This window comes from Mustela nigripes, chromosome 6, assembly GCF_022355385.1.
Source record: "Mustela nigripes isolate SB6536 chromosome 6, MUSNIG.SB6536, whole genome shotgun sequence".
Taxonomy (NCBI): Eukaryota; Metazoa; Chordata; class Mammalia; order Carnivora; family Mustelidae; genus Mustela; species Mustela nigripes.
Window position 1 is genome coordinate 83,977,121 of NC_081562.1, and position 72,089 is coordinate 84,049,209.

General features: G+C 39.3%; 2 protein-coding genes and 1 long non-coding RNA gene across 5 annotated transcripts in view; 1 reads left to right on the top strand and 2 right to left on the bottom strand.

The window, feature by feature from the left end:
- Positions 1-2,236: 2,236 nt before the first annotated feature.
- On the bottom strand, positions 2,237-6,372 carry LOC132019631 (uncharacterized). The gene is made up of 2 exons (XR_009404823.1): positions 3,598-6,372; positions 2,237-3,556 (listed from the first exon to the last, which is right to left on the bottom strand). It is a non-coding gene; the product is annotated as an uncharacterized LOC132019631 (long non-coding RNA).
- A 53-nt stretch (positions 6,373-6,425) lies between these two features.
- CCNT1 (cyclin T1) lies at positions 6,426-39,304 on the bottom strand. 3 transcript variants are annotated; one of them, XM_059404828.1, is made up of 9 exons: positions 38,932-39,304; positions 37,132-37,213; positions 29,782-29,910; positions 26,473-26,533; positions 24,643-24,705; positions 23,327-23,372; positions 21,478-21,641; positions 21,245-21,315; positions 6,426-8,378 (listed from the first exon to the last, which is right to left on the bottom strand). In XM_059404828.1, the coding sequence occupies exons 1-9, from the start codon at positions 39,090-39,092 to the stop codon at positions 6,975-6,977; spliced, it is 2,181 nt and encodes a 726-aa protein (XP_059260811.1). In that variant the 5' UTR covers positions 39,093-39,304; the 3' UTR covers positions 6,426-6,974. The 3 variants fall into 3 exon arrangements, 2 of the variants coding, with proteins under 2 accessions (XP_059260811.1, XP_059260813.1); XM_059404830.1 differs by lacking the exon at positions 29,782-29,910; XR_009405059.1 differs by lacking the exon at positions 21,478-21,641 and having other exon boundaries at positions 8,289-8,378.
- A 27,909-nt stretch (positions 39,305-67,213) lies between these two features.
- SPMIP11 (sperm microtubule inner protein 11) overlaps positions 67,214-72,089 on the top strand; it is a 7,586-nt gene continuing 2,710 nt past the window's right edge. Inside the window, exon 1 of the mRNA XM_059404511.1 lies at positions 67,214-67,267. Within this exon, the coding sequence (XP_059260494.1) occupies positions 67,214-67,267 (54 nt within the window). The remainder of the gene's footprint in view (positions 67,268-72,089) is intronic.

Below are 72,089 nucleotides of genomic sequence, written 5' to 3' on the forward strand. Positions count from 1 at the left end.
ATAACTTCTCATTATCTGGTCTAAGCCGCTTTCATCTCTTACCTTAATTATTGTGAAAACCATCTTAAATACAGCAGGCCAGGGGTGCCTGGGTAGCTCAGTTGGTTAAGCATCTCCCTTCCGCTCATGATCCTGGACTCGTGGGATCCACCTCCATACTGGGCTCCCTGCTTAATGGGGAGCCTGCTTCTCCCTCTCCCTCTGTCCCACCCCACACCCGCTTGTGTTCTCTCACTTGCTCTCTCTCAAATAAAATCTTTAAAAAAAATAAATAAATAAACACAGCAGGCCAAATGAACACTTTAAAACCTAAGCCAGATGTCACTTTTCTGCTCAAAGCTTTTCAGTGGTGCATTTCACTATCTCCATACTGGCTTACGAGGCCATACAGTAACCAGCCTTCTTCCACTGCCTCTCTAACCACATATTCTACTATTCTCTCCTCACTTGTATCTGTATTAGCTATACTGGCCTCCTTGCAATTTCTCACACATACCAGCATGTTTTCACCTCAGAACCTTGCACTTGTTTCCTGGAATGAGCCCATAATGTTCATAAGAACATGGGGTAACCCAGCTATTCTCATGGCTTCCTCTCTCACCTCTTTCGGATCTTTGCTAAACTGTAATTTCATGAATCCTTCCTTCCGAGCTATCTTATTTCCAATTTCAAGAGCTCTACTTAGCTACACACAGACACACAAAACATCTCTATCGCCCTTTCTCTGCTTTACATTCTCCAAAGCACTTAGTATTGAACACACTAAGTTTTACTTATTTGTCTCCCCTACAACTACAATGTATAAATTCTATGAGGGCAGGATGTTTGATAAGTTTACTGCCGCATTCCCATCAGTAAACAGTACATAGCAGTTGATAGGTACTATTTTCTAATGAATGAATAAATTTAAGGCAGGAAAGTACCTGAAACCACTCTTCAGAAAAAGTCTAGTATTCATTTTAACTTGTTTTTATCACTGTGGTTTTTTGGTTACCTGTTTGTTATATGAAACGAAGGGGCTAATATACCACAGTGCAAAAAAAGGCAGCACAAGTAGGACACGTGACATAAACCAAATCAGTTCAGAAATAGGCCCCAGAGCAACAGATCACAGTAAATACATGTCTCTTATACTGTAACTACAATCCACAGAAGACATAGAAAGGGCTTCAAACTTTCCTCAGATCACTGAATGATAGAGATCGTCTATCTTATTCCACTATCAAGTGCCAAGGGAGACGAGAATCATGGTAAACACAGACTATAAGATGAAGCCTAACTCTGTATCAAATAGTTTAACAAGCCCTATTAACAGAGATCCAGTTGCACACCACCTTGATGCTGATTTCTATCTTATCTACTGCCAAGGATGACAGTTGATAGTAAACAAAAGCAAATCACTAAACAGGATTTTGTAATATCACCCATTCCTAGATTCTTCATTTACTTCTCCTTTCTTCCATTCAAACCAGAACAGAATTCCTAAAATGTTAGCAACTTCCACAAAGTTTCAGGAGAGGCACAGAAATCAAAAAATCTTAAGTTGTCTTATTTTAGAAAATGGAAGGATGACCAGAACTCGAGTAATTTTTTTTTTCCAGAAGTGTACATCATTCATTCCATCAAATTGATCTTTTTTCCCCTTTAAACTATAGCTTCTGCTACTTTGTGTTAGAAGTTTGTGGAGTATTTTAACATAAGAATTATTTTCCTGGGACACCTGGGTGGCTCAGTTGGTTAAGCTGCTGCCTTTGGCTCAGGTCATGATCCCAGGATCCTAGGACTGAGTCCTGTGTAGGGCTCCTTGCTCAGCGGGGTGCCTGCTTCTTTCTCTGCCTCTGCCTGCTTAGGCTTTCTCTCTGATAAATAAATAAATAAAATCTTTAAAAAAAAAATGGAATTCTTTTCCTTCAAAAGTGTGTAATTCACAAGATTTACCTTGTGTGTGTGATTTTTTTATCTTCCAGGAAGAGTATTTACTATCAATTTGCCCAGGCATCACCAAGAATGCTGTACTGAGTGAGGGGTTTTTTTCCCCCTCTGACTACATCATACTTTATACTACCAGGTTCACTGTGACAACCAAATCTTAGGTCTTTCCAACGGATTTAATTCCCACAGGATCTTGTGGTCAGAAAGCACACACTACTACCCAAACTGAAAACTGTAATCCTTAACAGTAAAATGACAGTTAAAGACTAATTTGAAGACTTAGGACACATAAACAACAATCAGGTGAGTGTTTTATCATTAACATTTATTGATGGGATGGATAAATACAGATTGAGAAACATACTTGACAGCAAGATATCAAACTGATAGCCAGACTATAAAATGTATACAACATCCTTTTTTAAATTTTTTAAAAATGTGTTTGAATTTTTTACAAAGAGCCCTTACTGTAATGGTCACTTACATCCTATCAATCACATAACAGCAGTAGAGATCCCAGGGGTAGCATCCAGAACTGAGGTGCCCCAAGGAGGACAGAGGCAACAGCAGAGTAGTATGCTGAGAAAGGACTCTTTAGAGCAATACAAAGAAAACAGACAAAAATATTACCACAAAATTGTACCTGAGTGACATAGATTGGTAAAGTATTTTACTCTTTTTTTTCTTCTTTGCTCTTTGGTCTGATAAGAAAACGGACAGTTTCAGGTGTGCAGAGTAGGGTAAGGGAAAGGTCAGTTTCAAACCCAGAAACCTAGGTTAACACTATGTTAGGCTGCTGCATTCTTTTCTTTGGGTGCTTAACCCAGACAGCACTTCCATCTTGCAACCAATTCCAATGTGATCTACCATTAACTAGTTAGGTCCTCAGCATTCAACTGAAGAGTTCCTGATAACCTGATGGAGACATACTTGCTCTGGCTTCAATTAGCATGCTGTCAAGCATCCCTCTCCATGCTTAACATGGACACAGAAAACCCAAGAGTCTTTCTCATCTTTTCATTCAACCATAAATATGCACGCATAAAGGGGAAGAGCAGACACTGCTTTTTAGTAAACATTTTCTTTCCCTCCCTTTTCCAATGCCAAGCTCATATTAAAAACTTTACAAACATTAAAATGGAAGGGTCTCCCAGTTAGAAAATAATTCTCATTCCAGACCACTCTATCAGGTAGGATTACAGTACCATGCTTGTTTCAAACTTACACCCACAGAGGGATAAAAGACAAAATAAAACTTGATAGTGTGATACAACATGAACATTTCTCAAACCATCAGGAGCAAACACTCAGTTAAAAGCTGGGTGTTAACAAGCAGCAACACAGGAAATCTAGGGAGGTATTAAAGTCACTGAAAGCTTAGTTGGGACTGCAAAGGGCTTATTTCTCACCATGTAAAGGGTTGCATAGACTGCTTAAATTCTCCAAAACCCAAGATAATATTTGTATTCCAACTTCAAGATGTTCTAGAATATCCCTTTTCCTAGCATTAGTATCAAAATAACTGATACTAGAATAATCCTTTTAAAAAATCAATCTGTTCCCAAGTTCCCACATTTATTTGGGGGAGGGGAGGCAAAGATCTTTTTTTTTTTCCTTTTCCTCCCTCCCTCCCTCCCTAGGAGGCAAAGATCTTTAAAATCCTACCGTACTGGGCTAAGGCCCCTCTAATTGCCTTTGTCCAAAAGCAAAGTATGAGGGGTATGCATTTTCAACATGGGGAATTAGGTAGCAGAAGCTTAAGGAAATCCAGCACTGATGTTACCATGATTTTATTTCTATATCCTAATCCATTGCTGTTTCCAACTGGAGATTTAAAAAAAATTTTTTCTATCAACACTGGTGAAGCCAATAATACAGAACTATGAAAAATGACACACTGAATCAAAACACAGAATCATTAAAAAAAAAAAAAAAAAGGAAGCTGAGAGTCTCAGATATGGAAACACACTGATTCATGAGTGAGCAGCTTAGACTAATTCCTACATATTTTCTAAACCAAAAAAGCATAACTGAAGTTGCAGAAGAACAATTTAGCTTTAAATTAATGCTTCACTGGAGTTCAGCCAACAGCAACACAGGTATCTGATTAAAAGCCCTAAGGACATTCCACAGGTGTTTGTTTTTGACAACATAAGAGTCGCCCAAGGTTTTAGTAATGAGATTTATAGAACTTGAGGCTCCAGGCCTGCTTACCACCACTTATCCTTGATAGTCTAGGTTAAAAGGAGGAAAAAAGCCATGTTTAACTAGACTAACTTTGGATGTATAAATTCCACTTCTCATCCTTCAAAGGTGTGAGCATAGAGAAAATAGAGTTTTAGAAACAACACAACCCTTTGAAGCCTAGGTCTATGTAATTAGAAAAATATGCATGCTAGTTGACAAGCCTATCTGCTAACCCAAATGCAGCAACTTCATGCAGGGCACACAGGACATTCAGGACATATACAGAGATCTAAAAGCAGACACTGTAGATATCTTAAAACAGTATCAGGAGGCATTAATACAGAAGTCTTTAAATTGACCTACATCAGCAATGAACTACTAGTGCAAAGGCCAGACTGCACAGCACAAAGCAGTTCTTAGGCTCTAGTAAGCACTTTTTCTAGTTCACTCCTGACAAAAGGTCTAAGGAACTAACCACAGATGCCATGGAGAACTGCTTTGAGGCCAAGTGGATATGTCTGCCTCTGTGGTGAAGGAGTGCACACAATTAGAATATACGTGACATTTGGTGAGAAAATCTTGAACACTGGAAAAGACATTTTCATAATCAAATCAATGATCAATTCCACAAAGATATAGATCCAAACTAAATAAACTTTTGGGAAGTTCAGGAAGGAAAGCAGACTTCACCAAACAAAATCTAAACAAACAGAAAGCCTAGATTTAGTAAACACATCACACTTCTACCAACCACCTAGCACAACAGAAAATACCAGGGGTATAGAGGAAAATGCCATCAGTGAAAATGAAGTAACATTCTAAATATTACTGGTTTATAGGTCAGCAGAGCGCTCATTTTACACAGCAATGGCAGGCACCCTAGACAGTTCAAATATGCAGAGATGCAGGACATTAATTCACCTTAAGATTTACTGTACAAATTCCTTCCTGTATTAGGCCAGTGCATCAACAACTCCAACTGCCTCAGTTTTCTCCTCAACCTGTTCCTGGCAAGCAGCAGCACATGTACAACTCCTATCTCCCTATAACTTCCAATGAAAAATATTCAATTTTTCTATACAGAATATTTGGTGTAAAGGAAGCTGCACTAAAAACAGCAAGACAAATTCAAATTGCATCATCTTTTCCATAGCAAAAAATACCGTGAAGACCAAAGAACACCACATCAAATGATCTGTGGCTTAGTGGCATTTTCAGTTAGACAACCTGGCTTAGAATTCTTTCTAGTCCCTTGAGATTTCTTTCCTCAACAAGTGTTGAGCTTTGAGTATTGGCATCCTGAACACCAGTTATCCAGAAATCTGGGATAATCAAGCACCCATGACTCCTGATTTTTTTTTTTTTTTAACGACTCTTAGAAATCTACTGAAAAACCCCTGCCTAGAAACTAAAGCCACCAAAGATGGACAACCTGCATCTGTGGGCTAGGCTTGCTCACCCTCATGACACCAGTACTGTTAAATTCACAAGTTCCAATCTCTGAAATCAGGTTGCAAAATTAAGGTTGCAAAAATTAAGGATGCAGCTGTTTCCCTTCAGATATACAAAAAAAAAAAAAAAAAAAAAGCAAGTCTTACATTCATAATGCAATTTAAAATACAATATCCTAAAAATACCCAATCACAATTTCATTGTTTTCAGTATCCCCTAAGTCCATGGCTTCTCCCAGAACTATTCTCATATATGGTCTGGGCTTTCAGAGGCAGAATATAGAGCACATCCCCCTTCCCTTCAGAGACCCTGAGATTGCTCTCACTTGAACACTTTCCCAAAGCCTAACTTGAAAAAAAAGACACACCCAATTCTGTAGGGCAGAAGCCAGCCTTGCTCTCCAATCCTTCTTCCTCAACCCCACCTTTCTTCTGCATCAAAAAGAAAAAGGGGGTAAAAGGCAAGTTTTTGTAATGGAGTCCAGAATCAGGCCACTGGCTACACTTGCCCAAACTAGAATTTAGAAGGTTACCACTCAATTACAACATAAAGAAACGGGAAAATACCATGCTAGCTAACACATGCCTCTTCCTTCCTTTATGCTCTAAAGGCCACACCGTGTTCTCTCTAGTAGACTGTTGGGAAGTGAAAACGGTGAGGGACAGGGAGGGAAAGATAAAACATGATTTTAAACACACGCGCTTAAAACCACACATACCCACACTTACATACTTAAAGGTCTCAAGACTTCAAGTGGCCGGAGCCTATCAGACAGAACTCAAGGGCAAAAGCCTATCCTCCCATCCCCCCTATACAGCCCCCCCACCCTCCAATCCCACCCCCCAGGAGTCATTGCTATGTATCTCATACACACAGCAAAATCCCTATTCCCTCCTGCCCCGGATGATATAAAAAAAACTAAACAGATAACTTACTTTCTTTAAATTATTTTTTTAAAGTCTCTTAAAAGATTTTGACGTTTAAATACTTCCACTCTTCTGATATATTAAACACCAAAAGGATCCATAACTGTTTGATAAAACAAACCCTCCGCATTTCAGTCCTGGCCAGAAGAGGGAAGACATCAACTCTAATCAACCTAATTAGGAGGTGGAGAGGCCAAGAACAGAGAAAGTATTCTTAATCCTTCACAGCTTCAACACATTCTCACCTCTCTAATACCAGTAAAAACTATAACAAAATAGTTCAATTTCTGAGGCAGTAGATATAATAACCAAGCCCCTCTACCACCCTCCCACCTGCATGTCAATATTACTTATTCCCTAGTCCAAGAAGTGTGACATATTTCATAAGGGAAGTAATTTCCTTAGTCCAGAATCAGTAGTTTAAAAAAAAAAAAAGTTGTTTTTAAGGAAGTTTTTTTCTCCTCTTCTTTTTCTTTTTTACTTAGGAAGGGGAGGAAGTGGTGGAGGAGGTTCTGATGGAAGAGGTGGTAGCCGGGGTTTGTCTGTATTGCCAGATCTGGAGGACATTCCACCAGCCCGTGGATTCAGATATTCACCGTAAGAATGAACAAAATCAAATGCAGGGGGCTGAGTGGGCTGGACACCCTGGGCACTGAGAAGGGAATGAAGCATATTCACAGTATCTTGATAGTCTATTGTTTGGGTTGCATTGTGACCATTGGCCCCAGTGGGCCCTTTATCCAGTTTCATATGAGGAACTCGAGTTTTACAGCTGGGCTGTGAAAAGGGAAGGCCACTTGTGTCTGAGCTATGCCCAGGCAACTGGGCCATTGTAGGAAGAGGAGGGAAGGAGAAATTTATGGAAGAGGATTTAGTACTCTTGGCAATCTTAGCTGGATGATCAAACACTGCCCCTCCAGTCTCTTCAGGGGGGCCCCTTTTGCGAGTAGAACTGGAAGAGGAGAAAGAACTAGACAAGCTATAGGTTTTGTGTGCTAAGGTGCTTGTCTGGCTACTGTGTTTTGGATCACCTGGACGTTTGTTCCCAGTACCAGCTGGAAGCTGTGAGTGAGAGTGCTTGTGTGAGTGGTGATTATGATGATGATGATGATTAGATGGGTGAGTCTTGTGCTTTTCTTTGTGCTCTCGACTCTTTGTGACACTGTCCTCTACAGAATTGTGCTTGTCAGCCACAGAATGGACTTTAATGCGCATTTTTATCTCCTCTGGTTTTGAAGAGGCAGCTTTATCTCCACTTGCCACTGGGATTCTCATTTTGAGAGCTGCTTTGTCAGCCTTTTCCAGAAAAGGCCGCTCGGGGTTTTCCGAGCCCTCTATGGGCATTTTTAGAATGACTGAAGAATGGCTATCATGGTGTGACAGGAGATTCTGGGCAGCATATGCATACTGTGACTTCACATTGGCCTCCATGTTCTCCAGCTGCCTCTTCTGGGCAGCCAACTCTTCTGCATGTTTTGCACGGTATTCTTTCAGTGACACTTTAGCTGAGGGCACACTCTTACTATTCTGCTTCTGGGAAATAAATGCATTCGAACCATCCTGTTGCAAAGAATGATCAACTCCCATAAGTGCTAAATTCTCACTAGTCCGATGACCCTGAGCAGGTTCCAGTTTAAAAGGAGGTTGGGAGGACAGCCAACGCTCGCCCTGCAACATCTCCACATTGCTTAAATTGCTGGATGACTCTTCAGTGGCTGGAACGGAAGGCACTGCACTTGCAGAAGAAGTTGACATGCTCATTAAACCTGCAATAGTTGTGTCTGAAGAGCTCTGGGAAATCATATGGAGAATTGTCTGCTCTGAAGTGTTTTCATCTGTTCCTCGATCATCTGCTTTTGTCTTCCTGGCAGCCTGGTATGCCTAGAATGAAGCAAATGACATCTCTTCACCTCAGGTAATTCATAAAATGGGGGGGGAGGGAGGGGGGAACTGGAATGAAGAGACTGTGCTTGCTGCAACAGTGGAAGTTCTGGGTAGCCCATAGGCAGGAGGCTACTCTAAAATCATTAATTATAACCATTAGAAGTAAGATTTTGAAAACCTTCAGTCAAGAGTCATACAAACAAGACCTCAAGATCTCTGAACTCCCATGTTCACTGCATCATTATTCACAATTGCCAAGATATGGAAGCAACTCAAATGTCCATTAATGGATAATGGATAATAGATAAGCAAAATGTGGTACAGAAGCACAACGAAATCACACTTAGCCTTAGCAGAGGAGGAGGAGGATTCTAGGAAAATATCAGAGTAGGAAGCACCACGAATCTCTCCCCTCAGACAACAACTGCACTGACAGAATTTGTCTGATGTAACTATTTTGGGACTCTGGAGTCTGTTAAAGGCTTGCAACTTTTGGGGTAAGTCTTGCACAGTAAATTGGAGTAATTTACATCAATTTCAACTTTCAGCACATTAGCAACTACCCATCTCCTACCCCAGCCACAATGGAGACAGCTTGCATTCTGGGAGAGCCAGTACCAGCAAAAATGACTCTCCTACAAACAGCAGTTTCTGTGCTCTGATCCCTGATTGCAGCTTCTGACAAAAGAGTACAGACTAAGAGACAGGCAGCCACTGTTAAGGCTCCTCCCTCTACTGCTGCAAGCTCCCGGCCCTCTGGCTAAAGTGACTCTCAAGGGACTTAAAGGACCAGCACCTTTTCTTCTCCCCTTCATTTTTTGCTTTTTTCCTCTTTTGGGAGCCAGACATTAAGAGCAAGATATTAAAAAAAAAAAAAAAAAAAAAAAGGTATGTACAGAGAAAATTAGAAAATTTTGATCACACGCTCCCAGGGAAAAACTCAGAAAACAAGTGAGAATACCTTAAGTTTACATCTCAGGCTGATCCTCAGCAGAGACACCACCCCAAATCAAATCCAATCTCCATCCAAAAATAATAACAAAAAACAGAAAAGCCTGGGAATCTGATTTCCACAGTTACCACGTTATTATATTAGAATGTCCAGTGTTCAACAAAAAAATTACAAAGCATTTTAAGAAATACAAAAGTATGACCCATTCAAAGTAAAAAAATAAATCAACAGAAACTGTCCCTGAAAAGGACCTAATGGCAGAACTACCACACAAAGACTTTAAAATAACTCCCTTAAAGGGGCTTCTGGGTAGGGCTCAGTGGGTTAGAGCCTCTGTCTTCAGCTCAGGTCATGATCCCAGGTCCTGGGATGGAGCCCCAGATCAGGCTCTCTGCTCAGCAGGGAGCCTGCTTCCCCACCCGCCGCCTGCCTCTCTGCCTACTTGTGATCTCTGTCAAATAACTAATAAAATCTTAAAACAAACAAACAAACAAAAGAAAACTCCCCTAAAGATACTCAAATTACTTAATGGAAGTATGGAGAAGTATGTAAGTATGGAGTAAAGGAATATATGAACAAAATGGAAATATCAAAAAAAAGAAACTAAAGCTGAGAAGTACGGTAACTGCAATGAAAAATCCACCAAAGGGATTAAAACATAGATTTGAACAGGTAGAAGAAAGAATCATTAAACTTTTAAGACAGGACAATGAAAATCACTTAGTCTAAGGAACATAATGAAAAAAGATTGAAGCCTGCTGGACACCATCAACTGGACCAACACATGCACGTGAAAATTCCAGAAGGAAAGAAGAAAGGGGCAGAGAGAACATGAAAAAATAATGGCTGCAAACTTTCCAACTTTGATAAAGACATGAATAGAAACAAAAGCTCAATAAATTCCAAGATGAACTCAATGAGACTCACATGAGAATATCAAACTTCAATAGCCAAAGACAGAGAATCTTGAAAGTAACAAGAGAAGTGAATCAACAGGTACAAGAGATCCTCAATAAGATCATGAACAGGTATCTCATCAGCAGCTTTGGAGACCAGAAGACAGTGAACCAATAGATTCCAAGTGCTAAAAGAAAAAAACTTGTCAACCAAGAATCCTATATCTAGCAAAAATGCCCTTCAGAAGTTAGCAAGAAATTAAGACATTTCCAAATAGGTAAAAGCTGAGGAAGTTCATGACTATTGGACCAGTCAGTCATCCAAGAAGTACTCAAAGATATCCTGCAACGTGAAATGAAAGGAGACTATATAGTAAATCGAAGCCATAGGGAGAAATAAAGATCTGCAGTAAATACATGGGCAACTATAAAACCTACCTTTTTTTTTTCCAAAGTAATCTCCACCCCCAACATGGGACTAAAATCTACAACCCTGAGAACAAGAGTCCCATGCTCTACCAACTGAGCCAGATAGGTGCCCCCAAAGCTACTATTGTTTTAACAATGGTCTATAATTGGGCTTCTTGTTTTCTACATGATTTAACCGACTAACACATTTTAAGGAAAAAAACACAATTATTAATGCAAAAGCTAATATTATTGTAACTTTGGTTTGTAAATCAAGCCTTATTACCTACTTAATTTAGAACCCTAATCCATTTAAAAGGATTATTAGGGAAGCCCGGGTAGCTCAGTCAGTGGAGTGTCTGCCTTTGGCTCGGGTCAAGATCCCATGGTTCTGGGACTGAGTCCCATATCTGGCTCCTTGCTCAGTGGAGAGCCTGCTTCTTCCCCTTCCTGCTGCTCCTCCCTGCCTTTAATAACACATTCTCTCTCTTTCTCTGACACACACACACATACACACACAAAAAAGGACTATTAGTTTATGTTCTGGGGCATGCAATGTACAGACAACTTTGTGACATCAACAACTAAAAGATAAATAAGCATAATGACATTATCTACAATTACTTTTTTTTTTTTAAAGATTTTATTTATTTATTTGACAGAGAGAGATGACAAGCAGGCAGAGAGACAGGCAGAGAGAGAGGAGGAAGCAGGTTCCCCGATGAGCAAAGAGCCCGATGTGGGGCTCGATCCCAGGACCCTGAGATCATGACCTGAGCCGAAGGCAGCGGCTTAACCCACTGAGCCACCCAGGCGCCCCTACAATTTCTTTTTTTTAAAAGATTTTATTTATTTATTTGACAGAGATCACAAGTAGGCAGAGAGGCAGGCAGAGAGAGAGGAGGAAGCAGGCTCCCTGCTGAGCAGAGAGCCCGATGTGGGGCTTGATCCCAGGACCCTGGGACCCGTGACCCAAGCCTAAGGCAGAGGATTAACCTACTGAGTCACCCAAGTGCCCCTCCTTTTTTTTTTTTTAAACATTTATTTATTTGACAGAGAGAGAGCGAGATCACAAGTAGGCAGAGCAGCAGGTGGGGGTGTGGGGGGAAGCAGGCTCTCTACTGAGCAGAGAGCCCAATTCGGGGCTTAATCCTAGGACCTTGAGATCATGACCTAATCCAAAGGCAGAGGCTTAACCCACTGAGCCACCCAGGTGCCCCTCTATAACTACTTTAAACGTAAATAGATTAAACTCTCCAATAAAGACAGAGATTGTCAAAAATGCATAAAAATATATAATCCAGTTGTCTACAATCAACGGAGATGCTAAGACCCAAACAGGTTGAAAATAGGAAGGGGGAAAAACATACCATGCAAACAGTAACCAAGAGCAAGGGTGGCTGTACTAATATGAGACAACATACCTTTTAAAACAAAAAAGGTTTCAAGAGACACAAAAGGACATTATACATTAATAAAAGGCTCAAGTTAGCAATTGTTACAATTATAAACATTTGCACACCTAATAAAACACAATCAAAACTGACAGAAGATTTCACTTAAAGACTTCAATTTCCACCCACAACAATTGACAGAACAACCAGACAAAAGATAAGGAAACAGAGAACTTCAAAAAATAAACCAACAGGATCTAACAGACATATACAGAACACTCTACCCAACAACAGTATAAATACTCTTCACAAGTACACATGGGACATTTACCAGGATAGACCATGACATGTGAAGCAACAAATAGTCTCAACAGATTTTTAAAAGATAGATACCATACAAATTAGCTTTTCTGACAACAAGATAAAGTTAGAAATGAGTAACAAAAGGAAAACTGGAAAATTTACAAAACTGTGGAAACTAAGGGATACTTTAAAACAACCAATGGGTGTTAGGGATGAATGAAAACAAAAACACAACATATCAAAACTTATGGGATGCAGCAAAAGCAGCACTAAGGGAGAAATTTAAAACTATTAACACTGACATTAAAAATAAAGAACTCAACAAACTAACTTTATAATGTGAGGAACTAGGAGAACAACAAACTAAAGCAAACAGAAGGAAGGAAATAAAGATTACAGCAGAGATTTTAAAAAATAGAAAACAGAACACAGAAAAATTAAAATAAAACTAGTACTTGGCTCTTTGAGAAGATCAACAAAATTAAACCTTTAGCTAGATAGTTTAGGAAAAAAAACAGAAGATTCAAACCACTAAAATCAGAAATGCAACTGGAGACATTGCTATCAATTCTACAAAAATAAAGAGGATTGTAAGGGTACTCTGAACTTACGACAATCTGGAAGAAATGGATGCATTCCTAGACACAAATAAACTACTAAAACTGAAGAAGAAACAGAAAACCTGAACAGACCCATAACCAGCAAGGAAATTGAAGCAGTAAGCAAAAACCTCCCAACAAACAAGAGTCCAGGGCCAGATGGTTTCCCAGGAGAATTCTATCAAACATTTAAAGAATTAATACCTATTCTTCCGAAGCTGTTCCAAAAACCAGAAATGGAAGGAAAATTCCCAAACTCTTTCCATGAGGCCAGTATTACTTTGATCCTAAAACCAAATGCTCCACTAAAAAGGAGAATTACAGACCAATATCCCTGATGAATATGGATGTCAAAATTCTCACCAATATATTAGCCTATAGGATCCAACAGTATATTAAAAGAATTATTCACCATAGCCAAGTGGGATTTATTCCTGGGCTGCAAGGGTGGTTCAACATCCAAAAATCAAAGTGATACACTACATTAATAAAAAGAAGGAAAAGAACCATATGACCCTTTCAATACATGCAGAAAAAGCATTTGACAAAGTACAGCATCCTTTCTTGATTAAAACTCTTCAGAGTGTAGGAACAGAGGGAACATACTTCGGTATCATAAAAGCCACATACAAAAAGCACACAGGAAATATCATCCTCAATGGGGAAAAACTGAGAGCTTTCCCCCTAAGATCAGGAACATGGCAGGAATGTCTACTATCACCACTGTAGTTCAACACAGTGCTACAAGTCCTAGCCTCAACAATCAGACAACAAAAAGAAATAAAAGCATCCAAATCACCAAAGAAGTCAAACTCTCACCCTCTGCAGATAACATGGCTCTCTATGTGGAAAACCCAAAAGACTCCACCCCAAACTTGTGAGAACTCAAACAGGAATTCAGCAAAGTGGAAGGATATAAAAATCAATGCACAGAAGTCAGTTATGTTTCTATACACTAACAATGAAACAGAAGAAAGAGAAATTAAGGAGTGAACCCCTTTTATAATTGCACCCCAAAACCGTAAGATACCTAGGAATAAACCTAACCTAACGATCTCAACTCAGAAAACTATAGAATACTCAGGAAAAAAACTGAGGAAGACACAAAGAAATGGAAAAACGTTCAAAACTCATGGATTAGAATAAATATTGTTAAAATGTCTATGCTACCTATAGCAATCTACAGATTCAATGCAATCCCTGTCAAAGAGCATCGACTTTTTTTTCACAGAGCTGGAACAAACAATCCTAAAAATTGTATAGAACCAAAAAGACCCTCATAGCCAAAGGAAGGTTGAAAAAGAAAACCAGGGGCGCCTGGGTAGCTCAATGGATTGGGCCTCTGCCTCAGCTCAAGTCATGATCTCAGTGTCCTGGGATCAAGCCCTGCATTGGGTTCTCTGCACAGTGGGGAGCCTGCTTCCCCCCTCTCTCTTTGCCTGCCACTCTGCCTACCTGGTCTCTCTCTCTCTGTGTTAAATGAATAAATAAAATCTTAAAAAAAAAAAAAGAAAGAAAGAAAACGAGTAAGAAAACCAAAAAGCTGGTACTATCACCAGACTTCAAGCATTACAAAGCTCTAATCATCAAGATAGTATAGTACTGGCAAAAAAAAAGACACACAGCAGATTAGAGAACCCAGAAATAGACCCCAACTCTATGGTCAACTACTTTTCAACAAAGCAGGGAGGAATATCTAATGGAAAAGACAGTCTCTTCAACAGTGGTGTTGGGAAAATTGAACAGCCACAAGCAGAATGAAACTGGACCATTTCCTTACACCACAGACAAACATGGACTTAAAATAGATGAAAGACCTAAATGTGAGACAGGAATCCATCAGAATCCTAGAGAACATACGCTGCAACCTGCATGACCTCAGCCACAGCACGTCATGTCTTCAAGGGCAAAGGAAACAAAGGCAGAAATTAACTACTGGGGCTTCAACAAGATAAAAAGCTTTTGCACAGCAAAGGAAATAGTAGACAAAACCAAAAGACAACAAACAGAATGGGAAAAGTTATTTGCAGATGACATATCATATAAAGGGCTAGTATCCAAAATCTATAAAGAACTTACCAAACTCAACACCCAAAGAACAAATAATCCAATCAAGTAATGGGCAGAAGACATGAATAGACACTTCTCCAAAGACATGCAAATGGCCAACAGACACATGAAAAAAACCTCCACATCACTCAGCATCAGGGAACTACAAATCAAAACCACAATGAGATACCATCTCACACCAGTCAGAATGGCTAAAATCAACGAGTCAGGAAACAGCAGATGTTGGTGAGGATGTGGAGAAAGGGGAACCCTCTGGAAAGAGCTGGAGGTTCCTCAAGAAGTTGAAAATAGAGCTACTCTATGATCCAGCAATTACACTACTTGGTGTTTACCCCAAAGATACAAATGTAGTGATCCGAAGGGGCTCCTGCACCCCATGTTTATAGTAGCAATGACCACAATAGCCCTATTATGGAAAGAGCCCGGGATGTCCACTGACAGATAAATGGATAAAGAATATGTGATATATATACATACATATATACACACACAGACACAATGGAATACTGCTCAGCCACCAAAAATCCCGAAATCTTGCCATTTGCAAAGACATGGAAAGAACTAGAGGGTATTATGCTAAGTGAAGTAAGTCAATTACACAATTAACTATCATATGATCTCACTCATATGCAGAATTTAAGAAATAAAACGGAGGATCATGGGGAAGAGGGGAAAAATAAAACAAGACAAAATCAGAGAAGGAGACAAGCAGTAACAGACTCTTAATCATAGGAAATAAACTCAGGGTTGCTGGAGGGGAGAGGATTGGAAGCATGGGAGAACTGGGTGATGGAATAAGGAGGGGGGAAAAGAGTGAATTTTACTCTATGTAAATTGTACCCCAATTAACCTGACTTAAAAAGAATTTAAAAAACAGACTACTCTGAACAACTGTATGCCAATAAATTAGATAATCTAGATGAAATGGACTAATTCCTAGAAACACAAACCTAACAAGAATAAACCATAAAGAAATAGAAAATCTGAACACAACTGTAACTAGTAAGGTGACTGGATCGATAATAAAATAATTTCCCAAGAAAGAACAGCCTCTTTCCCAAAAATATGAAGAGGCAGCAACAACTCTCAAAGACACTACAGGGAACTACAGACCAATATCCCTAATGACCACTGATGTAAAAAATTCTCAACAAAATACTAACAAACTGGGACACCTGGGTGGCTCAGTCGGTTAAGAACCTGTCTGCCCTAGGCTCAGGTCATAATCCCAGGGTCCTGGGATACAGTTCCACATTAGGCTCCCTGCTCTGCAGGGACTCTGTTTCTCCCTCTGCCTGCCTCACCCCCCTGCTTGTGCTCTCTCTCTCTTTCTAACAAATAAACAAAATCTAAAAAAAAAAAATACTAACAAACTGAATTTAGCAGCATACCAAAAGATTATACACTATGACCAAGTAGGACTTATTCCTAGAATGCAGGGATGGTTCAACATACAAAAATCATCCATGTAATATGCCACATAAATACAATAAAGGGAAAAAAAACCCATATGATCTTCCAGATACAGAAAAAACATTTCATAAAATTCAACAAACTTTCATAATAAAAACACCCCACAAACTAGGAATAGAAAGAAATTATCACAATATAATATAAGTCATATATGAAACACTCAAAGCAAACATCACATTCAACAATGGAAAAACTGAAAGCTCTTCTGCTAAGATCTAGAACAAGGCAAGGATGTCCTTTTCACTTCTATTCAACAAAGTACTAGAAGTTCTCATCAGAACAAGTAGGCAAAAGAAAGCACTCAGGGGCATCCGGGTGGCTTAGTCAGTTAAGCATCTGACTCTTGATTTTGGCTCAGGTCATGATCTCAGGGTTGTGAGATAGAGCCCCATGTCAATGCTGAGCACGGAGTCTGCTTAAGATTCTCTCTCTCTCTCTCTACCCCCCCCCACCCAAATTCCCCCACAAAAAAAAAAAAAAAAAGAAAGAAAGAAAGAAAGGAAAAAAGAAAAAAAAGAGCATTCAAACTGGCAAAGAAGTAAAATTATGTGTTTGCAGAGGATATAATTTTTTTTTTTTTTTTAAAGACTTCATGAGGGGCACCTGGGTGGCTCAGTGGGTTGGGCCTCTGCCTTTGGCTCAGGTCATAAGCTCAGAGTCCTGGGATTGAGCTCCTCATCAGGCTCTCTGCTCAGTGGGGAGCCTGCTCCCCCTCTCTCTCTGCCTGCCTCTACCTACTTGTGATTTCTCTCTCTCTGTGTCAAATAAGTAAATAAAATCTTTTTTTTTTTTTTAAAGATTTTTTATTTATTTATCAGAGAGAGAGAGGGGGAGAGAGCGAGCACAGGCAGACAGAATGGCAGGCAGAGGCAGAGGGAGAAGCAGGCTCCCTGCTGAGCAAGGAGCCCGATGTGGGACTCGATCCCAGGACGCTGGGATCATGACCTGAGCCGAAGGCAGCTGCTTAACCAACTGAGCCACCCAGGCATCCCAGTAAATAAAATCTTTAAAAAAAAAAAAAAAGACTTCATTGATTTGACAGAGAGAGAGCACACAAGCAGGGAGAGGAGCAGGGGAAGAGAAAGAAGGAGAAGCAGACTCCCCCTTGAGCAGGGAGACTGATGCAGGACTTGATCTCAGGACCCTGGGATGATGACCTGAGCAGAAGGCAGACGCTTAACTGATTAAGCCACCCAGGTGCCCCTGCAGATGATATAATCTTATATAGAAAACTCCACACACATAAAAAGTCAGAATTAATGAATTCAACAAAGTAGCAGGATACAAAGTCAACACACATATTTCAGTTGCATTTCTGTACATGAACAATCTGTAAAGAAAATTATGAAAACAATCCTATTTATAACAGTATAAAAAAAATCCTTACGAATTAACTTACCGGGGAGATGAAAAACTTGTACAATTAAAACTGGAAAACATTGCTAAAAGAAATTAAGACCTAAATGGAAAACTCATTCCATGTTCTGGATTCCAAGACTTCATGTTGTTAAAATGTGAACATTATTACCCAAAGCAACCTACAAATTCAATGCAATCCCTATCAAAATCCCAATGTTTTTTGTAGAAAGAGAAAAGGCCACCCTAAAACTCCTATGGATCTCAAGGGATCCCAAATAGCTAAGACAATCTGAAAATGAAGAACAAAACTGGCGAATTCACACTTCCTGATTTCAAAACTAACTACAAAGCTACAGTAAGCACCATACAGTAATACAGTATACAATAATACAGTAATACTGGCATAAAAAGACATACAGATGAATGAAACAGAAGAGAAAGCACAGAAATAAACCCTTACATTTATGGTCAAATGATTTTTGCCAAAAGGCTAAGACCATTCAACGGGGAAAGGATAGTCTTTTTTAGTAAATGGAGCTGGGAAAACTGGATATCCACATACAAAAGAATGAAGTTGGGCCCTTACCTAACACCATATACAAAATTAGCTCAAAACTGAATAAGGGACTTAAAGCAATAAAACTCTTGGAAGAAAACAGGGCAGAAGCTTAACAACAGTGGATCTGGCAATTTCTGGATATGACATCAATGGCACAGGTAACTTTAAAAAAAAAAAATTTAAAAAAAAAAAAAACACAACCACCGTAATTTTAAAAAAAAAAAAAAAGGAACAATGTGGACTTCAAATATTTTTAATTTTTCAAGTTAAAAAATTTAAAGGGCAGCTGGGTGACTCAGTGGAACATTAAGCTTCTTCCTTCAGCTCAGGTCATGATCTCAGGGTCCTGGGATCAAGCCCCACACTGGGCTCTCTGCTCAGCAGGGAGTCTACCCACCCCCACCCCACCTACCTGTGATCTCTCTGTTAAATAAATGAAATCTTTTCTAAAAAAATTTTTAAACAACTTCAAAAAAACTAAAATTAAAAACAGAACTACCAAAAAAAAAAAAAAACCAAAAACCACATAACTACCATATAATCCAGCAATTCCAATTCTGGGTTTATAGGCAAAGGAATAAAAGCAAGGTCTTGAAGACATACTTGTACACCCATGTTCACAGCAGCATTATTCACAGTAGCTAAAATATGGAAGCAACCCAAGTGTCCATCGACAGATGAATGGATAACCAAAATATGGTGGACACATTCAATGGAATATTACTAAGCCTTTAAAGGACTCAAAATTCTACAATATGCCACAACATGGATGAACCCTGAGAACATTATGCTAAGTGAAATAAACCACAGAAAGACATATTCTGTATTATTCCACTTATATCAAGTATTTAAGAGAAGCCAAATCACGTAGACAGAAAGTGTAATTGTGGTTGCCAGGGGCTGGGTGGGGAGGGGGAATGCAGAGTTATTTAATGGATATAAAGTTTCAATTTTACAAAATGAAATGAATTAAGGAGATGAATGGTAATGATGGTTGCACAACAATATGAATATACTTAACACCACTGAACTGTACATTTAAAAATGGTTAAGATGGTAACTTTCATGTTATATGTATTTTACCACAATTTAAAAAAAAAAGAAAAGATGGAAATCCTATCATTTGTCACAACATGAATGAACCTGGAAGGCCTTTTGCTGTGAAATAAGCCAGACACAGAAAGACAAAATATGATCTCACTTAAGTGAGCGATGTAAGATTTAAACTCATACAGAGAGAGTAAAATAGTAGCCTGGGGGGAGAGGGAAAATAAGAACCTTGTAGTCAAATGGTACAAACTCAGTTATACAAGGTAAGTCCTAGAAACCTACTGCATAACATATTAACTGTATACTCAAAAATTTGCTAAAAGGGTATTCTGAAGTTTTCTACCATACCCCCCAAAAGTTACAGCAATCTATACCAATGCTACAAGCCACTTAAAAAATTAATTTGTGCATATCTAAAATTAATTCATGAACATCTATGCCTTATGACTGCTTATGACAGCAGCTGGTCCAAAAACAAATTCTGGAAATTTTGGTGAGGTGTCCTATGATCATAGTGATGAACTATGTGCTCTCAAGCCTCCTTTGAATCGTAGACTAACTCACTTTCTACAATTCTCTAAACTCAGGAGAATGAAATTAAGTTTATCAATCTGGATTTCTGAGAATGTAGGGAATATTTTTTTTTAAGATTTTATTTACTTATTTAGGAGAAAGAGAGTGAGCAAGAGAGAGCATAAGGAAGAAGAAGAAGCAAGCTCCCTGCTGAGCAGGAAGCCTGATCCCAGGACCACAGAATCATGACCTAAAGCCAAAGGCAGACACTTAATTGAGCCACCCAGGCTCCCCTGCAGGGAACTTTTTTTTTTTTTAATTAATTAATTAATTTATTTATTTATTGACAGAGAGAGAGAGAGAGAGGGAGATCACAAGACGGCAGAGAGGCAGGCAGAGAGAGAGGGAGGAAGCAGGTTCCCTGCTGAGCAGAGAGCACGATACAGGGCTTGATCCCAGGACCCCAAGAGATCATGACCTGAGCCAAAGGCAAAGGCTTTAACCCACTGAACTACCTAGGCGCCCTGGGAACATTTTTTTTTAATAAAAAAAAAATTTTTAAGATTTTTATTTATTTATTTGACAGAGAGAGAGAGAAAGAGAGAGAGAGGGAAAGTACACAAGCAGGGGGAGCTGCAGGCAGAGGGAGAAAGAGAAGCAGGCTCCCCACTGAGCAGGGAGCCCGATGCAGGGCTCGATCCCAGGACCCTGGGATCATGACCTCAGCCAAAGACAGAAGCTTAACCAACTAAGCCACCCAGGTGCCCCTGCAGGAAATATTTTTAAATGTACTTTCTATCTAAAGCCAAGGGAAAAAAGAATGATTCCATTTCATAAGACTTGGAAAAATAATTGAAATACAACTTTACCCTACAATCGATATAAAAATAAAATTCTAAAATCCATTTAAAAAGCAAATAATGTCAAAGTACAATGATACCAGCTCTAACCTTGTAACTCTATCTTTCCTCTACCAGAACCCACCACTTTATGACTCAGAGAAGCCACATTTTTTCCCTAACAGTCTCCACACAGAAAATACTCAACAATGTTGCCAACTGACTGTATCACAATAGTTGCACAACACAAAACAAATCCTGCTATCACCTATCACCATCACTGACTTCTGAGCAGAATCTAAGCTATGAAGTTGAAGTCATGATTATTATGTAACTAAGAAAAAGGAAATTCCAAACCTGGGGTACATATCCAATTCTGGTATATTCACTGTGCAGTCAAAAGAAAAAAACTAATTTTGTACTACAAGCTGACAGAAATAATTCTTACCCTCCAATTCCGAATTCGTTTGAGCCTGTTAGGGGTTTTCTCCAGAATCTGTAGAAATTCATGTGTCAGTTCTACAAATGAAATAGAACATTTAAGAAAAACTCAGACAAGCAGAAGTAAAAAAACAAGAATAACCTCAACTAACTATTTTCATCTGAATGAAGTCACTTTGGGCCAGATATGTGACAGATCAAGAGCAAGTGCTTTCCAAGGTCCCTTACTCTAAAACTTACCATCTAAAAGTTCCAAGGTCACAGTGCCGTCAACATACTCCCACCAGTGCTTCCCATCAGTTGAGACTGGGATCTCCCAGTTGGACCACTTGCAAGCCAGATGAATGCAGACACAGGCCACCACAGGAGGTGTGTACTGCAGGCTAAATGTGGTCAAATGCAGGCTGACATCAGAGGGAAGGAAACAAGAGAGTGTCATGAGCTCTCAATTTTTTTTTTTTTTATGAGCTCTCAATTTTGAACCCAAAGTTAAAACTCTCCATTATTTAAAAACAACAAAAAAAAAAAACAAAACACTGGAGAGTAAGAAGGGTAAGAAATATCCAGTGCTCTGATCCAGCACCCAACATGATTTTTCATTAACCCACCTGCTCAGGTAACATTTCTGAATTTTTTGACTATACATCATCAATCCCACATCCTGACAAAAGACCAGGACCAAAACCAAAGAGAAGGGGTACTCAGTTTTTTTAAAATAAGGATCTATTATCCTGAGAAGAAACTTAGAACTTAAGGAAAATTTTAAGATTTTTAGTTATGTCTAATCCCTAAATCAAATACTTAAAACCCCCTTAAAATTATCTCATCTCTTGCCAACCACAGGTCTGGTCAATTAAAAATAATAGAGGAGTAATTTGAGATGGACATTTAGGAGGGCACATGATATGATGACCACTGGGTGTTATATGCAACTGATGAAGCACTAAATTCTACTGCTGAAATTAATATTATAGCATATGTTAGCTAAATTAAAAAGTAAAAATATAATAAACTAAAATAATGAATAGACTACCACTCTCTCAACTGTGAATATGCTTAACTGATAATTTACTTCAAAAATTTCTCCTATCAGGCTATAAAAAATAATGTCAACAGAAATATCTTTGATTTCCACAATCAATTGAAGACGAGACTTGTCAAGTAATTTGGTAATACAAATTACGTATTAATTTTTGTCTTAAAAAGGAAAGAATAAAGAAAAAACTTTAAAAAAAAGAAGAAAAAGCTCTTTACACATATTCATGCACATTTATCTGGCAATGGGGAAGAAAAAAGAAGTTTTATAAACACCATAATTATTGGGAAACCTGGGTGGCTCAGTTGGTTAAGCATCTGACTTTGGCTCAGGTCATGATCTTAAGAGTCCTAGGATAGAACCAGATGTCCGGCTCCCCACCCAGCAGGGAGGCTTTCTGTCTCCCTCCCTCACCCTCCACACCTCCCCCTGTTTGTGCACGTTCAGTCACACACATGTGCACATTCTCTCTAATAATTAAAATCTTTAAAATAAATAAATAAATACTGTAAGTATTGCAAAATCCTCCAAATTAGATTCTCAGTCACGATCAACCCCAAGTTTACCTAACAATACTAACAAGACTGACTAACAAGAACTAACTAACAAGGACTATGCTCTTGGATTTTTTTATTTTTTTGTTTTAGATTTTATTTTTAAGTACTCTCCACACCCAACGTGGGGCTCAAACTCAAAATCCTGAGATCAAGAGTCACATGCTCTCCCAACTGAGCAGCCAGGCACCCCTGCTCTTGGATATTTTAAAGTAAAGGAAGACATGCAGAATCAGGTAGAATTTCAAACAGTAAGTACTACATAATTGCATCACCTTAGCAAATTAAAAAACACCATGGAAATTTAAAGTAAAATATGGAAACTGTACAGAAAAATAAATATTTACCAGAGAATTTTCTGTAATACACTGTAGCAAAGATCTATCCTGGGTCTTTGGGTTCTAGTTTACTAAGTGCTAGACCTGATATCTTTCCATATATCCTCAAAAAGTGACAAGCCCTATCCCAAAAATAGAGGGGAAAATATTAAAATATAAACCTGTTGGTTGCCATGAAGTAAGAAGTCTGTGCTAAGTCCTTGCTTGCTAAAAAAAAAAGGGGGGGGGGGAGACAGGGAAAAAGTTATTAGTTCCATTCAGTCTCAATTATTTAGCGAGCATTTAATATTTCCAAGTAGAGAACATAATAACGAATAAGGCAGACATGGTCCCTGATCACCTGATGTTTAACATTCTACAAAAAACATCAAATCAGCAACTTTTAATTATAATAACTATACTGTTTCCAGACCTAGAAACTCAAGCTTTACACTGCACACCAAGTATCTGGAGTACTTGTTTCAACTCCAATTCCTGGACATCCTTCCTAGAGTGTGACTCAGTATGTTTAGAGAAGAAAACATGCATTTTTAACAGGTAACCTAGAAATTCTGATACAAGAGTTTACTGAACTAGAAGATGAACTAATTTGGAGGCAAGATCAGAATCCAGAAGACCTCTGTGTATTTGGGAAAAGTGATCTGTGCTCAAAAAAAATTTGTTTAATTGAGTAGCCTGTGATTCAGACCCCAAATCATCAAATAACATAAATTACTTGATATACCATAATAAAGGGGGGGGGGACCACATGCCCCCTTCCCCAAAAAACTGCTCTGGGTAATAAAGTAAATTTTAATTTTCCTTAAAACTTAATTTTTTCAATATCAGCATCTATCTACCTTTGTTTATCCTTGCTTAATGTAAACCCTCTAATGTTTTCTAAATATAAAGAACTTAGGAAAACTGGAAACTTACAGATGAAGCACATATTAGCAAAATATAAAATAAGGCCAATTATCAGTTTCATCTACAAAAGTAGAAGGCATTTCAATGCAGAAGTGTCTACATGTTGATACTACTATTCAAACTAAGAGGAAAAGGTTTCATGCAATTACAGCTACTAAGGTTTAAATCAGAATAAAAAAGTCTTTCCAAGGCTTTGTCAATCATTGAAATAAGTCAAATAAATTCTAGATCCTCTGGGTGGCTTGTAAAAGGCTGTCTAGGGCCATCAATCCTAGAATCACATTAAGATCACCACTCCCAACGTATCCTTAAACTGCTACTTGTCATTTGACTTGATGAAATCTGTTCCAGGTTCTGACAAACACCCTCAAGAGGCTAATTCTCTTTAACTTTAAGAACCCAGGAGAAAAACCCCAAATTAGAAACACTCATTTTGATTTAAGCCAGGTAACCCTTTCAATTTAACTTCTGGCCAAAGCAGCTGAGTTATATATTTGTCCACCATAAATAAATCATAGCCATTAAATGGTAAAACAATTTAAGACAGCCATTTCAAGCTGGGATTCCTTACCTCGAACCAGCTGAGTGCACTTGACCACATGTGTATGTGGGTGATCAATTGTTAGTTCAAAGCCTAAAAAAAAAATACTTTGGTTAAAAAGCTAAAGATACTGGAGACATTTTATACTTCTTTTATCTGAGTCATCATTAAAAGCCTCCTTCATTTTCCTCTCCCAGAATTACTGTTCAGAGTCTAAGAGAGTCACACAACACATATAGCACACTCTTTTCTAAGACACATTATCTTCAGACAACCAAATTTTGAACTAAATAATAAAGCTAACGCAGTCTCAAGACCCCTGAGGAACCAATAATCTCTAAACAAATTTATTCTCAATGGACAAATGATTCATGCAAATTAGTTCCTACTGGCTTCCACATTAAAATATTAATAAAAATTTACCCCACCAGAAGATCATTGTCTCCTAAAACAGTTACTTTGAAGATAATTTAAAGTAAAAAGCGAGTTAATAGAAATTAACTTCAGAGATAAGCTTTGAGTGCTCACTTTGGCAGCACATATGCTTTAAAAAAAAAGAGAGAGAGAGAGAGAGAGAGAAGCCTTAAAGAATTGTGTGTAGACATGCAATAACATACAGGTGTACCAATAACTTTTCAACAAACTCATGAACTCCTCCCTTACCCAGAGAAGAGAAAAATAGCACCCCCACAAAAAAAAAAAAAAAACCTTGAAAAAAAATCCTTATTTTCCGAATTTGCTAAAAACCTTTAAAGGTGTATCTCTGATAAAAACAGTAACAGATAATCATCAAGGTTGCCCATCAACCACTAGAGCTGCAATTCCTCCACCCCTACTCTGCTGTTCTAAACACTGATTAGAGGTGTGCCTAGGAGCTCAGTCCACTGAGCATCCAGCTCTTGGTTTCAGCTCAGGTCATGACCTCATGGGTTGTGAGATCGAGCCCCGTATCGCCCCACATGGAGCCCCAAGGTAGGGAGAATGTTTGAAGATTCTCTCCCTCTGCCCCTCCCTCCATGCAGCTGCACACACATGCATGATTGTTCTCTCTCTCTCAGATAAATAAATCTAGGGGCACCTGGGTGGCTCAATCGGTTAGGTATCTATCTGCCTTCAGCTCAGGTCATGGATCCTGGAGTCCCACATCAAGCTCCCTGCTCAGCAGGGAGTTTGCTTTTCCTTCTGCTTCTCACCCCGGTCACGCTATCCCTCTCTCTCTCTTCCTCAAATAAAATCTTTTAAATAAATAAAAAAATAAATCTAAAAAAAAATTAAACTACATGACCTCTTTAAAAAAATAAACTTTTACCAATTTTTAAAATAAACACTGTCCTTTAAATAGAATGGCAAACAGATCATAAAAATCCATAAAAGGAAAAAAGTTCATTAGTTTTTGCCATTATTTATCATAAAGTTAAAAACTGACAAACCTTCCAAAGCAAATTATGAACACAGAATTTTAAAAAACTCTACTAACTGCTATTCTAAAGGACGGCTATGCCTGACTTCTGTCTTTGGTATAGGTCAGGGTTAAACCACATTCCACAACCTCTATAATTTGCAAAAGCCTTCAGTAGAGATTTTCTTCCTATTTCCTATTCTGCAAATTTTAAAATTTTACATTACTTATATTTACTATTTTTTTTTTTAATTTATTTGACAGACAGATCACAAGTAGGCAGAGAGAAAGGCAAAGAGAGAGAGGAGGAGGAGGGGGCAGGATCCCTGCTGAGCAGAGAGCCCGATGTGAGGCTCGATCCCAGGACCCTGGGATCATGACCTGAGCCGAAGGCAGAAGCTTTAACCACTGAGCCACCCAGGCGCCCCTATATTTACTATTTTAAAGAAAAATAAATTTACCTAAAGTCTGCAGAATTATGCTTTCTAGTATCACCAGATCTTGAACTTGTTGCAGGTAAGCCTGTAGGTGAGAAGACAAATAAATTATTTCCCAAAAAGGCACAATATATAAAGTGTAAACAATTCTAACAACTTCTTCCAGGAAAACCAAAGCAACAAAAGGCAGGCATGAAGTGAGGAGGTAGCCTAGGAACTGAAATACAATCCTTATCTCTATATTTAGCACACCTTTTCCTCTTTGAAGAAGGAAAAAAAGTGGTATACTGAGAAATAACACTTCATTCATAATTAGCTACAGAAAAGGCACCAGAGAGTTGGTTCATTTCAAGACTAACATTTTAGGTTTTAAAGTCATGTGATGCAGACACAAGACAATTAAAGATACATACATCTTTTTTCAACATCATCAAAATACACTGTAGACCCTTCCTAAGGTACTGCAGGCAATTTCAAACATCTGACTCCTGACAAAACCTCCCAGCTAATGCTAGATTTTTAAGAATCAGAAGAGTTCAAAGGAAAAGGGAATAAACAACAAAAAAAAACTTCTCTCAGATTTGTACCAGTCAATACTGCAGCCATTGTCAACATATGGCTACTGAGCACCTAAATGTAGCTAGTTTAAATTGAGATATCCAATAGAATATATGCCAAACTGGGGTGCCTCTGTGGTTCATTCAGTTAAGCGTCTGCTTTTGGCTCAGGTTGTGATTCCAGATATAAAATATAAAATATCGTAATTAACTTCACCTTTCATTTTTTTGTTTTTTTAAAGATTTTATTTATTTGAGAAAGACAGAGAGCATGAGAGAGTGAGCATGAACAGGGGTGGAGGGGCAAAGAGAGAGGGAGAAGCAGGCTCCCCACTGAGTAGGGAGTCTGATGCGGAGCTTGATCCCAAGACTCTGGAATCACGACCTGAGCTGAAGGCAGACACTTAACGGACTAAGCCACCCAGGTGCTCCAATTTCACCTTCTTTTATATGAAGATTTTATTTCTTTTTTTTTTTAATAGATTTTATTTATTCATTTGACAGAGAGAAATCACAACTAGGCAGAGAGGCAGGCATAGAGAGAGGGGGAAGCAAGCTCCCCGCTGAGCAGAGAGCCCGATGTGGGACTCGATCCCAGAACCCCGAGATCACGACCCGAGCCGAAGGCAGAGGCTTAACCCACTGAGCCACCCAGGTGCCCGAAGATTTTATTTCTAATGAAGATTTTAAATGAAGTTCAATGAAAAGTTTAAAAAGTTTAATTATACATGACTACATGACTCCCTCTGTATTTCTATTGGACAGCAATGGTCTAGAACTCTAGGTCAGAGAATGAGACTTGGGGCAGGAGTTAGATCTATAGTGTAGTGAACTTTCCACCTAGCTTTATGATCTTGAATCAAGTCCAATAAGGACTTAAATTATGCTAGTACTGCTTTCCATATAGAGAAGAAAATATCCTCCTCTAAGATACCCCATCTCACAAGGAACAGAAACTCAGGTGAGAAATTACATAAATATACCTTAGAGGAAAAAAAGTAAATTATTTTTTGTTTTACTCTGTTAAAACAAAATTTTGTTTCATTTGGTCAGTCCTATGGACCAAGGGCATTTACTAGTCTAAAACCAAAATAAAAATCCAGGGCAGTAACTCTCAACAAGAGCTACTGCTGTACCCAAGAGAAAACGAAGGGCAATCAAAACCCTGCTATGGGAAACAATTCACATAATTAGGGGCTATTATCAAAATAAAGGGGCAACTGGGTGGCTCAGCTGGTTAAGTGTCTGACTTGTGATTTCAGGTCAGTTTATGATCTCAGGGTTGTGGGAATCCACACTCAGCACAGAGTCTGCTTGAGATTCTCTCCTGCCCCTCCCTGCACTCTTTTCTCAAATAAATAAAATCTTTCTCAAATAAATAAATCTATAAAAAACAAGCAACCAAATAACCCCCCCCCCGCAAAGAACCACTTTCTCCAATATAATAAGAACATGTAAATTTAACTATTTGATAAAAGATGACTCATGCACCCATTGTAAGAGACGTAAATAATCTAGTAACAGAAATCCACAGTTTAAACACCCATGTCAGACCTCAAAATTTCTCACTACTCATCACTCCCCAACAACAGACTTAAAAGCCAGGACAGTTTCCCTTCTTTAAGAAAGTCAAGGAAGGATGGAAGGAAAAAAAGCTATGTGTACATGCACAGGATAGAGGTTAACAGAACATATACTGAAATTATAATCAGCAGTATCCTGCCAGGAGGAGGGGAGATGAGCTTTAACTTTCACTACAAATGATTCTTGAATATTTGGGTTGTCTTTAACAAGCATATGTAACTTCTGTAATTTCTTTAAAAGAAAAAAAAAAAAAAAAAAAAAAAATGACAGGACTCATTTTTCTGAAGAGTCCATAACAAAAATTTATTGGTAAGAATATTATTCATGGGACGCTTGGGTGGCTCAGTCGGTTAAGGATCTGACTTTGGCTCATGTCATGATCTCGGGATCCTGGGATAGAGCCCCCACATCTGGCTTCCCATTGAGTAGGGGGTCTGCTTGTCCCTCTGCCCCATCCAGCTCATGGGCTCTTTCAAATAATTACGATCTTTAAAAAAAGAAAAAAAAAAAAGAGGGACACTTGGGTGGTTCAGTGGGTTAAAGCCTCTGCCTTCGGCTCATGGGCTCTTTCAAATAATTAAAAATCTTTAAAAAAAAAAAAAAAAAGAGGGGTGCCTGGGTGGCTCAGTGGGTTAAAGCCTCTGCCTTCTGCTCAGGTCATGATCCCAGGGTCCTGGAATCAAGCCCCACATCAGGCTCTCTGCTCAGCGGGGAGCCTGCTTCCTCCACTCTCTCTCTCTGCCTGCCTCTCTGCCTACTTGTGACCTCTGTCAAAGGAACTTTAAAAATCTTTAAAAAAAAAAAAAAAAGAGAGAGAGAGCGACAGAAAAGGGAGAGTAAAATGGGAAAATATTTACATTATAATAAGTGGAAAAGACATAAACATACATATGTGTGTAGCTTTTCATTGAAAAGAACTGAGAAATAATAATCACTTACATATCCATGGTCCAAATTATACCTAGGTGATGCATTTTCTTCTTTGTTTTTCTGCATTTCCCAATTTTACTATACGAATACAACTAACTTTTGCCATAGTTTCTGATGTTTTTTGTAAAGGAAAAATAAAAACTAAAAATTCAAGAGCCCCCACTCAGACTTAAGTAAATCAAAGTTACAAAACTAAGCTACCATCAAAATAAAAAAAATAAAAAAAAAAAAAAAAACCAGGTATGTGTAATGAATCCCCTACCTCACTCCTAGTATCAGGAAGTGATTCCTGCGGATGGAGACAAGCATGTGCTACCTTGATGACGTGTTCCAATTTTTTTGGTTGCTCCTCTACTTTAGCTGCTAGAAATAAGGCCGCTGGAGCCACAGACTGGATGAAAAGAAAATAAATTACATTCATTATTTATTCCTAGATCAAGGTAGATCTAAAAAAGACCTAAGTCTCAAACCAAATTCCCTGCTTGCCCCAACTTCATCACTTCTCAGTAATGCCTTTTCTCCTTAAAATGCCATTCCCTCTCATATCTGTTAATCCATATCCATCCACTCCCAAAAATCAACCCTTCTTGTAACAAACTCTCGTTGAAAGCAATCTATGTGAGAAACGACTAGATGTAAATAGTTGGTTTTCTATTTAAAATGAAGTTCTTTAAGTTTATATCATAACCCTCTATATACCTTTTTTTTCAAGGTGCAAATTGAAAGTAGATTAGTGATTGCCAGGGGCTAGAATAGGAAAATGGGAGTGACCACAAATGCATAAGAAGTTTCTTTCTGGGGCAATGTAAATTTTGTGGAATTAGACCATGGTGATGGCTGCATAACTTGGTGAATATATTAACCACCAGTGACTTGGGATACCTGGATGGCTCAGTTGGTTAAGTGTCCAACTCTTGGTTTTGGCTCAGGTCATGATCTCAGGGTCATGGGATTGAGCCCTATGTCCACCTCCATTCTCAGCAAGGAGTTGACTTGATTTTCTTTCCCCCCACCTCTCCCTCCCCCTCTGCCTCTCCCCCTGCTCACGTGCAGTCTTTCTAAAAGAAACAAAATCTTTTAAAACAACAACAAAAACTCAGCATACTGCAGACTTTAAAAGGATATATTTTATTGTATGTGAATTATCTAGAGTATACTTATATATGGAGGGAGCACAAATCTTATAAAAGGAAATTTTAAAATAGTGTTATATTCAAGATGTTATACAAAGGCACACAGGGAAAAAAAAAATCTCAAGCCAATACACAAGTAAACAACAAATTCGTCACAAAACAATGTTAACAGATTAGAGCAATATGACATAAATGTAGCCTGGTAGGGATCTAAGAAATCTCAGAAATTCTACTGAATCTTAAGAATATTTCAATGAATCAAAGATGGCAATGGCAAGAACCAGGAGTCAAAGAAACATGATAAATAATTTTATATAATTTAAATACCTATTTCACTTTATGGAGTAGAACTAACAGGCATTCTAATACTTCTTTATATCCTTCCTGCTATCTGCTATTTCGCTGTAAGAGATTTTTACCCACAAATCCAATTCACAGCAATAATTCTCTTCCTTCATGTTTGCTGCAGTTTTAAGCAGCAAACTCCATATATACTGCTAGACCTCAGGATAAACAAAGCAGAACCAGAGGAAGATAGGCACAAACAAGATGTGAGTAATCAGAGCATACTAAATTGAGGGGCGCCTGGGCAGCTCAGTCATCTGCTTTTGACTCAGATCATGATCCCAGAGTCCTGGGATCGAGCCCCACATCAGCAGGGAGCCTGCTTCTCCCTCTCCCACTCCCCCTGCCTGTGTTCCCTCTCTCGTTGTTTCTCCCTCTGTTAAATAAATAAATAAAATCTTAAAAAACACACACTCTCAAATAAAATATTTAATAAAGGAAGGAAGGTCAGACAGACAGACATATCCAGTCCTAGGGAGGACTAAAAGAAGGAAAGAATAACACTCATTAAAAATTAATTTTAAAAAAGAAAAAAAAAATTAGTAATCCAGGCATTAAGAAATCAAGTTTAGAGTAGGCATTAGCAGTAGAAAAACGGGGGGAACCGCAGGTATGATTTTAGAAAATTAACAGGGCTTCACTAAATCTTTGTGTATGTATTTGTGTGCCAAGAAAAAAAATTCTAAAATGTCAACAGGATTCTCTCTGAGCAGCTAGCTACAGGAATATCATCATTTCCTCTTTTATTCTCTGTTAAAAAAAAAAAAAAAAAGATTTTATTTATTTATTTGCCAGAGAGAGAGATAGCACAAGCAGGGGGAGCAGCAGGAAGAAGGAGAGTGAGAAGCAGGCACCCACTAGCAGGGAGCCTAACTCAGAGCTCTGTCCCAGGACCCTGGGATCATGAGCTGAGCGGAAGGCACACACTTAACCACCTGAGGCCACCCAGGTACCCCTCTCTCTCTTCTTTCAATTTTATGATGACTATATACAGAAAAAACAGCTAACATTCTAAAAATTAACAGGACTTTTTAACTGATAGGAAGAAGCAGAAAGGAAAAGAAATACTTAAAAACACTAAGATTTTTAGCCTACAACTTTGTCTTCAAAGAACTAACAATACATTCAAAAGGCACAAACTAAAATATGGTGTACAAACAATGGCTAACAAGGCAAGGTAACAACTCATTAAGTGGAAGGCTGCAAGAGGTAAATTTCAGTCTAATTTTTGCACAACCATGTAAATACTCATTGCTCCTCATGGAATCACTTACCAATCCAGTTTACTAAAGCATGTTCCTATCAAAGGCAATTTCTAAGAGGAATTCGTATACCAGGTTAGAATCTAAGATTTTCTCCATTTTAAAAGAATAAAAATACCACCTAGTATTTATTCATTATGTACAGGCACTTTGTAAATTAATTCACTTAAATATTGAGGCACTAAGTGGCTCAGTGGGTTAAAGCCTCTGCCTTCAGCTCAGGTCATGGTCCCGGGGTCCTGGATCAAGCCCCACATCGGGCTCCCTGCTTGGCAGGGAGCTTGCTTCCCCCTCTCTTTCTCTGCCTGCCTCTATGCCTATTTGTAATCTCTGTCAAGTAAATAAATAAAATCTTATACACACACACAACACACACACACACACGTGTATATATATATATATATATAAGAACCATGGGGGTGTCTGGGTGGCTCTGTTGGTTAAGAGTCCAACTGTTGATTTCAGCTCAGGTCATGATCTCAGGATCATGGGATCAAGCCCCAAGTTAGGACTCCAAGCTTTGCACTCAATGAAGAGTCTACTTGAGATTCTCTCTCCCTCTCCTTCTGTCCCTCCCCCACTAGCACTCTCTCTAATAAACAAATAAATCTTATTAAGTATTCTAGGAGTCAGGCGCTATTACTGACTCCAAAGAGATGAGAAAACTGAGGCCTATGGTAACTTACCCAAAGCCATATAAGCAGTTCACAAAATCCAAACCTAGACAGACATGTCTGACTCCAGAGCCCATTCTCTTAACCACTAAGCTTGACCCCTTAAGAATAAGCTAACCAGAATAAAATACACCCAGTTAAATGTTAGATATTAAAATACAGCACCCAATTTCATAAAATATGAAATATTACATAAACACACCAAGTTGCTCACCATTAATTTTATACTCCCTCATTTGAAAACATTTAAGACAGTACATTTAGAAATTCAATTCATGAGGTTAAATTTCTTCTCATAAAAAGTAATACAATGCCACAAATTAAATGAAAATTAATCATTTAATCATGTCCACTGAAGAAATAAAATGTATTTCCACTGAAAGACAAGTTCTCTATCCTCCATGGTACTGGAAATATACTTTATCTTCATCTGAGTGGTGGCTACATATACATACAGTAATAATAATAATAAGGCAAAAAGTAATCAAGTTGCACATTTCAGGTTTTTGTGCTTTACCGTTATACCTCAACAAAAAATTTTTAAGAAGTTTTTAAAGGCAAGAGTTCTAGGCCTCAAAACTCTATGAACAAAGAAATAGAACAAGGGGCGCCTGGGTGGCTCAGTGGTTTGGGCTGCTGCCTTCGGCTCGGGTCATGATCTCAGGGTCCTGGGATCGAGCCCCGCATCGGGCTCTCTGCTCCGCAGGAAGCCTGCTTCTCTCTCTCTCTCTCTCTGCCTGCCTCTCTGCCTACTTGTGATCTCTGTCTGTCAAATAAATAAAATCTAAAAAAAAAAAAAAAAAAAAAAAAAAAAAAAACTTAAAAAAAAAAAAAAGAAATAGAACAAAATGAGGAAAGTATTCACAACACATGACATACAGCTCTAACATATGGGAGCTCGTATAAATAAGAAAATCAGAATAAAAGAGGAGCAAAGCGAACCAAGTCAATTTTTAAGTCGATTTTTCAATTTCATAAGAACAATGATCTAAATAGGTTTAAGAAGCTTGACTTCACTAATTTAAAAAAATGTAAATTAAGAAAATAATTTAGGATACCCTCTATCCTGTTTACCGCTGTATCCCAAGAGCACAACAAGTCGTTAAAACTTACTATTTCCTGATGTAATAAATACATTATTTGTGAGGATGCAGACACATCCTCACAGCAATTGTTTCCACACTGCTGGAAACAATATATACTGATATAATCTTTCAATAAGGCAAACTGACACAACAAAACAATGTATACTGATAAAATCTTTCAGTAGGGCAAACTGACACAACAAAACAATGTATAGGGGTACAATCTTTCAGTAAGGCAAATTGAGAGGACAAAAATTTTTTAAATGCAGCCCTATAGACGCAGTAATTTTACCTATAGGAATTTATATTAAAACAATCATGTAAGTCACATAATATATGTACCAATGTTATATAACATTATATATAATTACTAAACTACAAACAACCCAAATATCTGCCAGTATGGAGGTGAAATATATGGTAACAATACAAAGAAATACTATGTGGCCATTTAAAATACAGCTAACACACATAAAGAAATAAAATAAAATACAGCTAACACTTGATCAACACTGGTTTGAACTGTGTCAGTCCACTTATATGCAAATTTTTTCTCTATAAATACAATACAGTACTATAATTTTATTTTGTCTTCCTCATGATTTTCTTAATATTTTCTTTTCTCCAGCCTATTTTTTTGTAAGGATACAGTATATGATACATATAACATACAAATACATGTTAACTATGTTATTGGTAAGGCTTCTGCTAGTTAACTTTCTGTGGAGTCAAGAATTACATACGGATTTTCAACTGTGTAGAGATAGGTACCCCAACCCCTACCTCGTTCAAAGGTCATCTGTAATGAAAAACCACTATGAAAAGATATCTGATATATACTGTTAACTAATAAAGGCAATTCACATAATAGTAGTATAATCAGAAATTATTTTTTAATAGAAATACATAAATACTAGGTATTTACACACAAAAATGCCCAAGACACTATATGATAAAACATTTATCAATGGTTAACCCTGGAGGGTGGGATTACAGAGGATCTTTCACTTTCTATTATACATTTCCATATTAATTTTTACGGTAAGCATTTATTGCCTTTATAATGAGAAAAAAATAACATGAAAAATGCACAGGAGCTTGATAGGACAAATATCAATGCTACAACAATGTATTAAGTCCTCTCAAATTTGAACTTGGATTTATCACATCTTAAACCTAAGATATTAAAGGGTGGTATTTTTGATCCGTTAATTCCAGAATGTGCCTAAAATCAATTCTCTAGAGAGGATCAACAATCCCAAATTTTAAAAGTCACTGTATTTTGGAAAAGGTCATGTCATCCACTGGAATTTCTCTATATTTATTGGATAATTACCAGTTCATTCATTCATTCATTCATTCAAGCTTACTGAAGGTGCTTCGGAGGATACACAGAAAAGTGAGTCTCTGTCCTTGCTAAGCTTAATACACAGGAAAGAAGGAAAAATATAACTTAAAAAATATAAGCAGGAGAAGTATATAATATACATGTGCACAAAGTGGACAAACTGATTTGAGATGTATTTCATCCTAGATTTCAAATCTTTACCATTATAAAAAGGAAGACATGAAGAACATTCAGAATTGGCAAGACAGCTATGGACTTCCTCCTCAAATTTCATTCTTTATCCACTACCTTCTCTTACAGAGCTATCAGACAGATATCCTCATTAACTGCTTTTCCCTATCTTAATAAACTTGCTTCTTGCAATCAGAGGTAGGGCATGGCTGGAGGTGAGAGGTCTACTGGTAGGAGAAAGCCAAGATGACTGGATAAAAATTGGGAATACTTAATCCACAGATCCAAAGGGTTTCCGGTACATGGGGCGCCTGGGTGGCTCAGTGGGTTAAGCCGCTGCCTTCGGCTCGGGTCATGATCTCAGGGTCCTGGGATCGAGCCTCGCATCGGGCTCTCTGCTTGGCAGGGAGCCTGTTTCCTCCTCTCTCTCTCTCTGCCTGCCTCTATGCCTACTTGTGATTTCTCTCTATGTCAAATAAATAAATAAAATCTTTAAAAAAAAAAACAAAAAACAAAGGGTTTCCGGTACAGTTACTCCCAATATTGAGTATGCCAACTTATATTACAAGAGCACTATCTAGCTTCACAGATTCTCTTTCCATGGCATTAAAAAAAAACAGAGCTCAGGGGCGCCTGGGTGGCTCAGTGAGTTAAGCCGCTGCCTTCAGCTTAGGTCATGATCTCAGGGTCCTGGGATCGAGCTCCATCCACATCGGACTCTCTGCTCAACAGGGAGCCTGCTTCCCCCCTCTCTCTGCCTGCCTCTCTGCCTACTTGTGATCTTTCTCTGTCAAATAAATAAATAAATAAATAGCTCAAAGCCTATTGTCCCAAGGGTAAGTCTTAAACACTTTTCTTCAAAACACAACCTTTCTTTTAAAAAAAGGGGGGGAAGAAATATTTGACTCACAAACCCATCTAAAGTATTCATCAAGTTTAGCCCTATTACCTTGTGATTTAATTAAACATTACCTGCAACCAGGATACGTAATATATATAGTGTACTCACTTCAAAGTCATTTATAATAATATTAAATAGGACCATTTCAGGTATCAAAACTAAAAATAGCACTATTTACAATTCTGTCCAGAAAAAAAAATCCCTTTATTACTATTATTTTCTTCTTCCTGTCTTAAAAGTTGCCCCCCATCATCACATAATGTATTTTCCCTCTCCAACCAGTCACTGATTGCAATTCTATCAAAGATTTTTAGAAAATCTAAATCACTTACATTCACTTGTTTTCCTGTGGCAACATTACTATTTACCACTTCAAAAGTTACACTTAAATTAAGCATCATCTCCCCTTTAATGCTCCTCTCCCAACCCAAAAATGGTAGTGTTCAATAATCTATTTCTTTATTAGAGAATCCATCTATCCTAAGGATGCACAAACCCTACCAAATAACTAACCAGACAGTTTACTGAAAAACTGGAAGACTGGATTCAGTGTGACACACAATGAAAGTGATCAATCCTATTTTCTAAATTTCAAATCCCAATTCAGCAACATAGATCAACCTCCTCACCCCGCCCCACACAGGAAATCGATCACAAAATGATTACGCTATACAGAATAGTAATAATACTTACATTTCGATGGAACTGTGTAAAGGACTGAATCATGTAGAATCGATGCATGTATACTATAGCAGTGTTGATAGTCAATTGTGAGCTAAAATGTTAAAGTTAAGGCCCCAAAACAGGCAGGCAGAACAACTCCCAAAAATACAACCTATATATCCTCCCAAAAGGACCATGCAGTTAAGCACAGTACACGGTTCTAAATGAAAATCATACTTAATTTTTCAAATTAAAGAGCAAATCTGTTTCTTTCACCAAATTATTAGCCGCCAACTGACGCTTAACATAATGCCTTACCCACAATCGGTATTCAGTATGTAAAACCTGCTGAACTGATAACAACCAAGCTTCTTAGCATGTGTGGATCAAGGAATATAAAAAATTTATGTAGACCTAAACCTGTCACTTGCCTCCTGAAAATCCTGCTGTGATGATCCATTAGCTCAGGATATCTCTTCACGTGACTTGTAACACCCTCCCTGATCTGGCCCCTAGGTATGTCTCCACTATCTACTCCCCTCCTAAGCTCCAAAAATTAACTTTTCAGTCCCCCTTGTGTGTGACAACTAAGCCTTCTCATATGGTGATCCCTGGGAGAAGAAACACTGTGGAATGATTTGATACTCATTCACTGGCAAATTTTAAATGTCTTACTTCTAAAGCCCTCAGAGACAATGTGGGTTATTCAGGGAAGAGGTTGTGGTCCCAAGATGTCAACAACCTTAATAACAACACACACATAAAAAAGGGCTAGATGTACTAAAACAGAATTTCAAACAGGAAATTTAACTTAGTACTGACGGAACGCTTGGGAAACAAATCAAATATCCTCAATAAACAGGACATCTCTTTTGAGGTGAGCACAACTTTAAGGCACAACATTACAGACAGCCACACACTATAATAGGAGCTTCACCCAAAAATGATTTTTCATTTCCAGGGTCGAAAGAACTTTATAACTATATAAGCTTTCTCCGCTACAAAGTGAGCATATTTTCTGACAAAAATACTTGAGGGGGGGATCACTAAATTATCTGATCTTTGAAATATAAAGAAAACAAGTACACATCAGAACTCTTGAGTAAGTTAAAAACTCAACATTCTGTAAACGGTTTTTTAAAACATTAGATCCCGGGTCTATATCCTTACAAACAGAAACTGACATCCTTCCTTCCTCTGAAGTTCTGTAAGTTTTACAGTAGCTACTATCTGAACATGAGTGCCAGGCATTTTCTTAGGTACAGAAATTTACATGCAAGAGTTATCACTCCATTTTACAGACAAGAAAACCAAGAATTTGACAGGTTTCTTAAACAGCTATTAAGTGGAAAGAACGGATTTTGAACCATAGCTGGTGCATTAATCCTAGGCCACCCTCTCTTCTTAAGACCTACAGGTCCTGAATTTCTCAAAACTGTCTTTACACACTAAGTTCAAAAGGCAGCCATCAACGGTGAAACCTCCACCAAACCCCTGGGGAATAGCAAAAAAGTACAATCTCTAAGTCACCAGACCAGGAGACCAGAACACAACGAAAGGGGACCAGGAACGGCTGGTTAAAACACAAAGCTGCGAAGGATACGAATTCCCAGCAACGCTGGTGGCACTGGCAAGCGAGCGGGAAATTAACTCCGCCTCGCTTCCCTGGCGTAACACTGAACTTCAGCCCGCCCCATCGGAGGCTCTCCCACCTAGACATTCAGACCCTGCCCACCTCCTCTCTCTTCCGACCCTGACAAAGCCTGAGGCCTTGAAGCCCTAGCAAGGCGGGTCTGACTCCAAGGCCGGAGGCCTAGGCCGCAAGGATACACGTTAAGACGTTGTCCCATGTCCTGGAGCAGATTGGCTGCCTGCTGGCGATTAGAAAGTTCTTTATCTGGGTCCAGGCCAAAACGACGGGATGGGCTATTTTCCAGTTGTTCTCGAGTAAAATACCACCGTTTGTTGTTGTTCTTCCTCTCTCCCTCCATAGTGCTTCAACCAGAAGCCAGCGGCGGAGGCTGCAAGCACTTCCCAGCGTCACCTAAGCGGCGACACACATCCGCTGTGCGGGGGCAACCGCGACGTGACGAACTTCCGCTAAAATGTGGACGGCTAGGTTGTGACAGGCTTCCGCAAAGGAGGGCTAGTTAAAGAGTCTATATCCGGAATGAACCTCGCTACGACCTGTAGCTGAGTTAACAGCCAGTAGGTGACCAGGAAAGACCTTGAGTCTAGGACGCAGGCGCCAGTCATGTGACCCTTGGGGGGGGCAGGGTGGGGTAGAAGTTCTCGCTCGAAACCACGTTTCCTCCCGCGAGAGCCGGGTTTAGCTTTCGCGTGGTGAACGAATTGCCGAGTCAACTGTTGTGGCGGGATAAAGCGCCCGCCCACGCGCCCCTCGGCGGTTTCTTGGAGAACTTCGTTTGTAGCGGAGGTGACGGTAGAAAATGGGGGAGATAGCGAACTTGACAGAGAACAGGTGAGACTGTCAAAAACAGAAAAAAGTGATCAGAGTGTGGCCCTATCGTATATGGTAATATAAAGCAGGTAGAAAGCTCTTAACGTTGTTGGTAGCAGTGTAAACTGCCCATTTGCAAAGCTTTTTACAACGTTTACTTAAAGCCTTGAAAAAATTCTTGTGCTTCGCTACAGTGATTCAACGTGAGGAAATGAAATTTAATTCACAATGTTTAGTGATTACCATCTTCTAGGCACACTATTGGTACACTATTTCATTTAAAAGGCACAACCCCAAGAGGTAATAACGTTTCAACCCCCGTTCTGTAGAGCGCGAACTAAAGGTGCTCCTTTGTGGAAAGCTTCTACCTCCACCTTGCACGCCTAAGAACTTAAAAGTTCCTGTCATCTCTCAAGAAATTTCCCAGCGGAACGCCTGATGCCTGTTTGATCCTGGGCAAGATACCTAACTTCTTTGTCCCTCTTATATATAACTGTAAATGATAACAATAGTACCTACATTTTAGGTTGTGGGAAGGACTAAATGAAGCTATAATTAATTAAAATCCTTTGTAATAGATTAAAATCCTTTGTAATAGGAACATCGAAAACATTCAGTAAATATTATCAGAGTCTTTATTATATTAAAATTGAGACGTATCCATGGCACCTACCTAATACAGTCCTGTCCTGGCCCTAGTAGTCAAATAAATGGCTCTACAGCACCCTACAAGGAAGAAACCAGGGCTTGGGGAAATTAAGTAGTTTGCCCTATGCTGCACTGCTTGTAAGTGTTGATTTTTAAATCAGGTCTAATTCCATTGTTCTTGCCATTCTAGCAAACTGTATTCTTGCTTTTCTGAAACAATTTACCTTGATTAAGTTGGGATGGTATTAGAATCCTTTGTCTTTCATAATATTTTGAGTTTTTTCCATTTTAGACATGGCTGCTTCCGCTCAGTTTGACTCTCATTCATTCTCAGACATATTTCCTTCCATTTCAGGCCCTCCTTTGCCCTATACTACCTATAATTAGCATTAGCTACATTTTACTCCAGAAAAATTCAGGTTCAGGAAGATTTAAGTGACGTATTTCAGGTTATAACATGTTAAAAAATAATGATTTCAAACATCTCACTAATGTCACAGGTGTGTTCCTTTTAGTAGAATAAGCATTTTTTAAAATTATGTAGTCATTATAGTCTCTTAAAGATTGATTTACTTATTTGAGAAAAAAATGAGCTGGGGGGAGGGGCAGAGGGAGAGGGAGAAGCAGACTCCCTGTGGGAGCCAGATGCAGGCTCAAACCAGACTTGGGGATGATGACCTGAGCCAAAGGCAGACATCTAACTGAGCTACCCAAGTCCCAATTATATTGTCTTTTAAACAACTAAAATTATTTCTCCCAGAACCCTCTTGCCTATTTCTCTGACCTTTGTTTGCTTCTCCATTTTTATTTTAAACATTTTATTTTTCTGGGAGAGAGCATGCGAGCATTCTGGGAGAGGGAGAAGCAGACTCCATGATGAGCGGAGAGCCTGACCCAGGGGCTCAATCCTAGGAACCTGGCATCATGACCTGAGCTCATGACCTGAGCCAAAGACAGACGCCTAACCATCTGAGCCACCCAGGTGCCCCTGGTCCTTCATTTAAACTCTTGGATTGATGGCTCCGTTTTGAATTTGCTGCCCTGGATGAGTATACCAATTTTCCAAGAACAAGTTCTGGTATCTGTTAAGCTCTAGGCAATGCGGGTGGTAATCAGTGGCTATCCTGCCATACAGACCCAGGACCTATGTACTCAGAGAAAGGAAATACTGTTTGAGAGGATAAATATTTGAAAGTAGGAGGCAGTATAACAGTTGCTAAACAAGAGTTTTTAATCAGGCCTGGATTCAAATCCCAGCTATTTTTTTTTTAACCCTTGACTATTTCTATGTGTATAGTTTCATAGTATCAGCCATATTCAAATTTTTATGTAACAGATCTCCACAACTTTTTCATTTTGCAAACCTGAAATTTTATTTCTTTTTTTTTTAAGGTTTTATTTATTTGACAGAGATCACAAGTAGACAGAGAGGCAGGCAGAGAGAGAGAGAGGGAAGCAGGCACCCTGCTGAGCAGAGAGCCCGATGTGGGACTCGATCCCAGGACTCTCAGATCATGACCTGAGCCGAAGGCAGTGGCTTAACCCACTGAGCCACCCAGGCGCCCTGAAACTTTATTTCTATATGCTTTGTTTCCCCCTCCTCCCAGCCCTGACAACCTTTGTGTTTCTGTGAGTTTGACTGCTTTAGATCTCTTACATAAGTAGAATCATATAGTGTTTGTCTCTGTGACTGGCTTATTTCACTTAATATCCTTAAAATTCCCAGGTATTCTTTTAACTACCTAGTGATTTTTTAAATAGATTTTATTTAATTATGAGAGAGGGAGGGGGGAGGGGAGTGGCAGAGACACTTTCTCCACTGAGCAGGAAACCAGACATGGGTCTTGATTTTAGGACCCCAAGATCACAGCCAAAGCTGAAGGCAGACACTTAACTGACTGAGCCACCTAGGGTCCCTTAGCTGTGTGATCTTAAATGTCATCTCTGGATCTTGATGGGACACCATCAGGCACAACAGGTGTTCAGTACATGTTTATTGTCAAAATCATTTCTTTCCAACATTTATATAGTCTCCAGATTAAAACATGAGAAGATGGTTTGCCATTTGTAACGATTCCCAAATCCACATTCAGTTGGTGTCCTATGATAGCTTGAAATCGACCATGGTATGGGTATACAGGTAAATTATGACCAACCGGCTATCCAGAAAATACTTGTATGTGTATGTATACATACGTAAGTTCAAACATGAACATGAATGTGTAGCACACATTTATAAAAAATACAATATATGATCTTTATTATAAATTTCCTATAGCCAGTTGATTCTAACAGAATGCTTTCACTCAATTTTGCCAACTTCTTGATTCAAGAACCAACCTGTGATTACATTGGACAAATGAGAATAGGGTTTTTTTTTTTTCCAAAGGTTTATTTATTTATTTGAGAGAGGGAGAGCAAGCACACATACAAATGAGGGAGGAGAAGGGGGAGAGAGAGAGAGGGAGAGAATCCCAAGCAGATTCCCTACTTAGCATACAGCCCCATGCAGAGCTCAATCTCAAGACCCTGAGATGATGCCATGACCTGGGCCAAAATTAAGAGTCAGATGCCTAACTGACTGAGCTACCCAGGCACCCCAGCAAATGAGAATAGTTTTGACTGTTTGTTGACATTTTAATTTGCATTAATCAGTAAGATAAAAGTGAAATAAGGGGCCAAGCATGGAACCTGCTCAAGATTCTCTCTCCCTCTCCCTCTTCTCCGCCCCCAAAAAATGAGACAATGAGACTTATGTTGGAACTTCACTTATTTGTCAGTGACTTGAGCAAACATATTTGCTGAATTGGATAATCGTTTTTGAAACTGGAAGAACCTTTCAATTCTTTGTGCTCTTGACGATGTAATGGGCATAGACATGATGTATTTTTAAACTTAATCTACATTATTTACATACTATCACTTAAGTCTAGTCAAAATAAATCAAGCTTTTGTTTGCAGCATTTACCATTTCTGTAGTCTAAATTCTCCCATTGTGGCCAGTTTCAAGCTACCAACATGACATCACAGAGCATGGACTTGGGATGAGATGAACATACCATCACATAGTATTTCCGCCATATAGATACTATAGACAGGGACTTCTGGTTTCCAGTCTGATATGTAAAGAGCTTGGAAGTCATTACTTCTATTTTTATAACAGCAACAACAACAACAAAACCTGTATAAACTGAAAATCAACAACCCTTATTAGATTTTAAGCAGAGCATTAAGGGGACAGGGTAAACCTCCACCACAAAAACTGGAGAAACAGGCAGAATCAGAAAAGGCAGAACAGAGACCCATGGCTTATTGAGACCAAAACTATTATTGAAACCAGCAACTGGTAGGTATACATGAAGGGCAGTTGCCTAATTGGTGGAGACTGAACTTGGCCTAGGTTGAGAGACTTGGAAACAACAACAACAACAACCAACAGAGGTGCACCTGGGGGACTCAGTCAGTTAAGCCTCTGCCTTCGGCTGGGGTCATGATTCCAGGGTCCTAGGATTAAGACCCACATTGGGCTCTGTGGGGAGCCTGCTTCCCCTGCTTGTACTCTGTCAAATAAATAAATAAAATCTTTAAAAACAAAACAAAACAAAACCTCTTGAAACAAAACCTCTTGAGGGCCCCTGCACTTTCATGAGTTTTACTTCCAGGAGCCCCATAGTTCTTACTTGGAGAAAAATCCCCTTGTCCTTCTGGAAGGGAAAGGGAAAAAAGAGCTACTTGGAAATAGACCCAGAGCATTCAGTTGTCCTTAACAAAGGCCTGTCCTCAGTGGAAGCTATTTAACAGAACCTAACCAATACAGGAAAAGCAAAATAACCAACTCTAGCATTTGTGAAGGCCACAGTCCGGAGGGGACACAAGCTCACTAAAAAACTAAGACCTGATAGGATTATAAAGCACTTTCGTCACCCGCCCCCCCCTTACCAACACATCAGTAGGTCTCCTATATAATAGCAGGTGATTATAACAAAAGAACTACAGACTCAGACCCTATTTAAGAAGGAGTCTGAAAGGAAACCCAAAGACAACAGGGGAGACAAAGACATCAGAGGAAATTTTAGCCTGTGATACCTACAGCCATTACAAACAGGAAATAGCACCTGAACTCCCAAACAGATAAATGTAAAACATCCATTCCTTTTACTCAGTGTATCATGTGTAACTTTATACAAAAAAATAATTATATATATATATATATATATATATATATATATATAATGCTAAAAGACAAAAAAATGCAGTCTCAAGACAAAGCAAGTATCAGAACCAGAGTCATATATGGCAGAAATTTTTGAATTGTCAAAATGGGAATTTAACTGATTAATATGCTAAGGACGCTAATGGAAAAAGTGGACAACATGCAAGAAGAGGTGAGTAATGAAGCATGGAAATGAAAACTAAGAGTCAAAAGGAAATGTTGGGAATAAAAATAAAAACCTGTAACAGGGGTGCCTGGCTGGCTCAGTCACTAGAATGTGTGACTCTTGATCTTGATCTCATGAGTTCAAGCCCCATGTTGGGCCTAGAGCTTACTTTAAAAAAAAAACAAAAACAAACAAACAAACAAAAAACTGTAAAGGAAATGAATGCCTTTGATGGGCTTATCAATACACTGGACACAACCAAGGAAAGAAACAGTGAGTTTGAAGATATGTCAACAGCAACTTCCCAAACTGAAAAGCAAACAGAAAAAAGAATAAAAATAACAGAATGTACACATACAATAGATAAAATTTCATGAGCATAAATAATAGTAAAATAATTAGGAAGAGATGAGTTTTTAGTATTTACTACCTTTACTTTTCAATTTATTTAATTGTAAGTTTGGATAATTTTAAACAACCATCTTGTAAAACTCCCGAAAATTTAAGAGGCAGCTCAAAAATCAGTATGAACTGGTTCAGCACACCACTGCTTGAAATAATGTAAAGACTCATCAGAAGTACCATATTCACATTTAAATACTGTTTGTTTCCATTATATACTGAACACTATGCTAAGGAAATTTGCATACATTATCATTTAATTCTCATAACTCTGAGATAGATACCATTGCCATTTATTAAAATAAACAGAGGCTTAACCTATTCAAACTCAGATACTGAGGGTATGGCAAAAGTAATATGTGAGCCCAAGTCAGTCCTTTCTATTCACTGCCTTCTGAAACTTACAGTATAAAAAAGACTGGTGCAAGAAAAAAAGGGTAACTGGCTCTTGATTCCTTCATTTTTCTGAAGTTACTTAGCCCAGTCCCACTCCAGCTCTACTGTGAACCCATAAATCCTGTGTCTCCTTAGGTAAAGGGAGTGTTAGTCATAGTAATTCATAGGGCATTGTCATGGTTACCAAACAGACTCCAGTGCTCCAGCCTGAACATTCCAGAGGATGACAGGGAGGACCTGAGATGGCCTTCTTCAACCTATATCTATTGGGATATCAAAACTCCTTTCGGGAAAAGAAAAGGGACACAACTGAAGAAACAAGTAAGGGGAATTTGGGTAGAGGCTTAGAAGAGCTTCTTCTTGGCCATTTCTTTTTCTACCTTGAGTTAGAGCTTTATCACCCATAATTAATAATTACACCAGTCACCAGCTAAAATTTACGGAGTACAGAGATTATCCATTGAGTTTCCCTCTTCTGTCATTTAATATCCTTATTAAGACATTCAACTTGTTCAACTGAATAAACGTTCATTATTATCCATTTGCTCATTTAGTTAACATTTACTAAAAACAGTTTTGTGCCAGGCTTTCTGTTGGTGATTGGGGACAGATAGGATAAGGTCTCTGCTATAAAGTGGCCATAAAGATAAATATGCAAACAAAAAATTTGCAGTATAATGTATGAATAAATTAAATATGGAATACTGTGGGACCACAAAAGAGGAAGTACCTGATGTTATTGGATTTGAATGAGCACAGGAGAATCCTTTAGGAAAGACTTCACACAGAATGCTGCCAGGATGATGGGAATTTGCCAAGTAGACCAAAAGAGAATATTGCACAGACAAAGGAACAGAGAGTTGAGAGAGCCATATTCACTGAACTCTTAAGTCCTTGGGTACAGATAAAGTGTAAAGACAGGTACTGGGAAGTAAGCCTTATAAACTTGGCAGGGGCCAGGAAATTGAGGATGCTGTTATCCATGCTAAGCATTTTAATTTTATAGGGAACCACTGAAGGATTTTTAATGGACAATGGTAAATATCTGATTATATTATCCCACAATGCCTAGCAATACGTAATACATAATGCTCTAATGTTCCAAAACATAGAGATTTAATAAGTACTTGTAGGTAAGTAAATCAATAAATGATATTTGAATGACTAAAACAGGAAGTTAGAGGAGGCTTTGGAGGAGATGTGACGATTGGTTAAGGTCTTAAAAGATAAATTGTCTGAGGGACACCTGGGTGGCTCAGTCAGTTAAGTGTCTGCTTTTGGCTCAGGTCATGATCCTGGGGTCCTGGGATGGAATCCCACATCCGGCTCCCTGCTCAGCAGGGAGCCTGCAAGCAGGGGGCCTGCTTCTCCCCCTGCCTGCTCTGCCTGCCACTCCCCCTGCTTGTGCTCTCTCTCTGACAAATAAAGTAAAAACAAAAGATAAATTGTTTGAAAGCACAGAAATGGAGGAGAAAGGGTATTTCAGACAGAATGGAGAACATAAGTGAAGGAAATTAAGTGTTGGCAGGTACTAAAGCAAAGTTTTATTGGGGTGAAGGTAGGAGGTGACTGGTAAGTATAAAACACAAAGATTGAGAGAGACTAGTATAAAACTCTATTAGGTACAATATATCCTTTTTCTAATGACAACAAAGCAGCTGTTTTACATATGCAGCTTTCAGGTAAGGTTTGTACAAAGGGTCCCACTGGTGGACCCTACAAATCCCTTAATAGCCCCACACCTGCCCTCCCCCGCTGGTCGCCACCCATCCCAGCCTTATGCCATGGGCTGCTATTGTCTCCAAATAAGGAGCTCTTCACCTTCTCTGAGAGAAACAAACCTGGCCTACTCCATAAATCTTCCTTATTCCAAGACTAGGCCTCTGCTGGCTGCTCCAACCCTGCCTGCCCCTACTAAATGGGACTTCTCACTATGAGAGAACTAAGCACCAAACATGGGTTTTTCCTACCCAGTTTGCTACCTAAACTAGTAAACAAAACCATGTACCAATCCAAAGAGGTCTGAGTTTCATTTCTAATTAATTTTGCCATAGGCTAGGCAGAGAGAAAGACTTGGCTTTACAAAACTATGGGGTAATAGGGGCACCTGGGTGGCTTAGAAGGTTGAGCACCCAACTCCTGATTTCAGCTCAGGTCATGATCTCAGGGTCTTGAGATCAAGCCCCATATTGGGCTCTGTGCTCAGCAAAGAGTCTGCTTGAGATTCTCTGCCCCTCCCCCCCTTATACTCACTTGCATGTACATATTTTTTTTTAAAATAAAACGATAGTGGTAATAGGAAAGTATGCTGTTATCATCTGCTGGCCCAGTGTTTTTCATGACACTGGCAGACTATTAGAAACTGGAGGTTTGGCCAAACAATTGGCCTAAGATGTAAGGTTAGAAAGAAGACATCAAATTTGTCACCCCTACATTGTTCCCCCAAGACATCAAATTTGTCACCCCTACATTGTTCCTCCTCCCCTGTCAATTTTATACTCTCTGCTTACCTCAAGATTTAGACAGAGGAGGTCCACTTGCTAACTTCTATTTAAAAATCCAAAATTTTGTTGGTTCAAAAAACTTAATAATATGAAGCTATCTATTTAGTATGTACTGTATGCCAGGCATTGTGCTGAACATTCCACATGCATGATTCCATTTCATTCTCTCAACATGTCTGTGAGGTAGGTATTACTAGTCCCTCTTTACCAATAAGGAAACTGAGGCTCAAACAGGTTAACTTACTTACACAAGGTCAGTGATAGAGCCAGAATTTGACTCCAAATTTTCAAACACATATTGCTTGTGCTCATTTTTAAACAGTAATGGGAACAAATGATACAGATCTTTGCTGTGAGTGGGCCACTATACAAGTGACTGATGATCAGCCTTTCTCGGAAAATCTGTTAACTCCTAAACCCTGAATTTGAATGTCAGGTGGGCTTTATGTAAAGTTGTTCACTATTCCCTAATAGGTGGTTCTCAAGATTCCCAGGAGCCCACCATTCACTGGAGCTGAATGAGTGGTAACTTTTTGCTCAGCTAATGGGCAGAGTTGTTGACTTGGGAACTCTTCCATGGAGTCAGTGCATTGTAACTTTCTCTCATACTCCTGGACAACTTCCCTAGAAAGTTAAAATTCTCTAGCCTTAGAGTGGTATTCTGCAAGCATGGGGCAAAGAACTGGGTGGGTTCCTCCTCCTCTCTTTTAGTCTCTCTCATATACACGTATGCACACATTACAGAGTCATTATCACATGGTCTGCTGCATGCAGATATCAAAACAATAGTTTGGTGTTTTCAGTGCTTAAAACTCAAACTTTGCTGGAGTTGTTCGTGAAACCAGGGGTAGAAGTTTATCCACCTCTTATTGCTCCATAGAAAACTAGGAAGTTTCACTTCTGGGACAAGAATTTAGTGAAACCACCGTTTGACAAGGCAACTAGTACCTGATTCCATCTTTCCAGGAGGCGTCTTGAACTAAATATGGTCCATCTGACCCTGGAGTGTGGCTAACCTAATCAACACCCATGAACTTGAGACTACCAACTACAGATCCCTGGTATAAACCTGCTAATAGATAACAAGCTAGCAAGTTCAGATAAATTAATTAAGTGCTATATAATGCAAGTTGAATATAATTACAGTTGACCCTTAAACAATGCAGGGGTAGGGGCACTGGCACCCCCCGACAAAATCAAGAATCTGCATATAACTATTGATTTCCCAAAACTTAGCTACTAATAACCTGTTGACCAGAAGTTTTAACGAGAGCATAGGTTGTCCAATTAATACCTATTTTGTATATTTATTATATATTGTGTTCTTACAGTAAAGGTGGAGAAAAGAGAATGTTATTAAGGAAATCTTTAGAGCAGGCACCTAGGTGGCTCAGTCAGTTAAGCAGCTGACTTCAATTCAGGTCATGATTTCCGGATCCTGGGATTGAGCCCTGTGTCAGGCTCCCCACTCAGCAGCAATTCTGCTTCTCCCTCTTCCTCTGCCTCTCCCCACCATTCGTGCTCTGACTCCCTCCCTCTCTGAAATAAAATCTTTAAAAAAATTTTTGAAAATCCTAAGAGAAATTACATTTATAAAATATTTAATTTTCTTTTGTTGTAGTGTATTAAAAACATCCATGTAGGGACACCTCAGTGGCTCTGTCAGTTAAGTGTCTGCCTTTGCTCAGGTCAGGATCCCAGGGTCATGGCAAGGAGTCCCACATTGGACTCCTTGCTCAGTGGGGAGCCTGCTTCTCCCTCTCTCCCTCTGACAAAACAAAAAGTTTTGTTTTATTTTAAAATTTTGTTTTTATTTTAAAAAACAAAAAGGCATTCTTTGGGAGATTGCCCAACTGTATCTTCAAATTTTCTGTGTCCCATGAAGTTCAAAACTATGTTGTTCAAGAGTCAGTTGGACTGTAGACTCTTACACAAATAGTTGGTCAAAGATTATATTGTAAATTTGGAAATCAAGAAAAGATACACACTTTATACATTTTAGTTTCACTTAATGCATGTAACTGTAGATTCGCCAATTTTTTTGATATGGTGCCAATTCCACATCTTTGAAAATGTGTCTGTTGATGAGTGCCATGGCCTTGTTTGCCCCCATAGTGAATCATGTATAATTTCCATTTGGGTCTGTTTAAAGTGGAGTCAACCATTTGCAAAGCAAACTTATTTTATTTTATGATTTTTGTATTTTTCAAAACTTTTAGTTATCTTCCTCATGTATAATCAGAAAAATTTAAAGTTTTCTATGTAATTCTTGGGGCACCTGGGTGGCTCAGTTGGCTAAGCATCTGACTCTTGGTTTTGGCTCAGGTGGTGCTCTCGGGGTCATGGGATCGAGCCCCACATTGGGCTCTGTGCTCAGCACAAGAGTCCGCTTCTCCTTTTCCCTCCTCCTCTGCCTCTTTCCTGGACATGTGTACACGCTTTTTCTCTCTCTCTAAAATAAATAAATCTTTAAAAAAGAGTAATCTTTGTAATTCCTTTTCAAAGCAATATTAAATGTAATAATGCTTAAGAGCTTATAAGGAAAACGAGTCCTCTACCCCAGTCCTTTCACCTCCACTGTACAGAGACTTTATAGTTATTTCTTTGGTACTTTAACCTTCCTACTTCTAAGGAAAATGCTAATATGATATGTATTGATTTATCCATTTTTGGCCATTATATATTGCCTTCCTGAGCTCAATCCCATCATGACCTGAGCCAAAGGCAGACACTTAACCAACTGAGCTACCCAGGTGCCCTAAAGAATTTAGTTTTCTTATGCCATACCCTGTGCTTCTCCTCTCCCACCCTGATTTTAGTCATATCATATCATAGTACCCTGATATAGTCATATCATAGTTTTAGGTTTGTGGTAGGCAAAATTCTAAGAATGACCCACAGTGAACTTTGCCTCTATATGATCCCCTCCATCTTTGGACGTATGTGGAACCTCTGAATATTATGGATACCATGCTCCTTGATTGTTACTTTATATGGAGAAAGGGAGATTATCTGAGTGGGCCTAATCTAATTACATAAGCCCTTTAAAAGCAGTGTTTTCTCCAGCTAGCCCAAAAGAAGAATCCAGAGATTGGAAGCATGAGTGGAATTTAACACATCATTGCTGGCTTTGAAGATGGAGGGGGCCACATGCCAAAGAATGTGGGTGGCATTTAGGAGCTGAGAGTGGCCTGGCTGACAGCCAACAAGGGCTCAGCCCTATAACTGAAAGAAACGGAATTCTGCCAACAACCTGAGTAAGCCTGAAAATAGATTCTTCTTTAGACCCTCCACATAAGACCCCCACCCAGACCAGTACCTTAATTTCAGCATTAGGAGACTGAGCATAGGACCCAATCAAACCTTCCCAGAATTCTGACTTAACAAAACTGTGAGGTAATAATGTTTCAAGCCACTAAGTCTGTGATGCAGCAATAAAACATGAATATAAGTTATATGAATAAAAGTTAAAATCAAGTCTTGTAGTGCTAAAAACTGTTCACTGATAAGGCACCTGGGTAGCTCAGTCAGTTAAGTTTCTGACTCTTTGTTTTAGCTCAGGTCATGATCTCGGGGTCATGAGATCAAGCCCAGTATTGGGCTCCACGTTCAATGTGGACTCTGCTTGAGATTCTCTGCCTCTCTCTCTAAAATAAATAGATAAAATCCTTTTTAAAAATTGTTCACTGCTAGGCCAAATAATGTCATTATGAAAACTTTTGTTCAACCTTTTGGTTACCCCTAGAGTTGGGAATTGCCACCATTTTTCATTTGCTTGGTTCTTGATATATTTATTATTTGAGAGAGAGAGAGAGAGAGCCTGTGTGAGAGACAGCATGAGAGGGGAGAAGGTCAGAGGGAGCTGGGAGCCTGATGCAGGTCTTTATCCTGGGACTCCGGGACCATAACCCCAGGGGGAAGGCAGTCGCTCAACCAACTGAGCCACCCAATTACCCCTTGATATATTTATTATTATTTTTCCCCAAATATTTCAACAACTCTGTCAAATGCCCAATATATTTTTTTCAATCCCTCAAAACAATAAATTCATTCTATTTTTGTTCCTAACTGCCGCTCACCTACTCCGTCTAGACTGTTCACTCTCTAAGCCTGGGGAATAGCTCTTGTCCATAGAATTTGCTTTTGCCTCTCTCCAAGGTTTTATTTCCTATTTCCTGGAACCATGTTTTCTTTCTTGGTTTACTCCCTCCCTTTCCTGGAATATATCCTTGAATAACTTTCTAAGAATGTAGAGGAGTCAAAATGGCTATCCTTTGAATAACTTTCTAAGAATGTAGAGGAGTCAAAATGGTTTTACTCTACCTTCACACTTAATTGTCAGTTTTTCCAGATGTGAAATTCTAAGTTGAAAATTCTCATTCTCTGAGAATTTTGAAGGTATGTCTTTATTGTCCTCCAGCTTCCAGTTGAATTCTTTCATATGTGACTTATTTCTCTCTGGAAGCTTCTAGTTTTTTGTTGTTCCTTGATGTTCTGAAATTTTTTAATGATGGAATTTGCTGTAGGTCTTTTTTCATACATTGCAATAGGTACTGCATGAAGTTTTTCAATCTGGAAATTAGTGCTCTTTATTTCTGAGAAATTTCCTTTAATGTTTATTAATTTACTCTCTATTTTCTCTCTCTTGTCTTTTTGGAATTTCTGTTTTAGGGATACCTGTGTGGCTCAGTCGGTTAAACGTCTGCCTTCTGCTCAGGTCATGATGTCAGGGTCCTGGGATCAAGTCCCACCTCAGGCTCCTTCCTCAGCAGGGAGCCTGCTTTTCCCTCTACCTGCTGCCCCCTCTGCTTGTGCTCTTTCTGTTGCTATCTCTTTCTCTCTCTGGCAAATAATAAAATCTTTAAAAACAAAACAAAACAAAACAAAACAAAAAAACTTCTGTTTTGTCAGCTACAAAGCCTGAGATGATCCTCTAACTTAACTAATATTTCTCTTTATTTTCTTTGGGTTTTTAAAAAGACATTCTTTGGGAGATTGCCCAACTGTATCTTCAGATTTTCTGGGTTAATTATCTATTGCTGTGTAACAAAGTATCCTAAAACAAAGGCTTAAAAAAACATTTATTACCTCACAGTTTCTGTGAATCAAGAATCCAAGGAACAGCTTAGCTAGGTAGTTCTGGCTCAGGGTTTCTTATGTGGTTGAAAACAGGATGTTAGCAGGAGTTTCAGTCATCTGATGGCTGGAGGCCTCCGTTCTTCTCTGACTGTTGAAAAGACACCTGTTTCACACCACATGGGCCTCTCCATAAGCTGCTTCAGTGTTCTCACATGTTAACTAACTTCAGAGCAGATGATCCAAGAGAGAAGGAAGCCACAATGCCTTTTTATGACCTAGTCTCAGAAGTGACTATCACTTCCACCTTATTCTGTTTGTTTAAAGAGAGTCACTAAATGAAGCCCACACTCAAAGGAAGGGGAAATAAGCTCTCTTTCTTCAAGAAATATCTAAGAAGTTGTAGATATATGTGACAAACACCACACCTTTGTATCAGAACATTTTATTTTGGTTACTTTAAGTTCCAAGGGCCATTTTTGGTCCTCTGGCTTTTCTTGTCCAAAACATTTTTCTTGTCCACACCTTTTCTCTTTTCTTCATGAATATTGTACTTTATTTGAAGTTCTGTTCCCTGGATTAGCTCTGTCTCCTTTGTGCTCTTTTTCCTATGAGTTTATTTTGGTCTCCTCCTCATGATGACTATTGTCAAACAACTGGTGATCCTTGGCTCTCCATTATAATTTAAGAGTGAGGAACTAAAAGCTGTGTGTGTAGTAGTCCCTTGTGGGCATCACTGGGAGCTTTCCTCTGGATATCTACAATTTTTCCGGGGAAGGATCCTATAATTGTTTCTCTGGGGATTGGTTAGATGCTTGTCTGCTAGCATACTATGACCAGGACAGGAGAAGGTGGTATTGAGAGTCACAGTTTTTTTTTTTTTTTTTAAAGATTTATTTATTTATTTATTTGACAGAGAGAGATCACAAGTAGGCAGAGAGGCAGGCAGAGAGAGAGAGGAGGAAGCAGGCTCCCTGCTGGACAGAGAGCCCGATGCGGGACTCGATCCCAGGACCCTGAGATCATGACCTGAGCCGAAGGCAGCGGCCCAACCCACTGAGCCACCCAGGCGCCCAAGAGAGTCACAGTTTTAAGGATCTCAATTTTCACTTAATCATCAGATTTGTAGTTTTGCACCATATGCCATCCCTCACCGTGAATCCTGACTAGGGGTGCAGTGCCTGTTTGATTCAGTGCCTCCAAAGAAATACTTTTTTTTCAGTTTTATTGAGATGTAATTGACAGATAACATTGTGTAAATTTAAGGTGTATAACATGTTGATTTGATATACTTATATATTATAAAATGATTAACACCATAGTATTAGCTAATACCTCCATCTCATCACATAATTACGCTTTTCTTTTTTTTTTTTTACCTTTTTTGTGCTAAGAACATTTAAGATCTCCTTTTTTTAGCACCTTTCAAATATATAAAACAGTGTTATTAACTATAATCATTGTGCTGTACATTAGATCCCCAGAACTTACTCATCTTAAACTGGAAATTGGTACCTTTTGACCAACATTTCTTCATTTCCCCCATCCCACAATCCTTAGTAACCACCATTCTACTCTGTTTCTGTGAGTTCACAGCTTTGTTAGATTCCGCATATGAGATCAAACAGTATTTGTCTGTCTTTGTCCAACTTACCTGACTTAGCATAATGCCTTCAGGATCCATCCCTGTTTTGCAAATGGCGGGATTTCCTTCTTTCTTTGGCTAAGTAATTTTCACTGTGTATATATACCATGTCTCCTTTATTCATTAATCCACTAACAGACACTTAAGTTTCTACATCTAGATTGGCTATTATGAATAATGCTGGAATGAAAATGAGAGTGAAGATAATGCTCCGAGATCTTGTTTTCATTTCCTTTGGATATATAACCAGAAGTGGGATTGCTACACGTGCTACATGTTATGTAGACAGAGTTTCAGTATTTACCTTCCTGTTCTCAGACCTATTTTTTACTCATGCCTTCTGTGGTACCTGTTACATTATAAGGTTTGGACCTCTCAGATGAATTAGCCCAATTCCAGTTCTCTCCTCCACTGCAGAAACTTAAGTTAGAACTTTTTCCATTCTGAAAGGTTAATTACTACCCCTCTGTCCACTTTCTGTTTTCCAAAATATATTTCTCCTGAAATGCATCATCTGCTCTTGTATCCTTGCTCTCCCTCTCTTTGCCCTTGAAGGTTAATGCCATTGATGTTATTTTGGTGTCATTTTAGCAAATTTGGGAGAAGAAGGAAACTTACATGTTCTGTCATTTTTTAAAACCTTTATTTGGTGATATAATTTCAAAATTATAGAAAAGATGTAAGATTAGTACAAATAAATTCCCTACACTGTATATCTAAATTAGCCAATTGTATTTAGCCACATTTACTTTCCCTCACTCTCTCATTCTCTCTCTCCAAATATATAATTTATATATATATATATAATAAAAATATATCAACAGATATATTTCTCATCTAGTTGAGAATAAATTGTTCATATTATATCCCTTTTCTCCCAAATAATTCAGCTTGTATTTCTTTAGAATAAGAACATTTTCTTATGGACCATTTCCTTACACCACACATGAAAATAGACTCAAAATGGATGAAGGACCTCAATGTGAGAAAGGAATCCATCAAAATCCCTGAGGAGAACACAGGCAGCAACCTCTTCGACCTCAGCCACAGTAACTTCTTTCTAGGAACATCGCCAAAGGCAAGGGAAGCAAGAGCAAAAATGAACTATTGGGACTTCATCAAGGTCAAAATCTTCTGCACAGCAAAGGTAACAGTTAATAAAACCAAAAGACAACTGACAAAATGGGAGAAGATATTTGCAAAATACATATCAGATAAAGGGCTAGTATCCAAAATCTATAAAGAACTTATCAAAATCAACACCCAAAGAACAAATAATCCAATCAAGAAATGGGCAGAGGACATGAACAGACATTTCTGCAAAGAAGACATCCAGATGGCCAACAGACACATGAAAAAGTGCTCCACATCACTTGGCATCAGGGAAATACAAATCAAAACCACAATGAGATACCACCTCACACCAGTCATAATGGCTAAAATTAACAAGTCAGGAAATGACAGATGCTGACGAGAATGCGGAGAAAGGGGAACACTCATATACTGTTGGTGGGAATGCAAGCTGGTGCAACCACTCTGGAAAATAGCATGGAGGTTCCTCAAAAAGTTGAAAACCGAGCTACCCTAAGACCCAGCAATTGCACTTCTGGGTATTTACCCTAAAGATAGAAATGTAGTGATCCGAAGGGGCACGTGCACCCAAATGTTTATAGCAGCAATGTCCACAATAGCCAAACTTTGGAAAGAACCTAGATGTCCATCAACAGATGAATGGATAATGAAGATGTGGAATATATATATATATAAAGGAATGCTATGCAGCCATCAAAAGAAATGAAATCTTGCCATTTGTGACAATGTGGATGGAACTAGAGGGTATTATGCTTAGTGAAATAAGTCAATCAAAGAAAGACAATTATCATATGATTGCCCTGATATGAGGAAGTTGAGAGGCAACATGGGGGTTCGGGGGTAGGAAAAGAATAAATGAAACAAGATGGGAACGGGAGGGACACAAACCATAAGAGACTCTCAATCTCACAAAACAAACTGAGGGTTGCCAGGGGGAGGGGGGAAGGAGAGGGTGGTGGGGTTATGGACATTGGGGAAGGTATGTGCTATGAAGTGTATAAACCTGGCGATTCACAAACCTATACCCCTGGGGCTAATAATACATTATATGTTAATTAAAAATTTTAAAAAGAACATTTTCTTAGATAACAACCCACAATATAGGTATTAAACTCAGCAAATTTTAATAGTGATTCAACACTATTATCTAATTATCTATAGTCTACATTACAATTTTGCCAGTGTCCCATTAACGTCCTTTAGAGCAAAACTTTTCCTTCCAGGATCTGATTAAGGATCAGCATTGCATTAGTTGGCATGTCTCTTTAGTCTGCTTTAATCTGGAAAAATTCCTGTGTTCCTTTGTATTTCATGACATTGACATTTTTTAATAGTACATACAAGACATTTTGTAGAATTTTCCTTAATATGGGTTTGTCTGATGTTGCTCATAATCAGATTGGGTATAAATATTTTTGGCAGGAATAAGCAGCATTATGTCTTCAGTAGGTCCCATCAGGAGGCTCATAATATCAACTTGTCCATTACTGGTGATATTAACATGGGGCTTTGGATTAAGGTGGTGTTTGCCAGTTTTCTCCATTGTCAAGTTGTTATTTTTGTGTTGCAAGTTGTCAAGTTACTATTTTTATTTTGTAATTTGTAATCATTTCCAGGAAGATACTTGAAAAAATGCAAATACCCTATTTTTCATTAAATTTTTACCCACTAGTTTTAGTATCTATTGATGGTTCTGAGTGATATTATTTCTTCGACAGCTGCAAAATGCTAACTTTCTAACTCAGATCTATTTTAACTCAAGGTTTACAGTAATTTGTTACATTTTGAGTTTTTCTAAAACATTCAACTTAGTTTTTATACAATTCACTGCTCTTTTTTTTTTTTTTTAACAATTTATTTATTTATTTGCCAGAGAGAGACACAGCAAGAGAGGGAACACAGGCAGGGGGAGTGGCAGAGAGAGAAGCAGGCTCCCTGCTGAACAGGCAGCCCAATGTGGGCTCCCTCCGGGGACCCTGGGATCATGACCTAATTGGAAGACAGATGCTTAATGACTGAGCCACCCAGGCACACCTCACTGCTCTTTTTTTTTTTTTTTCCAGAAAAGCAGTATTCATTATTTTTTCACCACACCCAGTGCTCCATGCAATCCGTGCCCTCTATAATACCCACCACCTGGTACCCCAACCTCCCACCCCCCTCACTGCTCTTTTTTAACACTAATCTATTAGCTTAATATTTCTTTAAATTTCAAAATTGTAATTAGAGAGTAACCCAGTATAAATTGGGGGGGGGGGGCTCTGCTGACTCTTGGTAACCATGCAGTTTAATTTGTAAGAGCAGAAGTATGCAGATATGCTGAAGAGTAGCTCTCAGCTACAGCTGGAATGTTGCAGGCATCTTTTAATGTTTTTCAGAGGAAATGAACATTAATTAACCTAGCAAGCTTATTCAGTGGAGCTTCTACTATTTATAATATTGAGCTGTTCACATTTAATGTTCTAAAATCCGTCAAGAAATTAAAGCATCTTTTTTTTTAATTAAAGCATCTTAAAGAATTAATTACTAAGAGAAACTTAGATAACCTTGTCTTGGAAAAAGTTGGAGATTCCTGAATGTTTTCAAATTCAGTGTGTGAGTTAGGATTTGGAGAGGGATAAATTAGAGAACCCTATCCAGATGCATTTTAGAGTCTTAGAATTCTTTGTGCTGACCTATCACCCAAATGTAATGGTTCCTGGCAAAAATTGACAAGATTTCCTGAATTTCAGGAAATGCACAGGATCCAGAATAAGAAAATAAATAAATAAAGTCTTTAAAAACAAAACAAAACAAAAGGAGCACCTGGGTGGCTCAGTCAGTTAAGCAGCTGCCTTCACCTCAGGTCATGATCCCAGGGTCCTGGGATGGAGCTCCGCATCTGGCTCCCTGCTTAGCAAAGAGCCTGCTTCTCCCTCTCCCTCTGCCTACTTGTGCTCTCTCTCGCTGTCAAATAAGTAAATAAAATCTTCAAAAAAAAAATTTTTTTTTTCAGAATTGTATTCTGTTAAAAAAAACAATCTTGAAAAATAACAGTGTTGGAGGATACACTTCCCAATTTCATATTTTCTACAAAGCAACAGTAATCAAGACAGTGTGGTACTAGCATAAGAATTGACATATATAGGGGCGCCTGGGTGTCTCAGTGGTTAAGCATCTGCCTTCGGCTCAGCTCATGATCCCAGAGTCCTGGGATCTAGCCCGGCATCAGGCTTCCTGCTCAGTGGAAAGCCTACTTCTCCTTCCTCCCTCTCCCCCTGCTTGTGTTCCATCTCTCGCTGTGTTTCTGTCACATAAATAAATAAAATCTTTTTAAAAAATTGACATATATAGACAGGTCATTGGAATAGAATTGAGAGTCTAGAAATAAACCTTTATACTTATGGTCAATAGACTTTAAACAGGAATGCCTTGGGGGCTCAGTCAGTTAAGTGTCTGCCTTCAGCTCAGTTCATAATCCCCGGGTTCTGGGATCAAGTCTTGCATAGGGCTCCTTGCTTGACTGAGAGCCTGCTTCTCCCTCTGCCTCTGCCTGCCACTCCCCCTACTTGTGCTCTCTGTCCAACAAATAAATAAATTTTTTAAAAAAGAATGCCAAGACAATCTAATAGGAAAATAATTGTTTTTTCAACAAATGGTGCTACAAAAACTGGAAATTCACATGCAAAAGAATGAAATTTGACCCCACATCACAGCATGTACAAAAGTTAACTTAAAATGGATCATAGACATAAATAGCTAGATCATAGACATAAATAGACATAAACAGCTAAAGCTGTTTAAAACTGTTACAAGAAAAATCTTCATGACCTTACATTGGGAGGTGGTTTGTAAGATATGACACCAAAAGCCTAAGTGACAGAAAGATAGATAAATTGAATTTCATAAAAATTACAGACTTTGTGCTTCAAAGAACACTATGAATAAAATGAAAAGTTTGTGGGGTCTTTTTTTTTTTTTTTTGGTAAATGTTTGGATTATAAGACATTTAAAATAAATAAGTATGAGACGCCTAGTTGGCTCAGTTACTTAAGCTCCTGACTCTTGATTTTGTCTCAGGTCATGAACTAAGGGTCATAAGATCAAGCCCCCCAGCTCAAGCCCCATGCTGGGCTCTGCACTCAGCAGGGAATCTGTTTGAGATTCTCTCTCTCCTCCCCTACTCTCTAAAATAAATAGATCTTTTAAAAAAATAAAGTGTAAACCCATGTTAAATCAATTATTACAAGAGAAAAATTTACTAAACAGTTGCTTGGGGAAAAGGCTTTGTGTGCAATATTCATAGGGAATTTTTTCAAAATTTTGAGACATAATGTTAATACATCATTCCTTTTTTTTTTTTTTTAGTATTTTATTTATTTGACAGAGAGAAACACAGCTAGAGAGAAAATACAAGCAGAGGGAGTAGAAGAGAGAGAAGCACGCTTCCTGCTGAGCAGGAAGCCCTATGTGGGGTTCAATCCCAGGACCCTGGGATCATGACCTGAGCCCAAGGCAGATGCTTAAGGACTGAGCCATCCAGGCACCCCAACATTATTCCATTTTTAAAATCACAAAAAATAATGAAAATAATTCTGTAATACTAACACAAAACTGATAAAGTAACATAAAACATACTATAGAATATAGTACAAAAGAGGAACCCATAAACTAATGTAAGTATAAATGGACAAATCCCACTATCAGATCAAATTCAAGAATATATTAAAGATAATCATCTACCATCAAGTAGGACTTATTCCAGGAATACGATGACTTAATATTGGAAGAGATTAACATAATATATAATACCTATGTCACATTATCTCATTAGAAACTAGAAAGTTATTTGGGTGTTTTGGGTTTTTTTAAGAGAGAGCACACAAGCTGTGCGGTGGAAGGGGCACGAGGGACCTGAGCCAAAATCAAGAGTCAGACATTCAGGGGCGCCTGGGTGGCTCAGAGGGTTAAGCCTCTGCCTTCCGCTCAGGTCATGATCTCAGTGTCCTGGGATCGAGTCCCACATTGGGCTCTCTGCTCAGCAGGGAGCCTGCTTCCTCCTCTCTCTCTCTCTGCCTGCCTCTCTACCTGCTTGTGATCTCTGTCTGTCAAATAAATAAATAAAATCTTTAAAAAAAAAAAAAAAAAGAGTCAGACACTCAACAGACTGAGCCATCCAGGCTCCCTTGCACATGCTATTTAAAAACAAACAAACAAAAAAAAACCACTTTGTAGGGACACCTGGGTGGCTCAGTAGGTTGAGTGTCTGTCTTCAGCTCAGGTCATGATCTCAAGGTCCTGGTATCAGTTCCATATCAGGCTCCTTGCTCAGCGGCAAAGCCTGCTTCTCCCTCTGCCTGGCACTCCTCCTGCTTGTGCTCTTTCTCTCTCCCTCTGACAAATAAATAAATAAAATCTCAAAAAAAAAAAAACTTTGTAAATTAAGAATAAAATCATAAGGACCTCCCACTTCACATCATACATAAAAATAAGTTGCAGATGGATTAAAGGGGTAAATATATAAAACAAAACTATAGAAATATTAGAGTAAAACAATATTTTTACAATCTTAGGGTGGTTTTGGAAAACTTTCTTCATAGGACATAAAACCAGGAAGCCTAAAATGATTGACAATTTGTACTAAATAAAAAATTGTATAACAAAAGACATTATAAAGTTAAAAGGCAAAAAAGAGACTGAAAGAAAATATTAACCATATAAGGGTGTGTGTATATGTGAATACATATATATATACATATCCTCATGTATATAATTCATATACGTAATAATACTCAGAATATATAAAAACCTCTGAAGTAAGGTACCAATCCAGATTCCCCTTCTCATCCAACATCAGACATTTATTTATTAGGAACTATGTCAAGTGCTGTGTCAAGCTCTGGAAATACAACAGTGACTAACAGACAGCAAATCAATAAACAAACAGGAATCACAGATTATAACAAGTACTGGGAAGGAAATATGGGGAGGGCAATGCAATAGATCAGAAGTTATAAGCTGTTGAGCAAAGGGCCATACTCAGCCTGCAGTGTTCAAAAATTAGGAGATTTGGGGGCACCTGCATGGCTCAGTTGGTTAAGCAACTGCCTTCAGCTCTGGTCATGATCCTGGAATCCCTGGTGCTCAGCAGGGAGTCTGCTTCTCCCTCTAACTTCTTCCCTCTCATGCTCGCTCTCTCTCTCTCAAGTAAATAAATAAATAAATAATAAATGCATGGATGAATAAATATTAGGAGATTTTATATAAAACCCACATGTGTGACCCCTTAGAAAGATTAGAACTGGTCACACTGGCCCTAAATTCTCACATAACCACAAACAGCGAAATAGCAGCTTTCCCTTTAGATGGTGTTTCTTACTGAGTTTGCTTTACTCATAAACATCATCTGCCTGGCTCTTACAGGCAAGTGAATTTGCAGATCCCAAAATGGAGAGTAGGTAAGGCCCACTTAAAACAGAGTAATCCTGGAGGTAATGTTTGAGCTACACCCTGGAGAATGAGAATGACCCAGCCATGCATAGAGCTGAGGCTAGAGCTTTATCTTCATAGCAAATTTTAAAATCTAGATGCAACTCAATGCTAAAACTGTGGCAAAGCACCTGCAACCCCCACTTTGATCAGAGACTGCTTTTGCTGCATCCCAGCCAGAAGGCTGAAACCCATTTCCCACTTCTGAAAAGCCATTTTGATCATGTACATCCTGAAGTAACTGTGCATTCTGTCCATTGTTCTTGACCTCATAACGAAAGGAAACTTGGAACAGTATTTCTGATACTACTACCCTTTCCACAAAGACATTCAGACAATGTGGTTGCCCTCTGCCAAGTTTGGCTTCAACATGTCATTCATATTTCTACCTAAAATTCCATTCAATAGTAATTATATTCTATTTCCTTGAAGGCTTTTGTGCTGCCCCAAAGCTGACATCTAGGCCCCCACAGCCAGGGTCTAGGGCACAAAGACTGACTCTAGGAGCTCAGTATAAGGTTATGAAACTTCAGGAAGTTGGAGTGTTGAGCTTCAGGGTAACCTATCAAGACAAAGATTCATGTATTTGGCTCTCTACCTAAGACATTTAGTCATCTTAGAATAATTAGTACCATAACCACAAATCTCAGGTGGGCACTCAGGACTGCCTGACAATCCTATTATAGTTCTCTGGTCACTCTTCTACTCAAGGCAATTATTTCACGTCTCTCTCTGAGTCTCTAAAACCCCTCTCCTGTCCTCACTCTGAGCTAATAACTTCCTTGCTTCTTATTTCACTAAGAAATTAGAAGCAATCAGAAGAGACTTTCCATGATCACATCTAACATTCCACTGCATCTATAACTTCCCTCTGGTGCAGTGAATAAAATGACTCCATTTGTACACTGGATCTGATTCCTTCTCACCTACTCAAGGATTTTGCTTCTGAAATTATGCCCTTCTCCCTCAGATTTTCCTCCTCCTAAATCATTTCCATCAGTATACAAATGTGCTGTAACATTTTCTATCTGGGAAGAAAAAAGAAGAAAGGGAGGACCACCCCCCCCCCCTTGACATTTATCTATTGTTTCCATTTCTTTCTCCATTCTCTACCCCTTCCCACCCTTATTAAACCACAACTTCTAGAAAGTTGGAGTTTGCACGCCTCAAGTAGAGAAAAACATCCATGCTGACAAGCCTCACTAATGATCATTAAACTCAGGTGGGCCTTTATGGCTGCCCAGAAGTCAGACATTTCCTAGTTCCATGCATTCCTTCACTTTCCAGGAGGTCTCCTCATACCTTCTCTTTCCTCAGACCTCCAGTGTTCTCGATCCTCACTTCCAGGTAATGACATACTCTTTTTTTTTTTTTTTTTTTTGAAGATTTTATTTGTTTGAGAGACTGAGCCAGAGAGAGAGCAGCACCAGGAGGGGCAGCGGAAGTGGGAGAAGCTGACTCTTCACTAAGCAGGGAGCCCAAGGCTTCCTGGGGCTCCATCCCAGGATTCCTGAATCATGACCTGAGCCCAAAGTAGACACTTCACCAAGTGAGCCACCCAGGTGCCCCAACTTGCTTTCTACTTCATAGTTTTCATTATGAAATGAAATTAGAAGATTATTTCTATATCCTCTTATAAACCATATCTACCCATCTATCTGTATCTGTGCCCACATGTCTAATTAAGTGAATGAACAGTCCACACACCTATTGAAGCCAACTGCTCCACCTCTGCATCAGATCCCATCTTTTTGCCTAATCAAGGACACTACTACTTCAATATTATTTGTACTCTCTTCCATCAATTTTTCCATCTCTGACCATTCCTATCTGCATACATGCATGCTACCATTACTTTCATCTTAAACAAAGCCCTACATTTCCAATTTCCCTGCCCTCTATACAGAAAAATCCCTCAAAAGACAAAGTTATAGTCTCCATTTCGTCTCCTCCCAGTCTCTTGAACTCATGCCTGTCAGGCTGTTGCCCCAGTCACTCCACTGAAACTACTACTGTCTGGTCACCAGTGCTCATACTGACTTACCAGGTTGCTAAGCTCTTAGCTCTCATCTTGTTCAGCAGATCAACAGAAAGGTACAACAGAGCTCAGATTGTTCTGACTCCTGCTACTGCTGAGGTTGCTTGCAATATATGGTTAGCTAGGAGAGGTTTGGGCCTGTGGGCCACTATTATGGGGAGCTTGCCTCATCCATTTCTGTTTCAGAACTGCCCAGGAGGGGGCAGGAAGAGTACCAGTAAAATACAGCATTCTGTTCGGCTCCTAACATATCCACCTTGCTTGACCCAGTCGTCCTAATCCCAATGGCTAAATCCATTAATTCAAGGAACCCACAGTTCCTAATTCTGCTCACCCTTAGTTCCACAATCCACGATTCTCTGGCTGATTTCACCTAGTCAACACATTCACTCAACGGGCTTCAAGGCATTTCAGCCTATTCTCCATGCTCAGATTAGCCACAATCTTAACCTTACCCTTCAAGCTAGGGCTTTAACACCAACCATAAAAATGAACCTATTAACACTTTTTCACTCTTAACACTTACGATAACGATATTTTAAATCATGCACAATTTTTCCTTGAAGAAAGATAGGGGTTTTTTTCCTCCTAGTAGGCGTGAGTATATTAACTTTCTACTCAAAGGGGCCCACTCAAGCTTTCCTTATTATCATCATAATGAAAACTCATGGAGGTGAGTCAACACATGTAACCAAATATTCTACAAGTCTCTGCCTCCTTCCTTTTTTTTCCTTCTATGATAAAGAACCAAAATAGAAGAAAAAAAAATGAGGGAAACAGTGTGGAGAGCATACTTTGGTCTATCCTTGACTTCATAAACTCAGGTTTATCAGGTACCCAAAGTTGTTCAGATTCAGGGGGTTAACCCACACTAAGCAAATTCAGAGTGCCACAGTTTCCTTGCCTGTAAATGGAGATAATAATGCCTTATAGATTTGTTGTAGAGATTAAATGAAATCATGTATGTAATGCACCTAAGACTTAGCACATAAAACTGTACAATAGATAAATGCATGAAAAGGTATAGACCATAACGTATAAGTTACTATATACATGTGGAATATATGCCTTTCTTATGACTGAAATAGTCTTGTCCCCTTCTCAAGACATACTGGCCAGGATAGGATACCTGGAGAGCAATATTTTTAACAAATAAATTTCCTTGAGAAGCAACAAATACTGGCTGACTTACTTCAAAGGATTTTTCATCCAGTTATAGCTATCCACAGAAGAACACCCCTGACCAGTGACCAGAACTCAAATATCCACCAATCATAGATTCCTCCCCTCCCAGACTCATCTTTCCTGATCGTAATATTCATGAACCCCACAGGTTCAGTCCAGCTTTCAGAGTTTGTTCACCTTATGCCCTGGTCTCTTGAATGTCTAAGGTTCTCTTCTCTGTCCTGCCCTAAGGAACTTGGCCCTTTGTCTGTCCTTTCCTTTGCAGACTCTATCTTGCCACCTGCTTTGAACTCTGCTTTCCAGTCTAAGCTTCATACCTAGACAGTCCTCTTGGTCCACATTTTTGTGGTCTTGATTTCAGACAAATTAACTCTTATTTGGCCCTTTGCTGAGACAATTCCCTTCCCCTGTTACATGAAAACCCTAGGTGAGGGTGAACCTCGTCATAACACAAATCTACACACTTGGGACATTTCCCACTGATAAGTATCTCAGAGGCAAGTTGATGGTGGTGATAGGAAAAGATATGCTTGTCTTTGTCTTGAAACAAATGATGTTTCCCTGCCAGACTCTCTAGCAACAGCCCTCTAGCCACAGACACAATGACGTCCAAGCTCCACACATCTTCCTCCATTGCTGCTTTTGTCATTCCTCTTCCCAGGAACTCACTGAGTTGCTCTTGCAGTTCTAAATGAATCTCTTCTAAGAAAGACTAAGTCTCAAGTATATGGTAATGTGGTAAACGTTGAGCATGTCTCACTTGCCTTCTCATTTTCTGGATCCTCTCAGAAGATATAATAGATGGTTTTCCCCACTCTGACTGGAATGTTCTTTGCTTAGTCTTCTAGGTTTTCTGATCTCTTCCAATGGCCTGTTTGGTGACCACCTGTTAGGAAACAGCTGAGGATGCCATTCTTAGGCTCCAGCAGAGGGCACTGTAGTTCTGGCTTTTCTTTTTCTTTTTTTTTTTTTTTTAAATACCCTTAGGTGATCTTTTTTTTTTTTTCCAAAGATTTTATTTATTTGACAGACAGAGATCACAAGTAGACAGAGAGGCAGGCAGAGAGAGAGAGAGGGAAGCAGGCTCCCTGCTGAGCAGAGAGCCAGATATGGGACTCGATCCCAGGACCCTGGGACCTTAACCGCTGGTTAAGACAGCGGCTTAACCCACTGAGCCACCCAGGCGCCCAGTTCTGGCTTTTCAAACATGAGCAGGAATGGCACAATTCAGCGCAGAATGAAATGGCCAAAGCCCCTAAGCCCCTCTAATTTTCCAAACAGGTAAACCTTCTGAAGTTATAGACATGGACCCTGGAGTGCCTGGGTGTCTCAGTCAAAAGGCCGCCTTTTGTTCAGGTCATGATCTCAGGGTCCTGGGATCAATTCCTGTGCCCGGCTCCTTGCTCGACAGGGAGTCTGCTTCTCCCACTCCCACTCCCCCAGCTTGTGTGTGTATTTGCTCTCTCTGTCTGTCTCTCTCTCTGTCAAATAAATAAACAAAATCTTTAAAAAAAAAAAAAAAAGGAACTGTATCTTGTAAACAACCGATATGTCTTGTAGCTGCTACAGACCATCATCCCTATCTGCCTGAAACTAGAGAAGACACTCAAGATACTCATAGCTTCAATCTGCCAAAGTCTAAGGTGTAGTAGGCACCTCCAAGATGGGTGACTACCTCTGTATAGCAGCAAATAGGCCACTTTTTCATGGAGGCTCAGACTTTCCTCACTGGTTTTCCCTACTGGGAGTGGTCCAGTCTATTGCAGAGTGGCCCACCGGGTTCAGTCCTCTCTGTTGCACCAGTACTGGACATAGGAAATGACACTCCACATTTCAGTGGAGTTTGAGGCAGGGATCTGCTTCTGGAACAAGGTAATGGGTATCATGTGCCCCACCCAATTCGAGGTTGCTTCTAGGGTGAGCAGACCCCTTTGACAGGTCCCCCAAGGAGTTGCACACAAGGGATTCTAGCAAGAGGCTAAGTTCTATCAGTTTATGTTTTCCCATAGTCCTTTGTCTTGCCTGGAAGCCCTGATTAGATGATTTCAAGAACAGGTTAGGGTGGTGGTTAAGACCATGGGTCCTGGAGTCAAACTGCTTCAGTTAAATTCATATATCTGTCATATGCTAGTTTAGTGAACTTGGGCAAATCACTAAACTCTGGGACTCTGTTTCCCTATTTGTAAAATAAGATAACAATAGTACCTACCTTTTTTTACAAAAAGATTTTATTTATTTATTTGACAGACAGACATCACAAGTAGCGAGAGAAGGAGGCAGAGAGAGTGAAGGAAGCAGGCTCCCCGTGGAGCAGAGGTGCCTGATGCCCTGATGCAGGGCTCGACCCCAGGACCCTGGGATCATGACCTGAGCCGAAAGCAGAGGCTTTAACCCACTGAGCCACCCAGGCCCCTAGTACCTACCTTTTGTAGCTGTGCTGAATGCATTCACTGTTAGCTTGGTTTATCATTACCATCTCTAGAAGATCCAGGTAGCCCCTTGTACATCAGCAGTCTACAGCCAACACGAACTTCTCTGTTATCCCATGCCCCATCTACTTCCTGTGTTCAGAATCCTGAACACGTACACCACTTTGAGGAAGGTACTTTTGGACATGGAGGTAAAATGTGCCCTAGTTCCCTGGGCTCATGCTCATGTCCACTTCCTCCCAATGCACTGACAATTTCCTTGTGTCAGGAAAGACAATAAATGCAAGATAGGCTTCCAAACACATTTCAGCAAATTTCCCTCTATGTTATTGCTCCAGCCAACTTCAAGGGATTGATGCCCAACATCTAATAGGAAATCCTAGATAAGAGTTATTTTTTATGTACAATACTGCATTTTTCTCTCAAACTGATCTTATGCGAATTTCTAGTCAGGGCGGTAACACTCTGCTTGCAGCCACACCAGCTTCCAAGTAATGTGTGTTAGATATTATCACCATTATGTACTAGGCATTTGGAACAGCCAGGCAAGTGTTCTAACACAGAAGTCAGAATTCTGGGAGCCATTGAGGTAGACCCATTCCAAAAATTCTTCAACCTGAAAACATCGAGGCCTGTTAGTCCCACTTACAACTAACCAGAGGCAACAGGCACATCAGTGGATAAGGATGATTTTGTGAGTGCCCCAGTGGTCCTAGGAAGCCTGTAGTATTGACAAATCTGTGACGTTAATTTGAGTGGAAGATCCACCCAAGTACTTCTGTACCACCCCAATGTCCTTCATAGTACATCCAAAGTAGTAGATGTGGTCTTATGGCAACTCCCAATTTATGGCCCAGTTCTAGAAGAAACTGTCAGGGCCCTTCGTATCTACTTATCACTGAAAACTATGTGGAGCATGATACTGACTGGGTGGATGGAGAACCTCTCTCACACTCTCTACCCACAAAATAATGAGTTCATCTACCTTGCCACAGTGTAGTTTGCTTATCAAGAACTCATTGTCTCCCCCTACCCAGAACATGCCCACTCCCAGTAGCTGTGGCATGATTCTTCCCTACAGCTCACCACCCTTCACCCCAAGTGGCTTCCAAAACTTGGCAGCTGGGAGAAACTATGGGTTACCAAAAATATCTTCTAGCTTGCCAAAAATCAACCCGAAGAGTGTGCCAACTGGTGCTTGATTCAGGAGGAAGGCATCCAAATGGGTGACACTGCCCAGCACACCTCCCAGTACACAGTAACCATTTAAATGGAAAGCTGGGAGCCTACCACTTAGAAACTGAGATAATAGAGAATATCACCCAGCTATACCCTCACAGACTATCAGTCTGAGGCCTCATGACCAGATAAAGATCTTGTACAATTACCTGCACCCAGACATTACTCGCAGTCAAGGTCCCATTGCCCACAAGGAATATGCTCTTACTCTTTCTCCTCAGAACGTATCTACTTGGCCACACACATTCTGGCACCTCCCACCTTGCCCAAAGTCAAATGACACTGCTTCTGGGAACTGGCCCCTCATTGCTGTAACCTGTGATGAAGTACAGATCAGCCCCCTGATTCAGTTCAGTTCAGGCTTCCAGAACTTCTGGCACCTCTCCAAATCTTCCGCTGTCAAAGGAGGGGTTTCAAACAGTGCTCCACTCTGGCAGGATCATTCTCAAAGAATGGGGTGCAAAAGTGGGGAAGGAGGTACAGAAAAGAATGGGTGGGATCAAGCCAGAATGAAGGGAAAAGCAGGAGCTCGGGAAATACTCCAGAAGAGAGGCATCCCTATTCTCCACCAGAGGTTAGTCTGTGATCGAAACAATTTCCGGAGAATGGCAAACTTTGGTCCAATTCCTGACAAGCTCAGGATTCTGAGATACAAGTCAAATCTAGCCTGCTGAAGCAGAACATGAATTTATTGAAAGAATATTGGTGGGATAACATCAAAGTAAACGACTCTGTGAGGCAAAGGAAATGAAATGAAAAGGCAGCCTACCAAATGGGAGAAAATAGTTGCAAACCATATATTGGGATAAAGGACTAATATCCAAAATACATGAGAAACTCTTCTAACTCAAAAGAAGAAAAAAACGGATTAAAAATTGGCATAAGATCGGAGTAGACGTTTCTTCAAAGAAGACACATTTATGGTCAACAGACATATTAAAAGATACTCAACATCACTAACCTTCAGGGAAATTAGAACCACAGTGAGATACCACCTCACACCTGTAAAAGTGGCTATTGTTAAAAAAAAAAAAAAAAAAAAGATAACATGTTGGTGAGGATGTGGAGAAAATGGGGAGCCTTTGTACTCTATTGATGGGAACGTACACTGGTGTAGCCACTATGGAAAACACTATGGAGGTTCCTCAAAAAAGTAAAAGTAAATGCTATTTCTAGATATATATCCAAAGGAATTGAAATTACGATCTCAAAGAGATCTCTGCACTCCCATGTTCATTGCAGCATTATTCACAGTAGCCAAGACATGGAAGCAACATAAATGTCCATCCATGCACACATGGATAAAGAAATGGGGGGCGCCTGGGTGGCTCAGTGGGTTAAGCCGCTGCCTTCGGCTCAGGTCATGATCTCAGGGTCCTGGGATCGAGTCCCGCATCGGGCTCTCTCTCTCTGCCTGCCTCTCCATCTACTTGTGATTCCTCTCTGTCAAATAAATAAATAAAACCTTTAAAAAAAAAAAAGAAATGGGGTATATACACACACACACACACACCATGGAACATTATTCAGCCTTAAAATTAAGAAGGAATTCCTTCCATTTGCATCAACATGGTGAACCTGGAAGACATGCTAGGTGAAATAAGGAAGACAAGGACAGACAAATACTATGTCACCTTTTAGATGAAGAATCTAAAGTAATCACACTTGTAGAAACAGAGAATAGAATGGTGGCTGCCAGAGGTTCACGGGGAGGAAGACATGGAGGGGCAGTAGTCAAAGGGTACAAAGTCTCAGTTACATAAGATGAATAAATCCTAGAGATCTGTTGTACATTAGAGAACCTATAGTTAATACTGCATTATATACTTAAAAATTCCTAAGAGCACAGATCTTCTGCTAAATGTCCTTATCACAAAATAAATAATAATAATAAAGATGGCGGGAGGAAATTTTTGGAGGGGATAGATGTTTATGACCTAGATTGTGGTGGTGGTTTCAAAAGTTTCTCCACAGATTGTGGAGGTGGTTTCACTTACCTCCAAATTCATTAAGCTATACGTATTAAATACAACTACTTGTATGTCAATCTTACAATAAATTAGTTTTTTTTAAAAGAATATTGGGAAGTACATAAAAGCTGTAAAAGGAACAGAGAAGCAAGTTTGGTGGACAGTAACCAGAATCCTGCTGCAGACCTGGTTGGGCGTAGACACTGCTGTGTTCGGTACCGTGGTAGGCACTGTTGCTGCCAAGGACCCCAGGCTCTGAATGTGCTGCTAGAAATAAAATGCAGCCTCACTGCTACAACTTCCCATTAGTAGAAAAAGACTCTATATAGCCCCTGCTTCTTTGCAACCTTCCACTTTGATTCAGAATCTGAAGCAGGCGGGTTTGGCCTAGCCAAAAGTCTTTGGCCATGCCCTTGCTGCAAGGGAGCCTGGCGTTTTAGTCTATCTGGGCTGCTGTCACAGAATGCCATAGACTGGGTAGCTTGTAAACAACAAAGGTTTATTTCTCGCAGTTCTGGAGGCAGGGAGTCTGACATCAGTGAGCCAGGGTGGTGCAGTGAGCGCCCTCTTTCAGGTTGCAGACTTCTCATTGTGCCCTCCTGTGGTGGGAGGGGCGACAGAGCTCTCTGAGGCCTCTTTTATAAGGGCACTAATTTCATTCATAAGGGCTCTACCCTGTGACCTAATCACTCCCAAAAAGCCCTACCTCCAAATACTGTCACCTTGGGAACTGGGTTTTCAATATATAAATTTAGGAAGAATACAAACATTCCAATCTGGGTAAGGAAGCTTGGTCTTTTCAGCCTCCATAGTGAGATTCCAGTTCTGCTTCGGCGGAGATACCCAAATCCCCATAAGAATGCTAGGTCTAGGGGCACCTGGATGGCTCAGTCAGTTAAGTGTCTGCCTCTGGCTCCGGGTCCTGGGACCAAGTCCTGCATTGGGCTCCCTGCACAGTGAGGAGTCTGCTGCTTCCTTTCCCTCTGCCCCTCTCCCCATTCATTCTCTCTCTCAAATAAATCTTAAAAAAAAAAAAAAGAAGAAGAAGAAGAATGC

Coding starts and splice junctions, on each gene's coding strand:
- CCNT1 (XM_059404828.1), bottom strand. CDS start 39,092: ATGGAGGGAGAGAGGAAGAACAACAACAAACGGTGGTATTTTACTCGA. Junction 24,706..26,472: donor CATAATTCTGCAGACTTTAG/GTAAATTTATTT, acceptor TTTTTTTTTTAG/GCTTTGAACTAACAATTGAT. Junction 23,373..24,642: donor GTGCACTCAGCTGGTTCGAG/GTAAGGAATCCC, acceptor TTTTTTTTTTAG/CAAGCAAGGACTTAGCACAG.